Source organism: Stenella coeruleoalba (genome assembly GCF_951394435.1).
Source record: "Stenella coeruleoalba genome assembly, chromosome: 19".
Lineage (NCBI taxonomy): Eukaryota > Metazoa > Chordata > Mammalia > Artiodactyla > Delphinidae > Stenella > Stenella coeruleoalba.
In genome coordinates this window covers 20,802,419-20,863,366 of record NC_137165.1, presented here as the reverse complement: position 1 = coordinate 20,863,366, position 60,948 = coordinate 20,802,419, and the positions used below count along the sequence as shown (strand labels likewise).

The window sequence follows — 60,948 nt, the reverse complement described above, 5'->3', positions numbered from 1 at the left end:
ACTCTTTTTTAGATTCTTTTCCCATATAGGTCATTGCAGAGTATTGAGTAGAGTTCCCTGTGCTATACAGTTAGATAACTTATTAGTTATCTAATTTATAGATAGTAGTGTGTCTTTGTCAATCCCAATCTCCCGATTTATCCCTTCCCCCCCCTGCTCCCCCCATAAACATGTTTGTTTTCTACATCTGTGGCTCTATTTGTTTTGTAAATAAGTTCATTTGTATTATTTTTTAAGATTCCACATATAAGCGATATCATGATATTTGTCTTTCTATCTGACTTACTTCACTTAGTATGATAATATTTGTCCTTCTCTGTCTGACTTACTTCACTTAGTATGATAATCTCTAGGTCCATTCATTTGCTGCAGTATGGGTGATATTTAAACCCATGGGAATGAATGAGGTCGCTGAGGGAGGAAATGCAGATAGAAAATAGAACACAGGGTTACAGGAATTTTTTTTTCCTGTTCAAATTTAAAGCATCTAAATTCCTCGTATTGTACAGGCTACTAGACTCTCAGTATTAAAAAGCAACCTAAGGGGGGACTTCCCTGGTGGTGCAGAGGTTAAGAATCTGCCTGCCAATGCAGGACACACGGGTTCGAGCCCTGGTCCGGGAAGATCCCACATGCTGCGGAGCAACCAAGCCCGTACTCCACAACTACTGAGCCTGTGCTCTAGAGCCTGCGAGCCACAACTACTGAACCCGCTCACCGAGAGCCCGTGCTCTGCAACAAGAGAAGCCACAGCAGTGAGAAGCCCGTGCGCAGCAACGAAGACCCAACACAGCAAAAAAAAAAAAAAAAAAAAAAAAAGACAACAAACCAACCTAAGGTCATCTATCTGGCCATAATTCCTACCCACATATGTATTGACTCAAATCCCCTAACACAACATCCAGCCAAGTAGCTAGCCAATGGGTGCATCATTAACAGGAAACATACTATTTCCATTAAGACCTTCCATTCATTAGAAGTAGTTTTTCCTCATATCAAACTTTTAGGTAGGTGAGTATATACCTATATATGTATCTGCAAAAAGGAACAGTGTTGAGAGTGAAACGGGACACCATTCATAATTAAACCAAGACAACTGGGACTATCCTGGGCAAATCGTGCAAGTAAAAGTAACAATACTTTGGCCATCTCTGTCTCCAGATAGTCAACTGAATGACTTTTAAAATCTTTAAAAGGTGAGACGCCACTTGTCTCATGGCAAAATTATTTGGAGTTAAAAGAAATCTCAAAAAAAAAAAAAGAAAAATCATCTGCTCTAATTCCCTCATTCTAAAGATGGAATTAAGGGGCATTAAATTATTAGCCTAAGATCAAGCTAGCAAGTTAGTAGTAGCATGGGGCAGAGTTAGACCAGATTCCACTAGCAGAAACACTTTTATTGCTTTATTTCTAAACTTCAGTTTATAAACCCCTTTCACATGCATGTATTATTAGACTCTCACTACACCCTGTGGGGTATCATCATCATTTTATAGTAGAGCAAACTTAAGTTTCAGAGAGGCGGCTTGCCCAAGATCACTAGACATTAAAAAGTAGAGTAGGGGGAACTATATTAAATATCCTGTGATAAACCATAATGGAAAATAATATGAAAAAGTATATAACTGAATCACTTTGCTGTACAGCAGAAATTAACACAATATTGTAAATCAACTATACTTCATTAAAAAAAAAAGTAGAGTGGGAACTTGAACCTGTCTTTTCTCGTGCCAATTCCCTTGTTCTTTCCATTACTCCATACTAATCTAGTGAGTGTTACATTAAAAGTGTTAAGTCTAAGTTATACTCTTTTCCCTGCAATTTTAATTCCATAGCATCTTATTCTGTTCCCTGGTGTGTAAAAAGTAGTCATTACTTCCATCATTAAATGAGATCTATGTGAAAGCATTTTGTAAATTGTAAGGCACTGGACAAATGAACATCTGAAGGCTAGTTATGAGATCAGCAATTTTTTTTTTCCGCCAAGTTAGGGGAACTGTATTTGGGTGAGAGGTAGTATTTACATAATTACTTTTTGTAGTATTTACAATAATTCTAACACATAGGCATACCTCATTTTATTGCACTTCATAGTGCTACATTTGTTTTTACAAACTGAAGGTTTGTGGCAACGCTGTGTTGAGCTACTCTATTGGTGCCATTTTTCCAACAGCATTTGCTCACTTCGTGTCTCTGTCACATTTTGATAATTCTCACAATATTTCAAACTTTCCCCCTATTATCATATTTGTTATGGTCATCTATGATCAGTGATCTTTGATGTTACTACTATGATCACTGAAGGCTCAGATGATGGTAAGCATTTTCTATACAAGAATTTTTAAATTAAGGTATATACTTTTTTCAAGACATAATGCTATTACACACTTAATAGACTAAAATATAGTGTAAACATAAGTTTTTTATGCACTGGGAAACCAAAAAATTTGTGTGGCTTGCTTTATTGCAATATTCACTTTATTGTGGTGGTCTGGAATGGAACCTGCAATATCTTTGAGGTATGCCTGTAAATGTTGGCTGAATTGTGGGGGGCGGGGTTCTCTAAAAACAGAACAAGTGACAGGAAGAAATCCCTGGGACCAGTTCTTACAATTTGGAAACACTGGTGGTACTTGCAGTCTAATGCCGAAACCTATTTCCCACAGCTCTAAGAGGTACAAAGGAGCTCTCTAAGGCATGGAGGAACAAGAAGGATTCAACAGCCTGTGTAGCTATCTACATCAATCTCAGATACAACAAGGATTCACTTGATTTTGATTAGGGACCCATCACTCATGCTCTGGGATACAGAGCATTGGGAGATTTTGAGAGCTTTTGGGTCCTCCTAAAAACCCACTGGGGGTTTATATGCCCGGCATTCCTTAAGCTCATCCTTTAACTGTGTTACAGTAAAGGACTCAACAACCTCAAGGATACTCAACTCTCAGTGAAAGTTCCGACTCCTTAGAGCATGGCATTCAAGGCCCTCCACAACGGTTCGTAACCTACCTTTTCAGTGATAACTCCCACTGTTGTCAGGAATAAACACTCTGCTCCAGTTAAACTGGGCTGCTCACTACCTCCTGATCATGTATTTTTCCACTTGGATACCTTTCTCTTTATTTTTTTGGCTGTGTCGTGCCGCATGTGGGATTTTAGTTCCTCGACCAGGGATCGAACCCATGCCCCCTGCATTGGGAGCGTTGAGTCTTAACCACTGGACCATGAGGGAAGTTCCAGTACCTTTCTCTTTAAACCTGAGATGTCCTTTATGGTAGCCGTTAGTCACATATGGCTAGTGAGTACTTGAAATACGGCCAGTCCAAATTGAGATGTATTAGATACACCCAGATTTCAAAATACATTTCTACAGGAACCCCCAAAATGTAAAATATTTCATTAATAATACTTAAATATTGATTACATATTGAAATTTAATGGAATATTTTGGATATATTGGATTAAATAAAATAAAACTAATGTCACATTCTTTTTACTTTTTCATGTGGCTACTAGACAATTTAATATACGTATGTGGCTTGACTTATATTTTTAATATTCAGTGCTCCTCTAGATCATTAGCCTAGCCTCTTAGGCCCATGTAGAAGTTGGCACACCATTCAAGACCCCCCTTGTACTTTCTCACATCCTGAAATAGTAAGATGATAAACTTATTATTATCAAACTGAAGTTGCTATCACAGATCCACTGGACAGCTCAGGAAAGCAAAGCCTTTCTGCCAAAGGCCGCAGGACAATTAATATGCTCCATAAGTGTTAGATAACTTCTTTTAGGCACCCACACTAGAAAAACCCAACACCCCTGAATTCCATCTATATATCTCCTGTTTTTCTTCACTTCTAGTCAATGTTAGCCCTTCCTGTGAAATTCTTTCAATACTATTACTTTTCTTTCAATACATACCTAATTACAGTCTTAGTTGCCTTGCTTTTAAAATCTAGTTTCCAAGTATTCTCCCACCTTCCTACCCCCTACCCATGTTCATTCCGTTCTATATACTGCAACTGAAATAATCTTCCATAATATTTCTTGCAGATATGACTCTGCTCAAAAACTTCCATTTTGCCCACATTGCCTACAGGAAGAATTCTTTTGTTTAACACTCAAGGCTTTTTTATACCTTATCCCCGGGCTTAAAACCTGGGCTTTAGGGAAACTAGATTGAGTTTATGTAAAACACTTAGAACTCTGCCTGGCTTATAAGAAAGTCTTAGGTATTATTATTACTACTCACTTTTATTTGAATGTGCTGTATGCATTTCTATCCCTGGAACACTGCTAATTCCTTTTTCCTATTTGAATACCTCTATCTCCAAAGGGAGAAGGACTGATTTAAACTATTGATGATCAGCACAGGCTAATTGTTACCGCCAGAGAAACAACTTATACCTCCTTCCTACAACTGATAGACCCTGTTAACTCTGACCCCTAATTTATAATATGTAACAATAAAATTTAAGATTAGATGGGATATAAATAAAAGGTAGCATTTCTTTTATGCAGTAGACAGTAAACTTACGGAATGTGTCATTTAAAGAAAAAACAAAGCCTGGAAAATTATAAATAGGTTCTGGATTTAGGGCAGTGGTGCTCCAATTTTGGCCTTACTAGAATAACCTGGGAAGCTTTCTTTTTTTGGCCGTGCCTCGCGGCTTGCGGGAATCTTAGTTCGACCAGGTGTAGAACCCGCGCCACCTGCAGTGGAAGCGCGGAGTCCCAACCACTGAACCACCAGGGCATTCCCACAGAATAACCTGGGAAGCCATCAAAACTAATACAGGTGTCTGAGCCTCACTCCAGATTTACTGAATCTGTCCAATGGTAGGGCACAAGCACATGAATTTTTTAAAAAGCTTCCTAGATGATCCACATACACTTTTGAAAAATCTTTGTATGAGATCTTCCTGTGCACCCACTTCCGAGAATCACTGGTTTAATCAAGAGAAACTTTGGATTAAGGAGGTTGGTCATACTTGGCATATATTTTTCACCATACTCTCCTGGAACACGGTTTTGAAACAGAGATCTGATTAGCCCTGAATGACTTATATGAGTAGTGTTCTTAAAAACAACAACAAAACAACCCCCCTCCCGGCGACAACCCTCTTTAGTTTGATTTAGGAGTCAGAAAAGAAAAAGCCATATACATTCTAAATGCCACACTTGGTTTTCATCTAAAAGCTTGTCTGTTGGTCTGACTTCTATTAACTTATAACTTTCAAAACATAATTTTTAAGTAAATATATATTTAATATGTACAATATTTACAGCTTACAGCTTTTACAACCCAAACTTTGGATCTATAAGTGTGTGAAAAAGTGGGCATTTGAGTGTAATACTTCGAAAACGTCAAAAACACCTTTACCTCAAAAATATTTTACACCAATTTTCCAAAGCGGTATCTTCACAGGCTCATTGTATCTCGACAACCCAGTCAAGTTACCAAATCTCTAGGCATGGAGTAAACGATATCGTATTGAGAGGTGGAACTTTTTATACAGTCGTAGAGGATGTAGAACTCTTGGGTCTTTGAAACCCTATAACAAAGTTCCTTTCACCCTCCAATCCTGAGACAACAAATCCTGTAGTTCTACCTCATCATCGCTGTCAACATTCTCCTCTTCCTTTTTCTGCAGTTCTTTTATGGTCAGAACCTCTTTAAGCTTATTTTTTATCTCATCCTGGCGATTCCGCAGGTTTTCCACCCGACGGTAACACTCTATCTGCTCATCGATCTCTCCAATCTGCCGGTCCAAGCGTCCCTCCTCATCCTCTTCGGCAACTATGGCTTCGGAAATAGTGTTGACCTGTCTCATGGCTTTTTGAAATTCGTCCCATTCTTTGTCCATCTGATCCTTTGGGGCATCAACCTTTCGTACCCTCGCATCTATCTCAGGGTCGTCAAAAAACCCTTCCGGTAATGCTTCCGCGGTGTTTTCTCTCCTTTCCACCACTTTTTCATGTATTTCTGCTTTCTCAATTGACCCTGAATGAGGAATTAAAGGGGCCTTGGGAGGATTTGTGTCCGAGAAATCGCTTGGCAGCCTACTACCGGTTGCCTCCCGCGCGGAGGAAAGTGAGTGTTCCTTGCCCTGTGCGTTGGCCGGATGCTTACAGACATCCCCTCTTTTCCCTTCTCCTCCTCCTCCCTCCTCTTTCTCCTCCTCCTCTTCCTCATCTTCATAATCAGGGAGTAAACCGAGTCCCGAAGCCTTACTGAGGGTCGCCCTAGTGGACTCCTTTCCGGCTTTGTCAAAGTTGGTGGGCAAAGCGGAAGTGGAGGGCTGTACTTGAGACACCAGGGAGGCCTTCGCTCTTTTGGCATCTTGGCTCTCTGCGTCCGGCGCCTTCCTCTTGGCGGACTGAGGCACTGTGCTGGCGGACTGAGGCACTGCGCTGGCGGACTGAGGCACTGCGCTGGCGGACGGTCCCTGGGCGGCTTCCTTCGCGCCTTTCAGCTCGGCCACTTTCTCTCGGTGCTGCTTTCCCAGGACGTGAGTCTGCCACAGGAGCTCGCTCTTAACCGGGGTGTTACACAGGGCACAACTCAGCTGCCCCAAGCGGTTGTACTTCGCGAATGGAGATTCTATCCGTTTACGGTTGGTGCTCAGACGCTGCTTCTCCTTCATCAACCGCCGCAGTTCGTCCTGATTAACCACTCGTTTCCCCGCCTCAGGCCGAGCGGAGGCAGAAGACGCCATCTTTGCGACCCGACCCGAGGCGATTCTGGCTTCCGTCCCGCCGACGCCTGATGACGTTACTTCCTGTCCGGGCGCGGATTGGCTGAGGCTCAGGAGCGTGAGCCGTAGCGCCAGGATTTCCCTCAGAATAGCAGCTGAGGCCGCCTTACGGGGCGGGGACTCTTCCTACCGTCTGGCCAGGGCTGAGGTAAAAGGTATAAACTCCAAGGCTGAGGTGGCGCAGGCCCAGGCGGCCTTGGCAGTCAATATATGCGCCGCCCGAGGGCTGCAGGATGTGCTGCGGACCAACTTGGGTCCTAAGGGAACCATGAAAATGTGAGACGGCGGTTGGAGCGGCGGTTAGGGCGTCGGGGTTTGTTGGGTGTCCGGGCGCGCTGTGAGGCAGACGTTCCACAAAGAGTTGGGAGCGATGTGGACGCACTTGTGGGCCTGCTTTCCCTCGTTCTCATTCCTGCCCTGAGCTCATTTCTAGTCTGGTGGGAGAGGAGGAGAAATGCTACCCGAAAAAAGGGCTCACTGTGACTCCTCCCTGCCCTCCAACTTCTCGGTAAGGTTCATATGCAAGTAGAAAGTCAGTTCATTTAGTGTCATATATGAAACATAAACCATCTATCTCCCCTGCTGTTGAAGAGTTTGGGTTTTGCTGGGCAGTGTGTTGTGGAGACGGCACGGGCTTTGGAACCTGGCAGGCTTGGGTTCAAATTCAAGGACCGCTTTAGCTATGCGTCCCTAGGCAAGTTGAACGCTCTTTCAGCATATATTTACTAAGGACTATTATTTTCTTTAGAAGAGAGGGAAGGAGACTAGTGAGGGCAAAGAGGTGTAAGAGGAGAGAGATACAGTCTCAGAGGAATGAGCAAAGTAATTAATATTAACAGTAAAAGAGGGCACTGAGTATGTACTGACTGGGATGCTGGGAACACAGAGATGACTAAGATACAGTTTCTATTCTTAAGGAGTTCTGGTAGAGATGAATGTGCTAATTATATATATACCATTATACTAAGGAAAGGGACTAATAACTCATGGCAGAAGGGAGAAGGGAAAGCTTCTCAATAACAGAGGATTTTTCATCAGTCTTGAAAAATGAATCAGAGTTCTCCAGTTGGAGAAGGGAGTAAAGGACTTCTAGATAGGGTAACTTCAGGAACAAGAGAAGCTCAATGGTGTAAATCCAACAGAAACAAAAGCAAACATGATGTAGTAAGGGAACCCCAAGGTTTGCCCACAAGATCTCATTTGATAGAAGAGGTAGAAGAAATAGACATTACCCAGATTGGGAAAGGTAACTTACGTCATTGCTATATAGTTTGGATATTATCATGAAGGTGATGGAGAACATGAAAATCATGGAAGGATTTTTGGTGAGGGAACTGAGTGAATCACATTGCCTTTTAGAAAGATAAATGCAGTGTGGAGGGTAAATTCAAATTCAGACATATCAAGATGCTAAGTAGTCCAGACTAGAGATGATGATGACAGTGGAGATGGAGAGGAGTGGGTAGATTTAAGAGACATTTAGGTTGTAGAATTGACAGAACTTGATCTAATAAACATGAGGGGTGAGGGAAAACATTAGTTGAGTGAATGAATGGTAACATTTCACAAAAAAAGAAACCTGCAGAAAGTTCACAAATTTGTGGTTTGTAGACTTCCAAGTACTCTTCCAGGTACCAAGCCACTGTTCATAACTCATGGACTGCTCTTGTCCTTAAACTTGTAAATGTGCTGTTTGGAATGAAATCACCATAGCAGTCCATCTGGGGAGAAGTGATTCTGTGGTAGTTACTGTGGTATCCCCCATGGTATAATGGAAGTTTTCCACACCCAGTTACTTATATTAAGGATAGTGGAGTGGCTAACACTGGGAGTGTCTTGTTTGGCTCTTGCTGTATGAAGTTTATAACCACTGTTTTCTGAACAGGCTTGTTTCTGGTGCAGGAGACATGAAACTCACCAAAGATGGCAATGTACTGCTCCATGAGATGGTGAGCTGATGTTGCTGACTTAATAAACCTTAATTAGCCTTAGCTGAGAACATAGTACAATTTGTATATCCTTAAACCAAGGCCGTCAGCTAAATACTGCAGTCATGAGATATGCTTGTTTGTTTAAACCTTAGGAAAAAAAAAAGTCTATTGGCTGTTTTCAGATCTTTGTGTAGTGCAAATAATAACTTAGGGATACTTCCAAATTAGTTACATTTTTTAAAGTCAATGCACTTACGTTCTTTGTAATCATGGGAAAAAAATCCTTTGCAAGTTTAGTACATACATTCATCTTCAAGATTGAAGGATTTAATCTTATTTTGGAAATGTCATTGCATTCGAAGCAGAGACTCTTTTATAAAATGTTCAAACCTCATTAGTTCTCAGGTTTTAACTTTTCGTTTTGACATTTATTATGTATGATAATATAAAACTTGTGAACTTATAGAATGAAGCTTATTTCATTTCTTAATTTTACTGTTGACCCTTAGGTTATCTTGTTTTTGGTGGACTATTTCTTTATCTCATTCTCTCTCTTTTTTAATCTTTTGCTTGCTTTTTTCAACAAATTCAACACCCAACAGCTTCCTTGATAGCAAAAGTAGCAACAGCCCAGGATGACATTACAGGAGATGGTACTACTTCAAATGTCCTAATTATCGGAGAGTTACTAAAACAAGCTGATCTTTACATTTCTGAGGTATTAGAATTTCATAGAACGCACATTCATGTGGTACTTTATTTTGAATAAAAAGTTATTTGTTTTTTTGCTAGTAAAATGGTTTAATTTTAGAGGGAAAAAGTTAATTTTCATCAAGATGTTTTTGGACAATTATAAATGGAAATAATAATGAAATTTTTAGTTAAAATAATGCCTTTTATTGAAATTATATACCTTTTTAAAAAATGAAATATTTGAAATATATATAAAAGTTAAAAAATTAGCCATGTACCCATGACTAATGGCCTAAGAAAGAAAACATCACTGAGAAAGTTGAAACCAAATTATGCACCTTTTAAAAAATAACTAGAGAAAAATTAATGAAGGTTTTCCACATTGTGAATTTACCTACTTTTCTAGTTTTATTTCCCTTTATAAACAGTCTCCTCTAGCCAGACTCCGTCATTCACTGGCCTCTGAAATCATTACATACATTTCTACCTCCATGCTTTTGTTCAATTTGTAGTGTTTTCTTTGCGTTACTTATCTGTCTTTTCTAATTAAGCAGTTGGAGTTTTGCTCTTTCAAGGACCATTTTAGCAAAGCATAACCTGTCCTTTCGAAGTGCTAAAAGGATCACTTTGTGTTTCATTTAGTATTGGGATCTGTCTATTAATTCAGTACCTGCAACTTATCTCAAGATGCTTTTAGCTGTAAGCAGTGGAAACTTGACTAAAAGTCACTTAAACAACAAAAAAATTATCTCCCGTAACAGGAAATATAGCAATAAAACAGGCTTCTAGGGTTAGTTGATTAAAAAATTCATTCAGTCATCAAGTACCCAGATCCTTTCTGTCTCTTAGCTCTTCCACTTGTAATGCTGTTTCATCATAGGCTTATTCCCATCCTGGATGAAAGACTGTCAGAAGAAATCAGGGCTGCCTCTTCTCCTTACTAACACTCAGCAGGAGAGGGCAAGAGAAAACCATTCACCCAGCCATAGAATAAAAGTCCTTCCTTTATATGATTGGGCCGACATTGGTTTTATTCCATCCCAAACCAGTGACAGTTTTTTGGGAAATTGACTTAATCTAATTAGGATCCGCCCCTTGAGCTAGGGATAGGGTCAACTTCCTCTGAAGCACTGAGGAAGAGAGATACCTAAACAAAATTAGGGTTGGGCTAGGAAGGAAGAAATTAGGGGAGGGGAGATGCCGACAGACACTGACATAGTTATGAAACTGTGTGACAGTGCAGTGACAGAGCTAGGCACAGGATGGGATAGAAACACTGAGGATGGAGGGGTATCCTAAACTAGCCTGAGGTAGTCAGGAAGCACTTTCTGGAGGAAATAGGCCTGGGCTGAATCTTTAGGATTAGAAGGAGTGAGCCTGATGAAAGAGTGAGGGGTGAGGAGTGAACCTGATGAAAGAGTGAGGGGTGTGGAGAATAGCATTCCAGGCAGAAGGAAAAACATGAGCAAAGGCACAGAGAAAAGAAGCAAACTGGTGTGTGTGCAGAGCTACAAGCAGTCTGGTGTTGGTGGAGTTTAAAGTGATGCGGACAGTAGTGAATAGGCATGTAATATACTAACTAAGAAGAATGTTCATACTGACATATGAATGAGTGATATGGTCAGATTGGCATTTTAAATATTTGGGGGACAGTTTTAAGGGAGTCAAGACTGAAGGTTTTCCTAGTAGTCTAGGTGAGAAGTTGTGAGGTCCTAGGCTGAGGAAATGTTTTGAAGATGGTTAATAACACAGGCTCTGGCGTCAGGCCTTTTGGGTTTAAATCCTGGCTCTGGCTCTTATTAGCCTGGTGATCTAAGCCTTTAAGCCTAAATTTCCTCATCTGTGAAACAGGAATGATAAAAACACCCACTTCATAGTGTTGAGAGGACTAAAATAATACATGTAAATCCTTTAGAATAGTGCCTGGTACAAATGCTCAATAAATGTCAACTTTTGAAAGTTATTATAGGACTGACATAAAGGAATGGAGGAAGGGAATAAATTAGAACTAGTTCCAGCTTTCAATAAGTTTATGTATTGTTTTTCAGAATAAACAATAGCGTTTTTTCAAAAAAAATTTTGTTATAATGTCAGACCTACAGAAAAGTTGCAAGAATATTCCAAAGAATAACATTTCTCTCTCTTTCATGAATATATATATATATATATATATGGAATGTGTATATATATAGTAATATACATATTTTTTTCTAATGGTATAAGAATAAGTTGCAGACGTGATGATCTAAATATTTCAGTGTATGTTTCTTAAACCAGGGAATTCTCATATATAACCACAGTATAGTGATCGAAACAGGAAATTAGTATTAGCACATTGATAAGTACTTTTATCTAATTTGCAGGTTTTATTCAAATTTCGTCACTTGTCCCATTCAGTTGTCATACCCCTTTAGTCTTCTTTAAGCTGGAATAGTTCTCGAGCCATCTTTTGTGTTTCATGACATTGCTGACATTACTACTTTTAGAGAATAGGCTGTTTTTTTTTTTAAGAAAGTCCCTCAGTTTGGATGTGTCTGTTTCCTCATTATCAGACTCAGGTTATGAACTTTTGGCAGGAGTGCCATGGAAATGCTGTATTGGTCTTAATGCAGCATATCTGGAGGCACATGGTGTGTGTTTGTCCCGTTCTATGATGTTAACTTTGAACATTTGGTGAAGGTGCTGCCTATCTGTCGTTTTTCTCCAAACAATGCTGGTTCTTTTCCTCTACATTACAGGGAGTCTTCTCTTCTGTGCCCATTCAGAAGAGCACTACACAACAGTGTGTTACAGTTTTCAGACATAAAAAGAACTTTTGTAGTTTTTTTCTACTGTTGTAAATTGTAAACAGTTTTTCTGTAAGTTTGAGATTGTTTGAAATATGAAGCGCTGAAAGATTACAAATTACATACATACACTTATATTTAGTGGCATTGATATAGGTAATTAATTTTTTTGGACATACCTATTAGTAGGAAAGGATAGTTACTTTTACTTTGGATAACTTACTTTATAATTTACAGTTTTATGTTGATGTATTAGGGCCTGCACCCTAGAATAATAGCTGAAGGATTTGAAGTTGCAAAAATAAAGGCACTTGAAGTTTTGGAACAAGTTAAAATTAAAAAAGAGATGAAAAGAGAAATCCTCTTAGATGTGGCTAGAACATCTCTACAAACTAAAGTTCATCCTCAGCTGGCTTATGTGTTAACAGAGGTATGTGGTTAAACTTTTGCAGAATGAGTACAGCCTAACACATGGTGGTATTTTTCTTTTTCCTATAAGATAATCAGCTAGCTATGGCATGTGGTTCTTTTGAACATACAACAAAATATAGAAGACAGATATTTATAGGCTTATTTACAGAGTAGATTTGATTGGTCAGAACAGTATGTGTAATTTTTCAAAAGTGTCATATTAAGCCTTCTTTTAAGTTAACTTGAAAGTTGGGAGGGACTTGGCTGCCTATGGATCACCCCCTGTGGAAGCTGTTGGGGTGATGCACACTGGTCTCCTAAACCTAGAGGTCCATATTTATTATTTATTTATTATTTATATTTAATATAAAATAATAATAATAAATATATTTATATTTATTTATTATTATGTGAGGTTGGGGACGTTGTTTTGGCAGTGTGTCTTGTAGTTAAGGTTACCTTTTTTTTTTTTTTTTTGCGGTACGCAGGCCTCTCACTGTTGTGGCCTCTCGCATTGCAGAGCACAGGCTCCGGACGCGCAGGCTCAGCGGCCATGGCTCACGGGCCCAGCCGCTCGGCGGCGTGTGGGATCCTCCCAGACCGGGGCACAAACCCATATCCCCTGCGTCGGCAGGCGGGCTCTCAACCACTGCGCCACCAGGGAAGCCCAAGGTTACCACTTTAATGAGCATGACTGATCTGATAGATAATATTCACATCTGGGAAGTGTATACTTGTTTACTTCTAAAGGTAGAATATATATATATATATAATATCAGGACAAAGTTGGGTATTTTGGGAAGGCTTTTATAGGTAGCTGTAGTTTGATGATATCATCATTGTTCCTCAGCTTTGCATTTTTTGAAACTTGAGTATATTAGTTTATCAGGAATGATGAGTTCATAACAACCAAATTCACAAGACATTGACATAGAAATCAGAATTCTGTCTTACTAATTTACCTTGAGAAATATAAATACTGAAACACCTGAGTTGTTTCTGGTCAATTCTTACCGATAGGAAAACCTACTTGGGAAATCAGATTAAGATTAAGAAATTAAGACATTTTCTTGCTGAGCAGTCTAAATAAAGACTCTGCTGTGTTTTCTGCTGTTAAAGTACATATATCACGTGGCCCAGAATCTTCAAGCTATCTGATTAGGGCCTCCATTCCCTTTTGGAGTTATAGAAACACTAATGCTCTCATTTTCCAATGGTTTGTCATTATTCCCCATTAGTCATCAAAACCAAAAATCATGTTACCTCAGTAAACTTTTCTAAGATATAGATTTTTTTGCTTCTATTTTATTTGAGGATGATTATACTATAACACTTAATTTCTGTAGTCAGTTATTTTCATATTACTTTCTGAGCTAAGCAATAGGCTGTGTGGTGCTGTGCTTCTCAAATTGCATATCCCTGGGGATATTTGGCAGAATAAATGAGACATGTCTTTCTGGAGTGTCAATTTTACTTTACTATGGAGGAAAAGCATTATTTTCACATTGAAACAAACATGTATAACTAACAGAACACTGTAAATCAACTGTACCCCAATGAAAATTAAAAAACAACAAAAAACAAACATGTATATATTATGGCATGATGTAGAAAAGTTTCATGGTAAAACATAAGACTTAAAAATTTCATGTTGTTAGAGCCAGCAAATTTGAACTCTTTCCTTAGATTTCATTTCCTTCTTTTCCATTAAGGTGTCCTTTGGTGGAAAAGTTTGAGTAGTGTTTGTATAGTAGGCTTGGCAGTTAAAGAGACTTGATTTCTAGTCCTGACTCTGCTACTACCTGTTAGATCTTGTTTTAAGACCATAACTTCTTAAAGTCTCACCTTAGTTTCCTTCTCTGTAAAATAAGGGGATTGGACCTGATAACCTCTGAAGTCCCTGTAGGCTCTAAACTATCCATTGGCACTGGTTATCATTTGTATCCATGACAGAGTGACACTTTCTGACCTTGCCTTGTATTTTGGAGCCTGAAACACTATCTGCTTAGTCTGGTGATAGATTACTAGGGCCAGTGGTTTCTTTTAGTAGACCAAATAATTTACTGTTCTCATTCATTTCTCTTCCAGGCTGTGGTGGATTCTGTTTTGGCTATTAGAAGACCGGGTTATCCTATTGATCTCCTCATGGTAGAAATCATGGAGATGAAGCATAAATCAGAAACAGATACAAAGTAAATGATGTAAACTTTAACAGTACATAGATTCTAGAATACTTGGTTATCTTCAGATATTCTTTCACTGATTTCATTAGTTACTTCTATTCATCATCAGTCTATTTATTCAGCATATATTAATTGGATACTTACCAGGAGCCATTCACTGTTTTAGGTGTTAGGAATGAAGAGTAAACAAAACAGAATTTCATTTTTTAAGAATCTTACATTTCTAGTTGAAAGAGATGGTGGACAAATAATGCTAATAAGTGCTGTGAAGAGGCTAGAGCAGCTGTATATGTGAGCATGTGCATGATTTTAGGGTAGTAAGGGAAGATCATCGTGATGAGAAAGTAAACTAGAGAGCTAAATGGGTCTCTAGTGCTAGCCATGTGCATATCTGGAAGAAGAGTGTTCTAAGCAGAGGGAATAAGGGTGGAAGAAGCCCCGAGGCAGAAGTGTGCTGGGGTGTTCCAGTGTGCCTGGAGCAGAGGAAGAGGAAAAAGTAGTAGAAGGTGAGATCAGAGAGGTAAGACAATTATAACATTGTCTGAGTATGTATGTCCTGAGAGTGAGTAGCACCTTGTTGACTTTGGACTTAACTCATTTTAAACATTCTATTATGGAAAACTCTAACCATATATAAGAGTAGAATAGAATAGTGAATGAACTCCCACATATCTGCCACTCATCTTTATCAATTTTCAGTATATGGCCAGTCTTATATCCCCCGTATATACTCCTCTTTCCTTCCCCCTGCCCAAATCTGGATTATTTTGAAGCCAATTCAGATGTTATATTTCATCTGTAAATACTTTATTTTTAATATATGTGTGTGTGTATGTATAGGTGTCTTTACTTATTTTTAGAAGTTCTTAAATCTGCCTTGTCACTTTTTATGGTTTCCTGTTCCCTCTGCAGGAGGGAACTCTTTTCAAACTTACCTTTCATTTCCTTAAACATATAGTTCAGTTTGATAATTACAATATTTAAAGTTTTGTCTTGTCTACTTCTGGTGTTTATTTTATTTATTTTTAAAATTAATTAATTTATTTTTGGCTGTGTTGGATCTTTGTTGCTGTGTGCAGGCTTTCTCTAGTTGGGGCGAGCGGGGGCTACTCTTCATTGCGGTGCATGGGCTTCTCGTGGTGGCTTCTCTTGTTGTGGAGCACGGGCTCTAGGCACACGGACTCCAGTTGTTGTGGCACACGGGATCAGTAGTTGTGGCTCATGGGCTCTAGAGCACAGGCTCGGTAGTTGGGGCGCACGGGCTTAGTTGCTCTGCGGCATGTGGGATCTTCCCGGGCCAGGGCTCAAACCCGTGTGTCCTGCATTGGCAGGCAGATTCTTAACCACTGTGCCACCAGGGAAGCCCTGCCCAGGGACAACTTTAAACTAAATCCACAGCTTGAGGTTTTTTTTGAATAACCAGTTGTGAATTCTAACTGCAAGTCCATGTGAGGGCTGCTGGTTTGTACCCTGAGTATGTAGCCTTTGAGGTTCTAGTTTAATGTGAAGAGGGTCTTACTGTTTTACTCTCTACTTTGGATGAGGCTTGAGCTTTTTAAATTCTGTCCCCCTCTCATTATGAGGTCAAAATTCAGATTTGTCTGAATTGTCAGATGACTTTAGGGTGAGTGGTTACAGTTATCTACTTACCTCTTGGAGTTCCTGTTTTGTTTTCAGTTTTGGAAAGAAAACTTTTGTAGCTCTTTACTGTTTTATGGCTCTGCAGAGTTTTTAAGGGTTTTTTTTTTTTTTTTCTTTTTTTGCGATACGAGGGCCTCTCACTGTTGTGGCCTCTCCCGTTGTGGAGCACAGGCTCCGGATGCGCAGGCTTACAGGCCATAGCTTACGGGCCCAGCCGCTCCGCGGCACGTGGGATCTTCCCGGACCGGGGCACGAACCCGTGTCCCCTGCATCGGCAGGTGGACTCTCAACCACTGCGCCACCAGGGAAGCCCTGTTTTGTTTTTAATCCAGCATTTTTAGTTGCTTTTGGTAGTAGGGTTGGTCCAAATTACCTTACCATTGCTGAGGGCAACAAGTACTTGGTTTATATTTCAGAAGGATCTCCGTGGTTGTTGTGTGGGGAGTACACTGCGGAGCAGGGTGGGAGGTGCAAGGACAGAAGCAGGAGACTGGTTAGGAATCTGTTGTAATATAGGTGAGAAAAGAAAAAAGATTTGGATCAGGGTATACTTAGAAAGAAGGAGCAGTAGGATTTGTTGATGTTCCACATAGAATGTGACAGAAACAGATGATTCAAGGATGTCTCTTGGGTTTTTGCATGAGCAGCTGGAAAAGCAGAGATGCCATTTCTTGGGATGGAGAAGACTGGGAAGAGCAGGTTTGGGGAAATAAATCAAGAGTTTAGCTTGGGGAATGTTATGTTTTCGATGCCGATTAGATGTCCATGTGGACATGTTGTGTAAGAATTTGGAGAGGTGTCAGGAGTTCAGGATTGAGGTCTGGACTGGAAATATTTATTTGGGAGTCATCAGTGTGTGGATGACTTAAAGCTATGAGAGTTTTTAATTTATTTTTTAATTTTTTTTGGCTGCGCCGTGCTGCATGTGGGATCTTAGTTCCCTGACCAGGGATTGAACCCGTGCCCCCTGCACTAGGAGCACAGAGTCTTAACCACTGGATTTCCAGGGAAGTCCCTATGAGAGTTAATAAGATCATCTGGGAAGTGATATAGATAGAAGAGGAAGTTTAAAGACTGAGCCCTGAAAACTCCAGTGTTTAGAAATTGGGAAGATAGGGAGGACTGAGCAGAGAAGACTGAAAAGGGGTGGTCAGTGAGGTAGGAGGAAAGCCAAAGGAGAATAGTGTCCCAGAAGGTAAGAGAAGAAAGTGTTTCAAGAAAGAGAGAATAATCTGCTATGTCATATGCAGTTGACAGTTTGATGAGCAAGTTGTGAACTGAGAATTGACCATTAGATTTGGAGAACGTTTAGTTTTTTGGTGGCTTTAATGAAAGCTGATTCAATAAAGGGATGAGTGTGAAAGTCAGATTGAAGGTGGGCTCAAGAGAGAATGGTTAGGGAAGAAGTGAGGATGCAAATGTAGACAATTCAGAGGAGTTTAGCTCTAAAGGGGAGCAGATAAGTGGGGCAGTAGCTAGAAGGGAATATGGGAATGGGGTTGAAGGAGAATTTTTTGTTTTAAAGATGGGCATTACTATGACAAGTTTGTTCCCTGATGAGGATGCTCCTGTAGGCAGGAACAGTTGATGTGAGGGAAGAGGGGACAGTTGCAGGAGCAGAGAGGGGAAATGGGATACAGTACACAAGCAGAGGGGTTAACCTTAGCGAGGAGCATGGGCAATTCATTCCTAGTCATAGGAGATTCAGGTTCAAGTGCAGGTAGATTGGTAGAGGTAGTGATGGGACAGTGTTTTTATTTTCTCAAAGAAGCAAGATCATTTGCTGAGAGTGAGAAGAAGGGGAAGAGTGAAGAAGACTGGAAGAGTGAAGAATATTGAACATATAGTTTGTTTTTTTCTTCCTAAATAAAGTATCTTCACATTCAGTTAGGAGTTGGAGTAATCTAGTTAGATGAAAATTTTGAAAAATTCCCTATAATTATGCTTAACTATTTTAAAAATTATTTCTTTACATGAATGTGTAACAAATATTGGTTATAAAAGATTCATAAGTAGAAATGCATTTCCTAATTGGGTGTAAATGAATTTTTAAAAGTTATAAAAATATTTTCTCTTGAAAGATCACTTGGAAAATAGGAAACCCCCCCACCACCACCCAAGCATAACCCTACTCTTAGTTTCCTTCCATTTTTCCTTTTCAATGCCAAGGTGCTTTTTAAAAATAATTGATTAATTAATTTTTGGCTGCATTGGGTCTTCGTTGCTGTGCGCAAGATTTCTCTAGTTGCGGCGAGTACTCTTTGTTGCAGTGGGCGGGCTTCTCATTGAGGTGGCTTCTCTTGTTGCAGAGCACAGGCTCTAGGTGTGCAGGCTTCAGTAGTTGTGGCATGCAGGCTCAGTAGCTGTGGCTCGTGGGCTCTAGAGCACAGGCTCAGTAGTTGTGGCACACAGGCTTAGTTACTCCACGGCATGTGGGCTCTTCCTGGGCCAGGGATCAAACCCATGTTCCCTGCATTGGCAGGCGTATTTTTAACCACTGCGCCACCAGGGAAGTCCCCCAAGGTGCTTATTTTTTAACAGAATAGTTATAATCGTGCTTCATATGTAATTTGTCATTCTCTGCTTCTTAGCTACCCCGTAAATATTTTTCCATGTTATTACATGGTTTTCATGACTAACACATAGTTGAGTCATTATCTGTTGAACAGTGCCCTATTGTTGGACATTTAGGTTAACAATTTTTAGTTGTTCCATGTAATTATTTTGAACAACTGTTCCTAAGAAACTCATTGTGTGCCTACCTTTCATTACTTGATCAGCTGTGTCACATGTTTGAGCCACATAATTTATCCTTGGTTTTTTGTTTTTTTTTTGCTGTACTCAGGCCTCTCACTGTTGTGGCCTCTCCCGTTGCGGAGCACAGGCTCCAGACGCGCAGGCTCAGCAGCCATGGCTCACGGGCCCAGCCACTCCGTGGCACGTGGGATCTTCCCGGACCGGGGCACGAACCCATGTCCCCTGCATCGGCAGGCGGACTCTCAACCACTGCACCATCAGGGAAGCCCTGAAAAGTATACTTTAAAAGGCTGAATTTTATGGTATGTGAATTGTATCTCAAAAAATAGAGTAATAAACTCTATAATAAACAATACCTCAGATTTGTCTGATAAGCAAAAATGTAGATGTGAAATAATGGTAAAATAGAAGCTGAAATGGAAAATTAGAACCTAGGAAAAAAGAATATGAATATAGCAAATGTAATAGTATAATATTTAAACTGCCAGAACATAAAGAGATACAGTTAGCTATATAGGTTTCATTATTGAAAAGGAGAAAACAGAGCAGTTTCTAAATTGAAAAAATATGGAGCTTGATATAAGACCCTCCTTCTTGTAGTCACTTTTGATAAAAGCTAGTAACATTTTTTTCAAGAAGATAAACGTATATGATTCAGGCATGAAGCCGTTGGTAGTTCAACCTGATTCTTAGAATTTAAGATACAAAGAAAAAGGGACTATTTTTTAAATCACTTTAACCTCTTAGTTTTTTAAGAAATAATTTATCAAGGTAAAATTGACATATAATGAACTACTACACACATTTAAAGCCATGAAACTATCCCCTCATTAAAGATAATGAACATATTTATCACCCCAAAAAGTTACCTCATTCCCCCATGGTAATCCTTCCTGCCTCCTCTCACTGTGTCACCCTACCTTCAGGCAACCTTCAGTCAGCTTTCTGTTGCTATAGATTAGTTTGCATTTTCTAGAATCTTATATGAATGGAATAATACAATATGTAGTTTTTTTTGTTTGGCTTCTTTTACTCACCATAATTATTTTTAAGTTAATTGATGTTATTAATCAGTAGTTCATTCATTTTATTGCTAGATAGTATTCCATTATATGAATATACTGCAATTTATTTAATCAGATTCACCTATTGATGCACATTTGGTTGTTTACAGTTCTTGGCTATTGCAAATAAAGTTGCAATGAACATTCGTGTACAATTCTTCGTATGGATCTATTCTTTCATTTCTCTTGGGTAGATGCTTAGGAATGCAGTACTATGGAAGGTACATGTTTAACTTTTTAGAAGCTGCTGAACTGTTTTGCCATGTACCATTTTACATTCCTACCAGCCATTTATGAACACTCCAGTTGTTCTGCATCCTCACTAACACTGGATATGGTCATTCATGTTAATTTTAGCCATTCTAAAATTTAAAAAACCAAATTGTGACTTTAATTTGGATTTTCTTAATGATCATTGATATTGAGCATCTTTTCACGTGCTTATTTGCTATCTACATATCTTTGGTGAAGTTTCTGTTCAAATCTTTTGCACTTTTTTTTTTTTTTTTTTGCTGTACTCGGGCCTCTCACTGTTGTGGTCTCTCCCGTTGCGGAGCACAGGCTCCGGACGCGCAGGCTCAGTGGTCATGGCTCACGGGCTCAGCCGCTCCGCGGCATGTGGGATCTTCCCAGACCAGGGCACGAACCCACGTCCCCTGCATCGGCAGGCGGACTCTCAACCACTGCGCCACCAGGGAAGCCCATGCACTTTTAAAAATTGGGTTGTTTTCTTATTGTTGAGTTTGAGAGTTCTTTGTGTATTCTGGATACAAATAGCTTTTCAGATGTATGATTTGCAGACATTTTCTGCTACTCTGTAGTTTGTTCTGTTATTCTCATAACAGTGCCTTTCAAAGAGGAATTCTTAATTTCAATGAAGTATAATTTATCAATTTTTTCTTTCATGGATTATGCTTTTGGGTGGTATCTAAAAAAATCTTTACCTAACCCAGGATCACAAAATTTTTCTTTTATGTTTTCTTTTAGAAGTGCTATAGTCTTAGGTTTTATATTTAGGTCTGTGATTCATTTTAAGTTAATTTTTGTATATGCTGCAAAGTATGGATCTAAGTTTGTTTTTTCGTGTATAGGTATCAAATTGTTTCAGCTCTATTTGATGAAAAGACTATCCTTTTACTTAGTTGCCTTTGTATTTTTGTTGAAAATCAGTTAGTTGTCCACATTTGTGTGGTTCTGTTTCTGGGTTCTATATTTCATCAATCTGTTTATCTCAGTGTTAATGTCATTCTACCTTGTTTATAGTAACTTTATAATAAGTCTTGAAATCTGTAGTGTTAATCCTCCCATTTTGTTCTTTTCCAAGTTGTTTTGATTATTTTAAATGTTTTGCATTTCATATCAATTTTAGAATCAGCTTGTCAATTCCTACCAAAAAACTGCTGGGATTTTGGCTGGAATTTCACTGAATCTATGGATAAGTTTGGGAATAATTGATATTTTAACAATATTGAGTCATGGTACATCTTTCTGTTTATTTGGGCCTTCTTGAATTATCTCAGCAATATTTTATACTTTTTAGTATGTGAGTATACTAAGTATTTCACAACTTTTTTTTCAGATTTATCCTTATGTGTTTCATGTATTTTGATCCTACTGTACATAGTATTTTTAAGATTTCAATTTCTGATTGTTAGTTAATATATAAAAATACAGTTGATTTTTGTATATTGATCTTGAACTCTGCAACCTTGCTAAACTCACTTATTTTAGTAGCTTTCTTATAGATTTCATTGAATTTTCTATATAAATGATAATGTTGTCTTGTTAATGGAGACAGTTTTACTTCTTTCTTTCCAATATGGATATATTTTATTTCTTTTTACCCCTTATTTCATGGGCTAAAACCTTCAATACAATGTTGAATAGAAATGGTGAGAGTAGGCATCCTTTCCTTTTTCCTGATCTTAGGGAGAAAACATTCAGTCTTTTTCCACTATGTGTGATACTAGTTGTAGGTTTTTCATAGACATCTGCTATCAAGTTGAGGAAGTTCTCTTTTATTGCTGAGAATCTTTATCAAGAATAGGTGTTGGCCAATCCAAAAATGGGCAGAAGACCTAAATAGACATTTCTTTAAAGAAGATATACAGATTGCCAACAAACACATGAAAGGATGCTGAACATCACTAATCATTAGAGAAATGTGAATCAAAACTACAATGAGGGGGCTTCCCTGGTGGCGCAGTAGTTGGCAGTCCGCCTGCCGATGCAGGGGACGCGGGTTCGCGCCCCTGTCCAGGAGAATCCCACATACCGCGGAACGGCTGGGCCCGTGGGCCATGGCCACTGGGCCTGCGCGTCTGGAGCCTGTGCTCCATGGCGGGAGAGGCCACAACAGTGAGAGGCCCGCATACCACAAAAAAAACCCCACAAAAAAACCAAAAAAAAACTACAATGAGGTATCACCTCACACCGGTCAGAATGGCCATCATCAAAAAATCTAGAAACATAAATGCTGGAGAGGGTGTGGAGAAAAGGGCACCCTCTTGCACTGTTGGTGGGAATGTAAATTGATACAGCCACTATGGAGAACAGTATGGAGGTTCCTTAAAAAACTAAAACTAGAACTACCATGTGACCCAGCAATCCCACTACTGGGCATATACCCAGAGAAAACCATAATTCAAAAAGAGTAATGTACCCCAATGTTCATGGCAGCTCTATTTACAATAGCCAGGACATGGAAGCAACCTAAGTGTCTATCGACAGATGAATGGATAAAGAAGATGTGGCTCATATATACAATGGAATATTACTCAGCCATAAAAAGAAAGGAAATTAAGTTATTTGTAGTGAGGTGGATGGACCTAGAGACTATCATACAGAGTGAAGTAAGTCAGAAAGAGAAAACCAAATACCATATTCTAACATACATATATGGAATCTTAAAAAAAAAAATGGTTCTGAAGAACCTAGGGGCAGGACAGGAATAAACACGCAGAAGTAGAGAATGGCCTTGAGGACACGGGGAGGGGGAAGGGTAAGCTGGGATGAGGTAAGAGAGTGGCATGAACATATATGCACTACCAAATGTAAAATAGATAGCTAGTTGGAAGCAGCTGCATAGCACAGGGAGATCAGCTTGGTGCTTTGTGTCCACCTAGAGGGGTGGGTTAGGGAGGATGGGAGGGAGATGCAAGAGGGAGGAGATATGGGGATATATGTTTATGTATAGCTGATTCACTTTGTTATACAGCAGAAACTACACACCATTGTAAAGGAATTATACTCCAATAAAGATGTTTAAGAAAAAAAAAAGAATAGGTGTTGGATTTTGTCAAATGCTTTTTCTGCATCTATTGAGGTGATCATATGGTTTTTCTTTTAGTTTCTTAATGTACTAAATTACATTGATTTTCAAATCATTCTTGGATAAACCTTACTTAGTTATGATGTATTATCTTTTTAAAAATGGATTAAAGTTTTAGAAATAATTAAATGTTTTTTTTTAATTTTGGATTTTTTTTGTCATTTAAACCATTACGTGTACAGTTCAGTGGCCATAAGTACATTCACATTGTGCAACCTTCACCACCATCCATCACAAACATTTTTCATCTTGAAAAACTGAAACTCTATACCCATTAAACAATAGCTCTCCATTCTCTTCTCCCCCCAGCCCCTGGAAACCACCATTCTACATTCTGTCTTTACGAATCTGACTATTCTATGTACTTTATAGGAATGAATCATACAATATTTGTCCTTTTATGACTGGCTTATTTCACTTAGCATAATGTCTTCAGGGTTCATCCATGTTGTAGCATGTTACAGAATTTCCTTCCTTTTTAAGGCTGAATAATATTCCGTTGTATATATGTACCACATTTTATTTATCCGTTCATCTGTTGATGGAAACTTGGGTTTCTTCACCTTTTGACTATTTGAATAATGTGGCTTGCTGTGTCTTTTTTTTTTTTTTTACCATATTGTTGGATTTAATTTGCTATAATTCTGTTAAGAATTGTTGCATCTACATTCATATGGGGTGTTGGTCTGTATATATATTTTTTTGTAATGCCTTTATCTTTTTTGCTTTTAGAATAATGCTGGCCTCAGAAAGTATTCTTTCCTCTTTAATTTTCTGAAAGTGTTGAATTCTTATATAGAAATGGTGTTAGTTTTTCCTTAAATGTTTGGTGGAATTCACCAGTAAAGCTTTCTATACCTGGAGTTTTCTTCATGGGAGGATTTTAAACTACAAATTTAATCTCTTTCATAGATACAGGATCATTCAGGTTGTTTATTTTTCTTGAGTGAGCTTTAGTACTTTGTGTCTTTCAAGAAATTTTTCTACTTCATCTAAGTTAAGATCATACTGCCCATGAGCTAAATCTGGTTTGCTGCCTATTTTTGGTAAATAAAGTTATATTGGAACACAGTTACTCCCATTTGTTATGTATTGTCTGTGACTTTGTGCTATGCTAGCATAATTGGATAGTTGCAAAAGAGATGGTATGGTCCACAGAGCCTAAAATATTTATTTTCTGGCCTTTTGCAGAAAGTTTGCCAATCCCTGATCTTAGTTTTCAAATTTATTGGCATAAAATTGTTCATAATATTCCCCTATTATCCTTTAATATCTGTAGAATCTGTAGTGACAGATTCTACACCGTTTTCATTTCTGACATTGGTCATTTTTATTTCATTGATTTCTACTCCGATCTTAACTGTCTTCTTTATTCTGCTTACGTTAAATTTCATTTGCTCTTCCTTTCCTAGTTTCTTAAGATGGAGGCTGAGGTCATTGGTTTGAGACCTTTCTGCTTTTCTAGTATGGGTGTTTAGTGATATAAATTTCTCTTCAGGTACTGCTTTAGTAGTATCCCACACATTTTGGTATGTTCTGTTTTCACAGGAGAACGGGATCAGGGAAGTTTTCAAAGCTACTGGTAATTTTCTGTTTCTTAAGCTGGGTGGTAGGTACATGGGTACATTTATTTGTACATTCTTTATATCTTATACATGTAAATATTCTTTTGTATGTATTCAGTATTTAACAAGGAATTTTTAAAAAGTGTGAATGGGAGGTGAGGATGTAATTACCTTGTGGGTAGACATAACTCTCTTGAGCAGTTATATTGTACAGTGAAGCCGAGAAAGGGGGTAGTAATTTAAAAATGATGTGGAATAAAAGGAGAGACTCTTTTTGTGTTGTTTTGTTTTAAAGATGGGTGATTCCAAACCAAGTTTACTGATTCAAAGTTTGCAAATTCAAAAACTTTATAGAGCCATACCAGCAGGTATAAGAGTCATATCCTGATGTGAAAATTGACGTGTTTAACTAGAGCTTTTGCCTTAGAATAATAAGAACACCAAAATTTTTTTTTTTTCTCAGAAAGCTTGGTTTCTGCTTCAGTACAGAAAGCAAATACTTCCTTGAGTCCTGAGAATTTCATACCAAAAACTATGGCCAAATTACGTTGGCCTAACATTTTTTTCAAATCAGATGTTATAATTAGTTACCTGCCACCATAAATTATAAATAACTACCTTTTAAATATAGTCATAAAGGAGAAGGATGATGGTGGAAGAAATGTCTACTCTGTAAACAATGAAATAAACTGTAGCCAGCTCTTGTCTGTACTATGTTAATTGTTTAATGGTGTATAACTTCAGGATGCTTCATAAGACATCTGAGTGATCACTGAGCTATGCAACTTATTTTATTTCTGTATATATTTAAATACATTTTAGAGGCAGGCAAGATAATAGAACATGAATAGCTAGTTGCTTTTTTCTGTTTCTTCTGTGTGGTATGTCTTGCCAATCCTTTTTTTCCCTCCAATAGGTTGTGTGGTTCCAGGAGCAGGTGCAGTTGAAGTGGCAATAGCTGAAGCTCTAGTTACATACAAGCACAGTATAAAAGGAAGAGCTTGTCTTGGAGTCCACGCTTTTGCTGATGCTTTACTCATTATCCCTAAGGTGGAACTATCCTAATGGCCAAAGAACAACTGTTTAGACAAAAGGTGTCTAATTAATTTTAAATTGCCCATTTTATGTATAACAGTAGAGTAGAAAGATAGGTATTTGTATTTCCCTACACAGTTTTGTTTAAGATATTATATAGCTAAAGCAGGGAAGTTTTTAGGATAACAGCTCTGAATTCTTGTAGGAGTTTCATGAAATGGCTCAATTATCACTTTGCTTCCATCTCTGAGCTCCAAAAGTTGAAGTAACTCCAAAAATTTCCTTCAAAAATGGTTCATGATTAATCATAATGAAGAAGTGTAGAACGTAAAATTTAATTAGATTTTGAGTAGACCTTTATTATGTTGGTGGTATCCAAAGTATTAGCACTTTATGGGAAGTGAGAACTTCAGGCTTGCATTTGTCATTGTCATTATAATTCCTAGAAAAGGAGAGAAACCAGTTTTTTTCCATGTATCAACAGAAGGACAGAGAACTACCATTTTTTTCCTTTGCCTTAATCTGATTGTGAACTACTTGGAAACACAGAGAACTCTTTCAAATATACTATTACCATGAATTAAAACATTACTAACAATGCTAGCAAAGTCTCTGATAATTGCTTTAAAATTATTAATAATTTGTTGAATCTTTGTGCATTAGATATCCATTTTTTTCTTCCCCTGAAGAGGCAAAGTCATTAACGATCCTATAGTTAACAAATATTGGTAAATCTGGTAGACATTTGGTGGTACCTTTTCACTCATCAGCTGTTGGTTTAGGACCACTTGGAAATAAACCTCGCTTGGAGTGCAGGTATCTCCATCCCTGTTGCCACAGGTCATAACTCTCCTCATGTGAATGAGGGGCACAGATATAATGCAGATAGGCAGGTTTAACAAGTGCCCAGGAAAAACCAGAAAACATGTGGCTAGAGGGACTAAGCAAACAAGAATACCATTCTACTTCCTTCCGTTTAAAAAAAAAATCTTTTGCAAGGAGGTGTTAACCGAGAGGGACCCCTTCGGGGACCCTTGTCTAACACTCGGAAATGAATTGTCCGAGGAGACACACATACTGATAAAGCAAAAGACTTGGGTGCTCGAGCAGAGAACAGCAGGGTAAGGGAACCCAGGAGAGCTGCTCTGCCTCGTGGCTTGCAGTCTCAGGTTTTATGGTGCTGGAGTTGGTTTCCAGGTTGTCTCTGGCCAATCATCTTGCTTGTGCCATATTTGGCCCGACTCAAGAACCTTCCTGGTGGGCGTGCACATCTCTCAGTCAAGATGGATTCCAGCATGAGGATTTCTGGGAGGTTGTCAGGACATATTATGGGCTGGTGTCTCCTCCCTCTTTTTGGCCCCTCCCAAATTCTTCTGGTTGGTTTTGGAGGCACCTTGTCAGTTCAGTGTTCCTTATCAGGACCTCCTGTTGTGAGACAACTTATGCAAACGGTGGTTTCAGTCCACGGTTCCCTAACAGAGGGAAATTAATGTAGCAGGGTGGGGTGGGGAAACTCTAATTAGTCTTCGTCAGAATTTAGTGTGATGTACGTAGGGAAAATGTTTAAATATAAAAGTTACTAGGTACATGAAATAATTTGATTTAGATTAAGAATGGAATTCTTCAAAAGGAGATGATTACTATATTATGGATGTGTTTTCATAAGACTGGAGAGAGCAGTGCCTTATTTTTTATATCTGATATTTAAATATATATGAAGGAATTCCATACATATATTTATTATTATTTTTTATTCCTAAAGGTTCTTGCTCAGAATTCTGGATATGACCTGCAGGAAACACTAGTGAAAGTTCAGGTTGAGCATTCAGAATCAAAACAACCTGTTGGCATAGATTTGAATACAGGTAAGAAAGTAAAGAAAAATCAGCTGCTTAATAAAAAAAGAGGTTATACTACAGTGACCCAGAACTTAAGTAAGGGGGTGGAGGTTTGGATGGCTTTTTTTTTTTTTTTGGCGGTATGCGGACCTCTCACTGTTGTGGCCTCTCCCGTTGCGGAGCACAGTCTCCGGACGCGCAGGCTCAGCGGCCATGGCTCAGGGGCCCAGCCGCTCCACGGCACGCGGGACCTTCCCGGACCGGGGCACGAACCCGCGTCCTCTGCATCGGCAGGCGGACTCTCAACCACTGCGCCACCAGGGAAGCCCTGGATGACTTTTATATTTAAATTTTGGGTGCCTTTGTTTTACTTTTGAACTTCTTAGAAGCAAGTATTCATTCACTTAAGAAATAGTTACTGAGTGCTTGTTATTTGACTTGGGATTCACACAGAACAAAACAAAGACCCTTCCCTTGTGAGCTTATGTTGTAGCAGGGAAAGATAGGCAGTAAATAATAACCTTAATAAATAAGTTCCTTTAACATTTTTAAAGGTAATAAATTCTGTGAAAAAAATAAAGGGACAGTGTAAGGATGATTGTGAATGCTAGCACAGGAGTGTGGGGAGGGGGTTTCAATGGGAAGAGGGTGGTCAGGATAGGCCTCATTGAGAATATCTGTTGAACAAAATCAACGAAAGTTAGGAAGTTCCACGTGGGAACTAGGGAAAGAATGTCCTAGGCAGAGGGAACAGCTAGTGGAAAAGCCACTGTCTGGTGTTCTCGAGGAGGAGGGAGATGAGAGAGGTAATAGAAGGTCAGATCACGCGAGGGCGTGTGGGCCAGTGTACAGAGTTTGACTTTTTCTGTGGTGGAATAGGGAGCAATTTTGAACAGAGGTGTGACATGGTCTAAATATGTTTAAAAGGATCACTCTTGCTACTCTGTGGAGAGTAGTCAACTGAACAACTGGAAGGAATTGCTATTAACTGCATTGGAGAAGACTGTGGGTAGAGCATGTTGTGGTGGCCGGAGGTCAGCATTGAGTTTTGGCAAAGTTAAGTTTGAAGTATCTGGAGACTTTAAAATAGACAGTTGGATGTACAAGTCTGAAGCTCAGGAAAGTGGTCCGGCTTGGAGATAAAAACTTGAGAGTCGTCAGAGTGTATATGCTTTAAATCTAGAAGATTGGGTGAGATCATCTAGGGAGTGAGCGTAGAGAGAGAAGAATGCAGGACTGAGCCTTTGGGTACTCTAACATTAAGAGCTCAGGAGGAAGAGGAAGAACCAGCAAAGTAGACAGAAAAGGAACCACTAGTGCAAAAGAAAAAAAACAGGCAAGTGTGATGTCCTGGAAGACAAGTGAAGAAAGAGTGGTTGGGAGGGTATGATCAGCTGTGTTAGTTAAGTGCTGCTGATAGATGAGGTCTGAGAATTGACCTTTGGATTTGACACCATGGAGGTCATTGGTGACCTTGATAATAGTAATTTTGGTGGTATATTAAATATTGTTAGAATATACAGCCAATATTAACAGAATATATCAAGATTGTAGTATTGAAATAGTTTGTTTTTCCTTTGCAGGTGAGCCAATGGTAGCAGCAGATGCAGGAGTTTGGGATAATTATTTTGTGAAAAACCAACTTCTTCACTCTTGGTAAGTTTGTATTAGTAAAAAGAGAAAGACTTTTAAGGACATAATTGATAACATTAAGATTTTTCTATTATTTTTGCCTGCTACAGTGGAAAATGGCTAAGTGTATGAAAAGGCATGGTATCCAGTTATTAAGACTAGCTTCTGTCATTTTACAGTCCCTTTTAGATTTTAGTTCTATCAGTGTAAGTTATGGGAAATGTTAATCTTACTGTTTATTTGAGGGAGAAGGGAAAGAAGGACATTTACTGAAATAGTACCACATGCATAGTGGGAAAAAGATCAAATGATATGCTAAAAATGAGCTCAGTTTTGCTGGAATATAAAATTAGGCTTCTACTTTATCAGCAAATGAGTTGAAATTATAATGCAAGGGGTGATGTTTGTATTTATAATAGCTATGTCTTATCTCACACCAACATCATTGCAGAACAAAGTGTCATTAGTAGCTGAAGATTTCTGAGGGGGAAAGATAAGAGTGGATTAGTAAGCTTTACTCACCCTGTCATCTTTTCCCTCAGCACAGTGATTGCCACCAACATTCTCCTGGTTGATGAAATTATGCGAGCTGGTATGTCTTCTCTCAAAGGGTGATTGAGTTCAAAATCAACTCTTCTAGAAGCTGAGACTTAGCACATCTTACATCCAACTACCATTATAGAGCCTGAGCCATTCTTAATTTTTACACAATAAATGCAATTTGTATTTGGTGGTCTTATAAGTCTCAAAAGTATTTCATCAAGGTATAAAGAACACAAGAAATACTTTCACAGCAAATAATATTAATGAAAGTATTTTTCCCTCGAAGTTCTAACTCCCTACCCTTTATTGTATGTGTGATATTATGATATAATAAGAAATATATATTTGGCCTATTTTATTTTATTTTATTATTTTTGGCTGCGTTGGGTCTTTGTTACTGCTCGCGCACTTTCTCTAGTTGCGGCAAGTGGGGACTACTCTTCGTTTCGGTGCACAGGCTTCTCATTGTGGTGGCTTCTCTTGTTGCGGAGCATGGGCTCTAGGACGCACAGGCTTCAGTAATTATGGTGCGTGGGCGCAGTAGTTGTGGCACATGGGCTCAGTTGCTCCATGGCATGGGGGATATTCCTGGACCAGGGATCTAATCTGTGTCCCCTGCACTGGCAGGTGGACTCTTAACCTCTGTGCCACTAGGAAAGTCCTATATTTGGTCTTTATCCCCAGTTCCTGGCACAAGATCTGCTAAAACCTTTGTAATTTCCTGAGCAATAGGGATGACAGGAACATTTTTTATTATAATATTTAGTCTTGGTCCTGGTTCCTGACATACGATCTTTTAAGACCCTTGAAATCTCTGGAATTAATGAGTATCTTTTTGTATGCTAATGAGGTAACTCTTGATGGGCCACTAGATAGCTTCAGGTTGGGGGCTAGTCTCCAGAGGAACCAACCATGTGATTAGAGGGTTAGAACTTTAAGCCTCCCCGCCCTGGGAGGGAAGGAAAAGGGTATGGAGACTGAGTTACTGATCAGTTATACCTACATGATGAAGCCTCCATAAAAAAATCCCTAAACTATGGGGTTTGGAGAGCCTCCAGGTTGGGGAACATATATCCATATGCCAGGAGGGTGGTGGACTCCAACTCCATGGAGACCGAAACTCCTATACTCAGGACTCTTATCGCCCTATATACCTCTGCATCTGGCTGTTTATTTATATTCTTTATAATATCCTTTATAATAAACTGGTAAATGTAAGTAAGTGTTTCCCCGAGTTCTGTGAGCTGGTATAGCAAATTATCAAACATGAGGAGGGGGGTCATGGGAACAGAAGTTGGACAGAAGTGTGGGTAACATGGGGACCCACCACTTGTTCATTGATGTCTGAAGTGGAGGACAGTCTTGTGGAACTGAGCCTGTGGGGCTCAGTTCTGTGGGGTCTATGCTAACTCCCAGTAGTTAGTGTCAGAATTGAATTGTAGGACACCCAGTTGTGTCTGGAGAGTTGGAGAATTGGTTGGTGTGGGAAAATCCCCACACATTTGATATCAAAAGATTGTGAGTAGAGGAAACAATTTTCCTTTAGTATGCTATTGCAGTTTTCATAAAATAGAATCTGTTGTGATTCTTAGATGTTTTTGGGCAACTTTTTAAAAAAATATATTTACTTATTTATTTGGTTGCCCCGGGTCTTAGCTGTGGCTTGCGGGCTCCTTAGTTGTGGCATGCGAACTCTTAGTTGCAGCTTGCATGTGGGATCTAGTTCCCTGACTAGGGATCGAACCCAGGCCCCCTGCATTGGGAGCTCAGAGTCTTAACCACTGTGCCGCCAGGGAAGTCCCTTGGGCAACTTTTAATGAACAAAATACGGAGCACAGGTTTTAGAGTACCCAAGTCAATTTCCAATTTATAAGTGGGTATAAATGTAACAGGGCAAAATGTTTTATTCTCTCAAAATTCCTTTAGTAACTTCTTGCTGCCACTCTTTTCTCTAATAAATATGGCATCACTTTGTTAGTATAGCTTTGTTTCACTGATACCTGACAGTTTATTTTGAATATAGTTTATTATATTTTACCTGGCTCTTTCTTATACATGATTAGCAATTTACACTACTGTGCTAACTCTGGTAGTTCTCTGACTGGATGATTAGATAGAACAGATCTCATCTGGAAAGGCTGGGATTATTGGCACCAACACTGAGAAATAATTTTTTTTGGCTTTGAATGCTGCTATTCTATATCAGTATTATAGCAATATTTTTCTTATTCAAAACACTAGAGTTAATCTATTGTACTTTTTATTATTATTAAGCTCCTTGTAGTTATCTTCTGTCCATGGACGCAAGTTGATGAGATTAAAACATGGCAAGTGCATTAATGGAACCTTGGCCTGCTGGTGCATGTGGGGCAAAGTTCATTTAACCATTTAATGCCTTAGTTGAAAGCCTATAGATTTTTTTTTTTTTTTTTTTTTTTTTGCGGTATGCGGGCCTTTCACTGTTGTGGCCTCTCCCGCTGCGGATCACAGGCTCCGGACGCGCAGGCTCAGCGGCCATGGCCCCCGGGCCCAGCCGCTCCGGGGCATGTGGGATCCTCCCGGACCGGGGCACGAACCCGCGTCCCCCGCATCGGCAGGCGGACTCTCAACCACTGCACCACTAGGGAAGCCCAAAAGCCTATAGTTTTATAGTTTGGTTTTTTTTTTTCCCATTTAATGTGTTGTCACCATCTTTCCAAGTTAATAACTACACTTCTGAACTATAATTTTTTCGTGGTTATGTGACATTTCATTGTGTGGCTGTTCTGCAATTTGTTTAGCTAATTCTGTTTTCAGTTTTTCCCCATTATAAACAAACATCTTTTTTAGACTCTATCCTTATTTTATAGGATAGGGCTTTAAAAATGGGTATATCATGCATATTCCCAGACCTTTTCTATGTAAAGTGTTTAAATTGTGAAATACTTAAAATATACTGAAAGGACAGAAAAAATATAATAAACACCTTTGTACCCTCCACCTAGCTTTAAAAAATAGTAAAGTTTTGTCATGTTTGCTTCAGATTTTCTGTAAAGAAATAAGAAAGTATGGATGTTGTTAAATTGCCACTGTCCCCTACCTCCTCATCAGATGCTTTTCCCATCCTTTCTCCTTAGAAAAAGGACTACCTAGAGATATTCTTTGATTTTTTTTAAACAAATTTATTTATTTACGTATTTATGGATTTATTTTTGGCTGCGTTGGGTCTTCGTTGCTGCGCGTGGGCTTTCTCTAGTTGCAGAGAGCGGGGGCTACTCTTCATTGCGCTGCGTGGGCTTCCCATTGCAACGGCTTCTCTTATTGGAGAGCATGGGCTCTAGGTGTGCGGGCTTCAGTAGTTGTGGCATGTGGGCTCAGTAGTTGTGGTTCGCGGGCTCTTGAGCACAGGCTCAGTAGTTGTGGTGCACAGCCTCAGTTGGCTCCGCGGCACATGAGATCTTCCCGGACCAGGGATTGAACCCGTGTCCCCTGCACTGGCAGGTGGATTCTTAATCACTGTGCCACCAGGGAAGTCCCTGAATTTTCTTTACTTGGGTTTGTTTCTGGTTTAAATATTTTGTTCTGTTGCACTGATAATTGTTACTATATCAATACACATTGTTTTAGTTCTTAAAACTTTATATAAAGTCTTGATGCATGGTAGGTTGAGTTCCCCAACCCCTTCTTTATTTTCTTCAAAATTGTTTTGGCTATTCCGAGATCTCTCTTCCCTCTTTCAGGATCAGCTTGTTGAGTTATATGTTTTGATTAGAATTTCAATGACTTTATAGATTATTTCTGGTAGAAATAGATATATATATTCCTTCCACTCATAAATATTTTATATATCACTTTATTGATATCTTAGTGCTTCAGTTTTTTTTTTACTAAATGTTTTCAATGAAGTTTTAAGTGTTTTCTATAAAAATACATTACATGTTTGATTAAATTTATTCCTGTGTTTTTTTAGAAGCTATTATAAATACCATCTTTTATAAAAATTATATTTTTAATTGTTCATTGCTGTACTATAGGCCCTCTATGGGCTTTAATATATTGGCTTTTATATTTCATAACCTTGCTGAACTCTCTTATTAGTGCAATAGTTTGTAGTTTATTTTGGATTATCTGGGTTGATAATAACAGGTTAGCTCTTTCTTCTTTTCCACTCCTTGTACTATCTCTAGTATTTTCCTGTTTTATTGAGCTGCCTAAGACCTTTTTAATTAATTAATTAATTAATTTATGGCTGTGTTGGATCTCCGTTGCTGCGCGTGGGCTTTCTTTAGTTGTGGCGAGCAGGGGCTACTCTTCGTTGCGGTGCTCGAGCCTCTCATTGTGGTGGCTTCTCTTGTTGGTGGAGCATGGGCTCTAGGCGCGCGGGCTTCAGTAACTGTGGCTCACAGGCTCTAGAGCGCAGGCTCAGTAGTTGTGGCGCATGGGCCCAGTTGCTCTGCGGCATGTGGGATCTTCCCAGACCACTGCGCCACCAGGGAAGCCCCTGCCTAAGACCTTTTGTAGAATATTGGATAGAAGCAATGATAGTCACGTTTATTCCTGTTCTTGCCTTTAAAGAGGATGTTTTTAGCATTTTACCATTTTTTTGTTTGTTTTTACTGTGGAATCTTGGCAGGTAGTCAGCTGTATACGGTTAAGTCTGTTCCTTTGTATTTTTGTTTGGCTAAGAGGTTTTTAAAAAAATTTATGATTGTTGAATTTTATCAAATGCTTTTCTGCATGCTTTGAGTTTTTTTCTTTAATGTGTTAATGTGGTTACCTACTTTAATACGTTTTCTGATGTTAAACTATTCTCGTATTCCTGAAATAAATCTTCTTTGATTGTGAAATACCATGTTTGTTGATTCTGAGGTGCAGATTTTTTACATTTTCACATTTCTGTAAGTAGAATATGTTTTACAGTCAATGGCATCTTCTAATTGCTCTTGCTTGAACTTGGTTACCTGTGATTCCTTAGCGTTTTAGTTAACAGCCATTTAAGGACCCTTTGAGGAAGAAATAGGAGTCTTGATTGTTGCTGAAAACTTTCTGTTGTTAACTTCTGGTAAAGTAAGAACATTTCAGCAGCAAAACTTTCCGATTATGTGTCAGTGGCTTAGAAGAAAATGCCAGAGAGAATGGTAGAAACTATTTTTTGAAATGTTACATACTACCACCTCTTGATGGCAAGAATAAATATCAAATACTCTGAATTGTAAGGTGATTTAGAAGAGTTGGACTCCAATATGAAGATCTTAACGTTATTTATTTTGCTTATATTTTCCTCATTTTGAACGTATAAGAATGATAAATGATAAAAATAAGTGTAACTAAGTCTGAAAACTCCTTCAGTGGGTATAAAATAAAATGTGTGAGTGATAAGAAAGCATTATGCTATGGCTGAAATGACAGGATTTTTGTTTCTTAGTATAAAAATAATGGTGTGTCTTACAATCAGTGACATTTTTGATTTGATGAAATATTGTATTAACTCTTTTTGCTGGACTTGAGGCTAATATTTATTTAGGTTTTTCTAAGTATTCATAAGCAGGATTGGTCCATAATTTTACTTGTTCACTATCCAGTTTTGGTATCAATGACATACTAGGCTCATAAAATGAGTTGGGGAATTCTTCTTTTTCTTTTCTTTGGAACAATTTGAGTCAGTAAGATGGAGGGTTATCTTTCTTTTTTTTTTTTTTTTTTGCGTACACGGGCCTCTCACTGTTGTGGCTCTCCCATTGCGGAGCACAGGCTCCGGACGCGCAGGCTCAGTGGCCATGGATTACGGGCCCAGCCGCTCCGCGGCATGTGGGATCTTCCTGGACCAGGGCACAAACCCGTATCCCCTGCATCGGCAGGCGGACTCTCAACCACTGCGCCACCAGGGAAGCCCGAGGGTTATCTCTTTCTTGACAGCTTGGTCTTGGCCTAGTAGTTTTTTAAAAGGGAGGGATGGATTTTCGATTACTGATAAAATTTTCTTCATTGATTTATGTCTTGAGTTTTCTATTTCCTTTTGAGTCTGTTTTCATAATTTATATTTTTATGGAAACCTATAAAATGTTGCTTTTACCCTTAGAGCCTTATTTTGTTGTGTATTATTCTAGAGATGCTGTCTCTTTTTGGTATGGTGGGGCTGGGTGGGTGGGGGTTGAGAGAGGATAATATTTTTCTAGTATCCATTTATTTTCTTTGCTTTTATTTATTTAAAAATATATTTATTAAGAATATATTTATTGACATATAGTTGATTTTTTAAAAAAAATTATTTATTTTAATTGAAGTACCTTCTTTGTTTTTAGAAGTATGTCTCTAAAAATAGCCTACAGCTAGATTTTTATTATTTTAAAAAATTCAGTCTGACATTTCTTTTAACTGGCAAGTTAATATTTTATGATTACTGATACATTAGATTTACTTCTACCATATAATTTTGATACTTCCTGTTTATCCTTTTTTATGCTTTTTCTCCTTTACTACCTTCTATTGGATTGATGTAATTTTTGTTTTTTTTTGTTTTTTTTGCGGTATGTGGGCCTCTCACTGTTGTGGCCTCTCCCGTTGCGGAGCACAGGCTCCGGACGCGCAGGCTCAGTGGCCATGGCTCACGGGCCCAGCCGCTCCGCGGCATGTGGGATCCTCCCAGACCGGGGCACGAACCCGTGTCCCCTGCATCGGCAGGCGGACTCTCAACCACTGCACCACCAGGGAAGCCCGGATTGATGTAATTTTTAAATTTAGTTTATCACCCCTCTTTTCCCTCTGCTAGTTTGGAAATGATACATCTTATTTATTACTTTAAAAATTTTAACTTGCTTACTTAATATAGTTAATAACTCTGCTCCCCCACAACAATACAAAGTCCTTAAAACATTTTAAATGTAGTCATCCCCTCTTGTTTTTTTTTAAATTTATTTTATTTTACTTATTTTTAATTTTTGGCTGCGTTGGGTCTCCGTTGCTGCACACGGGGTTTTCTCTGGTTGCAGCGAGCGGGGGCTACTCTTCGTTGTGGTGTGCAGGCTTCTCATTGTGGTGGCTTCTCTTTTTGGGAGCACGGGCTCTAGGCATGCAGGTTTCAGTAGTTGTGGCACAGGGGCTCAGTAGTTGTGGCTCGCGGGCTCTAGAGTGCAGGCTCAGTAGTTGTGGCGCATGGACTAGTTGTTCCATGGCATGTGGGATCTTCCCGGACCGGGGCTCAAACCCATGTCTCCTGCATTGGCAGGTGGATTCTTAACCAGTGCGCCACCAGGGAAGTCTGCCTCTTGTTTTATATGTGTTCTTATTCAATATTTTAATTCCATTTTGTCTTTTAAATCCCCTAAATTAGTCATAATAATAATTATTATTATTGTTTTATACAACAGTAAAACAGTTCCTGTTTGTATTTTTCATTCTTTGTTTTAAAAACTATTTATTTAGTTAGTTATTTGGCTGTGCCAGGTCTTAGTTGCAGCATGCAGGATCTTCATTGTGGCATGCAGGTTCTTAGTTGTGGTGTGCTGGATCTAGTTCCCTGACCAGGGATCAAACCTGGGCCCCCTGCATTGGGAGTGCAGAGTCTTAACCAATGGACCACCAGGGAAGTCCCTCCATTCATTTTTTTTAAAAAACATAATTTTTATTTATTTATTTATTTGGTTGCACCGGGTCTTTGGTTGCAGTGGGTCTTAGTTGCAGGCTCCTTAGTTGCCGCTCGCTGGCTCCTTAGTTGTACCACGTGAACTCATAGTTGCAGCATGCATGTGGGATCTCGTTCCCTGACCAGGGCTTGAACCCGAGCCCCCTGCATTGGGAGTGCGTAGTCTTAACCACTGTGCCACCAGCGAAGTCTCACTCCATTAATTTTTTTTTTAATAAATGTAATTATTTTCCTCTCTTTTTTAAATTTATTTTTATTTTTTTAGATGTTGGGGGTAGGAGTTTATTTATTTATTTTTGCTGTGTTGGGTCTTCGTTTCTGTGTGAGGGCTTTCTCTAGTTGTGGCAAGCGGGGGCCACTCTTCATCGCGGTGTGCGGACCTCTCACTATCGCGGCCTCTCTTGTTGCGGAGCACAGGCTCTAGACACGCAGGCTCAGTAGTTGTGGCTCACGGGCCTAGCCGCTCTGCAGCATGTGGGATCCTCCCAGACCAGGGCTCAAACCTGTGTCCCCTGCATTAGCAGGCAGATTCTCAACCACTGCGCCACCAGGGAAGCCCTCCATTCATTTTTAACACATTGCTTTGTTTACCATTCTTCCTTGCAACTGTACTCTTCCAACTGGCTTCACTTTCTTTCTTTCTGTTGTATATCCTAGTCCTAGTGCAAGTCTGGTAGTAATACTCTCCGTTTTGCTTCCCTCTAAAGGTCTTCATTGCCCTCTGCTATTGAGTGGTAATTTACATATAGTATAAGCCTTTGGTGTCTGGCTTATTTCACTTAGCATAATGACTTCAAGATTCATCCTATTGTGGGAAGTGTTAGAATTTCCCTATTTTTTAATACTTAATAATATTCCATTGTGTGTATATACCACATTTTGTTTATCTAAGTTAACCACTATTTCTCTCAGCATTTTGAAAACATTATGCTATTGTTTTCTACTTTGTATGTGCATTATATATGCTTTATAATTTCAACAGTATTGGCAAATTCCCCGCCTAGGGGTTATACTAATTTGCACTACTGTCAGCAATTTATAGAGCACGGGACCTGTTTTTACCTTTTTTTTTTCACTTAGGTAATATAAATTCTTCATTTGCTCCTGAGCATGGTACAGACTTTGGGCTTTAATATCTTATAGGAGCCCTGAACAGAGCAAGTTTCTTTACTGCTTCACTTGGCAGGTGGGTAGAGTTTGTCTAGCATCAAGGCTCCTGTTTCATTTAGGGCCCTAGTGTCAACTCCTCCTTCAAGGAGGAGTGGCCCTCTTTCTGTGTGGGCATTAAAAGCTTGACACCTAGACCAGATCTTGTGTTTTTCCCAGGCTTCTACAGTTCACCTTCAGAATTTATCACTCTGTTTTGGTTTCCTCTTGAGGAAAATCTCCCTTTCTCTATTTTAAGTTCAGCCATACAGTTTTTTTTTCTATTTATTTTAATTGTGTAAAATATTCATGACATAAAATGTATCATTTTAACCATTTAAAGTGTACAGTTCTGTGGCATTAAGTACATTCACATTGTTGTGCAACCATCACCACCACTCATCTCCAGAACTTTATTCTTTCAAAACTGAAACTTTTAACCTATTAAACAATAATTTCCCATTCTTCTCTCCCCCCAGCCTCTGGCAACCACCATCCTACTTTCTATTTCTATGAGTTTGACTACTCTAAGTACCTCATATGAGTAGAACCATATAGTATTTATCCTTTTGTGTCTGGCTTATTTCTCTTAGCACAATGACTTCAAGGTTCATCATGTTATAGTTTCTTTATTTTGTGGCAAGTGTTACAATTTCCTTATTTTTTAAGGCCAAATAATATTCCATTGTATGTGTATACCACATTTCATTTATCTAGTCATCTGTTGATGGGCACTTGTGTTGCTTCTACCTTTTGATTATTGTGAATTATGCTTCTATAAACATGTGTATGTAAGTATCTCTTTGTGCCCCTCCTTTCATTTTTTTTTGATGTATACCTAGAAGTGAAATTTTTGGATAATATTGTAATCTGTGTTTAACTTTTTGAGGAACCTCCATAAATTTTACATACCTACCAGCAGTGTACAATGGTTTCAATTTTTCTACATCTTCACCAACACTTATCATTTTCTGTTTGTGTTTTTTAAATAATAGCCATCCTAATGAGTGTGAAGTGGTCTCTCATATTGAGTATGTAGTTTTAAATATGCTTCATTTTATCTGGCAATTTTCTGTGTTTGTGAATTGAGGGTGAGGTGGAGGATCGTTCACATTGGCTAAATCTGCTAATTGCTACAACTGCCAGACCTACTTTTTTTTTTTTTTTTTTTTTTTGCTGTACGCAGGCCTCTCACTGTTGTGGCCTCTCCCGTTGCGGAGCACAGGCTCCGGACCCGCAGACTCAGCGGCCATGGCTCACGGGCCCAGCCGCTCCGCGGCATGTGGGATCTTCCCGGACCGGGGCACAAACTCGTGTCTCCTGCATCAGCAGGCGGACTCTCAACCATTGCACCACCAGGGAAGCCCAAGACCTATGTATTTTTAATGCAAGTTGTTTAACTAATTTTCTCTTTTGGAGAGTAGCCAACTTTTGAGTACATAAAAAATTCATGACACTTCCATTAAAAATAAAAAAGACTTTATCGTAAGTTTGTTTCATAAATCTCTGTTTCACTTAAAGAATCATGAGCCAAGAACTGTTATCCCCCATCTGCCTTTCTCCTCCTAACAGTTTGTTTCCTACCCATATATATTTTTACAGTCCTTTCCATGACAATAACTGTTTCTTTGAGATTACTTTACTTGGTGCCATCAGTATTGCTTATGTTTTGATCCTGTCTGATAGTCATACATTACTGCCTTCCCAGCCTCCCACAATACCACTGTCATTCCAGGGTTCTTGCTCTTGAACATAATTCAGTTTAATATCACTAAGTATTAAGGCCTTGTAACAATCCATTCACTCTTCCTTTACAGCTGCCCATATAATTGTCAATGAGATCTAGGGGAACAAGGGTATAATCATTAAGGATATCCCCAGCGACTCTGTAAATAGCCTTGCTTTCCTTATCCTATGCTAAATTGAGGTCTTTAAGCTTATCAACTAGGAAATCAAGTGTCTCAAGAATTAGATTTAATCTTCAGTCATACTTTGCCTGGCCAGATGTTTAGGCTATATAGGAGAGGGACAGAGATGAGAAGCTAGAAGATCAGTGTTTTAGTATTTAGAAGATCACTGATTTAGTGCTTTTAGTGAAAAACAAACATATGCTGCTAAGCTATCTTTACAGGTTGCCTTGCAACACAGACTTGATTGTGGATTCTTGACTATGCTGCTCTTTAGTTATTTCATGAATATTAGCCTTTCTTTGTAAAGGAGACTTTGGGACTTGAGTTGGAGGGGCATTTACTTTACTGAGGGGCATTATGTTTGAGGACAGAGAGAGAAGGGAAGTAGCAGGGTGCTGGTATTTCCCCAGAGCCCACAGATGGTAAGAATTGTTTTCCCATGACCTGACTTGCCACCTTCTCCATACTCAGCAGAGTCCTTGACAGTACAGAACAGAGCTGATGATAGTCACAATGAGCAATGACTGCAGTCTCCTTCCTTCTGAGACTTTCTCAACATTCTCAATTGCTTAGTCCAAGAATCAGCTGGCATAGCCCTGTGTCTGCTCATCGCCTGGGCCAGGATGGAGCCAAATGTCTTGGACAAATAGCCTGTGGGCCTGAATCTGGCTCCTGTCCATACCTTGGAGATAAATCTTGATGTGGAGCTTGAGGAACAGGTTTGGTCCATATGCTTGCCTGGCAGGTGCTTCACAAAAGCTCAAGATGCATAAGGTAAGGCTTCAAAAGCAATGAGCTTCAAAGGATCTTCCCCATTGCCTGTTTCTTCTGTCGCCCTGGAGCTGTATACGAGGGCCAGTTGGTTGCATCATGTTTGTTAGTGGGAGTGCTGTTGACATCTGGGAGGCACCGATTATTGTGTTGACTGTTCTATCCACTGTAGAATGTTTCACATTCCTAGCACCTGGCCACTAATGGCTGGTACACCCCCATTCCTTGTGACAGCCAAGAATGCCCCTGCATTTCCAGGTGTCCGCTGGAAGCTGGTACCGCTGAAGGAAACTTTAACTGTTCATGATCCACCCACTTGCGTATCATTGTATTCTTTGTCTTCACTAAACTTCAGCCTCAGTTAGTACTCTTTCTACCTCACCCCCAATCCAGGTCAGAGAATCTGATGGGCTATCCTGGCGGGGAGGACAGTGTTGGAAACCCCCTGGGTCATGGTGTTGTCTTGGTGAAGCAGGGTTGTGCTGGCAGCTAAGAATGCTGGCTTGGGAGCCAGAGTGCGTGGGATCGTATTCCATCTCTGCCATCTATCAGCTGTGTGACCTGAGGCCAGTTACCTAACCTCAGTTTTCTCATCTTTAAAAGGGGGATAATATTTTACCTATCTTACAGGATTGTTGTGGGGATAAGTTTGTGCAAATTCCTTCACACAGTGCTTGATTCATACTTTGTGCTTAACAACTGCTTAGCTATTTTTTTTTATTACCATCAGTGGTATGCATCAGAGAAGGGTTAGGGGTGCAGTTTGTGACATACACAGAGTAAAATCAGCTAGTGCAGAATAACCCTGTAAGTGTCTGACTGTAGCCAGTGGAACTCAGTGTCAACATTGCTTTGTCTGTAAGACCAGGATTTTGCTGCCTGGAGGCAGGTTGGGTCTTGAGAGTGTGCCAGGGGGATGCCAAACGAGTGTTTGCTCTCCTATTTCCCCTTAGGCTCACCTCAGTCTCTACCCTAGACTGACTGAAGAAACTTGGGCATTTTTGGCCGGGGTGGGGGGCTCACGTTGCTGAAAGGCCAGAAGGCCTATAAAGCCATTTTCCCTACAGTGCTGGGCCTGAGCAGTGCACAGCGTGAACTGAGAGGCCTTTTCTGTCAGTCCAGATGGAGCTTTCTAGAGACACAGGCTTGACCTTCCACATCCATGTGGGTAAGCTGAAAGAGTGTGGTTTCAAGGCACCAAGAACATCCTGATACTCAATCCTCCCTACCTCCTGTGGCTAAAATGCCAACATTAGCATTGAATTCCTTTGTATTAAGCAATACCTGCTTTCTGGGTTTTTAAAAAATTATTTATTTATTTATTTAAAGATGTTGGGGGTAGGAGTTTAGTAATTTATTTATTTATTTTTGCTCTGTTAGGTCTTCGTTTCTGTGCAAGGGCTTTCTCTAGTTGTGGCAAGCGGGGGCCACTCTTCATCGCAGTGCATGGGCCTCTCACCATCGCAGCCTCTCTTGTGGCGGAGCACAGGCTCCAGACGCGCAGGCTCAGTAGTTGTGGCTCACGGGCCTAGTTGCTCCGCGGCATGTGGGATCCTCCCAGACCAGGGCTCGAACCCGTGTGCCCTGCATTAGCAGGCAGATTCTCAACCACTGCGCCACCAGGGAAGCCCCGGGGTTTTTGTTTTAAATGCAAGTGTACAAAAAAGGGTTAACATGGCAGGTCTGACTCCTGTCCTTTGAAAGGCCTGCTTCCGCAGTTGGTCCTTGTTGGCATCTGGTAACTCGGATTTCAGGAGTATTCCCACTGCCCTAACCTCAAAGAGTGGCTCACTGTGCCTAAACTGTCAACAATACGGCTTATGCTGAACATTTGCTTTCCTTTGGGAGTCTGGAATTTGGGTACATGTCAGGCACAGGGTGCCCGTGTGACCAGTCTCTCAGAAAAACCCTGGGTACTGAGTCCCTAATGAGCTTCCCTGGTTGGCAACATTTCACACATGTTGTCACAATTTCTTGCTGGGGGAATTAAGAGCTTCCGGTCTGACTCCACTGAGAGGATCCTTGAAAACTTGCCCTTGGCTTTTTCTGGACATAATCCTATGCACCTTTTACTTTGCTGATTTTGCTTTGTATCCTCTTTCTGTAATAAATTATAGCCATGAGTATGACTATGCTGAGTCCTTTGAGTTTTCCTAGTGAATCATCAAACCTGGGGATGCTCTTGGTGACCTCCAACACAACAATATTCCTGCTATCCAAGAAAACCACAGAGCCATATCTGAGCAAAAATCCTCAATAAAATATTAGCAAGCCAAATCCAACATCATATAAAAAAGATTATACACCATGACCAAGTGGGATTTATCCCAGGAATGAAAGGTTGTTTTAATATCCCCAAATCAGTTAATGTAAGGACAAAACCCACACAGTCATCTCAGTATGCACACAAAAAATCATTTGCAAAATTCACAATACAATTCAGTAAACCTAGAGTAGAAGGAAACCTCCTTAACCTGATAAAGGACATCTATAAAAAAACCCACAGGAAACAACATACTTAATGCTGAAAGCCTGAATGCTTTCCACCTGAGATCAGGAACAAAGCAAAGCAAGGATGTCCAGTTTCACCTCTTTGATACAACATAGTACTAGAGGTTTAGCTAGTGCATGTAGACAAGAAAAGGAAATAAAAGGCATCCAGATTGGAAAGGAAGAAGTAGAACTATGTTTATTCACAGACAACATTATCTGGTATCTAGGAAATTCTAAGGAATTAATATACACAAGTTGTACTTAGAGTAGAGCACATTGTCAAGTTTGCACGAGGGTAAGTTTAGGGGACTTTCTTCCGGGAGTCCTGAAAAGGCCTGGCAACTTGGATCTTGGAGGCAGAGGAGATGTTAGATGGGAAATAAAAGTTGTGCCTGCTGTCTGGTATATAGTTAATTGATCTACTAGAGTGCATAGGTAGGGAGGAAGACAGTGTGCTCTGATGTGCATCCTTAAGGCCAGAGCAGGGGACGTAGAGGTTGTTGGCTGTTTAATACTCTACTGCCATGCCCGTGCCTTCTCATGAATTACTCAGAGTGAACGAGGCTCTCACCAAAGGGATGGGAGTATGGCTTTTGGAACCAGGCAAATTCAAGTTTGAACTTGCTTCTTTCCCTTGCCTAGCTGTGGGATTTGGGGCAAACTGCCAACCTCGGTTTCCAGATGGGATGATGGTAGTAACTACTGTATCTGTTACAAAGACATGCTCTTGACTTCCAGCAACTGAGATAAGTAACTTAAGTAATATAGAAGTTTATTTCTCAGAAGCAGGGAGATCAGGGCTTGTTCCTCAGTATCATCTGGGATCCAGGACCCTAATCTTTTTTGTTCCACTATTGTGTGTGCATGATTTCCATTCTTAAAGTTGCCTTTATGATCCACGATATCTGTTGGAACTTCACCCATCATAACCGAGTTCCGGGCAGGAAACAGGAGAAAAGGAGAAAGGGTACAAAGGGCCCATCTCAGGAGTCTGTCTTTGTTTTAAGGAGACTTTTCAGAAGTCCCACACAGTGATTTCCTCTATATTTTGTTAGTCACAGCTTAGTCTTTTGGCTACACCTAGTTGCAATAGAGGCTTTAAAATGTAGTATTTAGTTAGGCACATCGTCACTCTAGATAAGACCAGGGTTCTCATGCTGCAGAGGTAGGTAAGCATGACACTGGACAGGCAAAGCGGTTCCAGCCACATCTTACCCTGCTGAGCTGATGGAGGGGCTCAGTGATGTAATCCCTGAAAATACCAAGCACAGAGCAGGAGCTCATGAGTGTTCTTTCCGTCCCTCCCCCTGGCTCTCGAGTGCTTTAGCCAGGAGTAAGATTAATTGTTCTTTATGAGGCTGAGTATAGAGCATAGGAGACAGGGTCACTAACCAAGGGATCCTACCAAGGGCAGCGTCTTTCCCATGTCTGAATACTTGGTTCAGTGCCTTATAATGCTCGTAAGTCCTTTTTGGATGAATGAAAGAGCGTGGGATTTGGAGTCAAGCAAACCTTGTATTTGAATTTTGTCTTTACCACTTCCTAGTAAGGTTACTTAACCTCTTGAGTCTTAGTGTCCTTATCTATAAATTGGGGATGATGATAGAACCTACTTCACAGTCATTTTGGATCAAATAGGAGAGCACTTTGTAAACTTCCCAAGTACTGAATGGATAGCATTGAATTTTATGGGGAAAAAGTAGTATGGGAGGCAAAATTTGTCCCTTGAGGTTCCCTCCCCCTTGCTCAGCCTGCTTCTCTTCAAGCCACCTTTGTCCAGTTCCTGTCTGGAGCATCCTACGTAGCTATGAGCGTGGACTCTGAAGCCAGCATGCCTGGGTTAAGTCTGAGCTCTGTCACTTGACTGGTTGACTCTCAGTAAGTTACTTAACTGCTCTGTGCCTCAGTTTCCTCATCTCTAAAATGGGAATTATAAAATAGTACCTAATAGGGTTGTTTGGAAGGTGAAAAGACTATGAAGTTTTAAGAACACAGTGGCACTTGGCACCTTACATCATACTCCTGGCACATGACGTTAGCTACTGTTATTATCTGGCATTCTCTTTCTCTCTGCCTACTTTGTCTACATTTTATGTTTTTTTTCTTTCCCCACTGAAATTCACATCCTCTATCTCTCGTGAAAGATGAAGCACCTCTTCCTCAGTCCTTGTAGCTGTCCAGTCAGCCCTCCCTCACCATCCCGCTTCTCTCTGGCGATGCCCCAGTGGATGACAAAGAGTTTGCCACCTCCTTGTCCTCGCAGAACCCTAAGCAGCAGCAGAGTGTGAACTTGGGAGCTGGTTGGGGGCGGGCGGGGGGGACTGCTGTGTTGGGAATGGGAGGAAGGCTCCTGTCTGGGAGGGTTACCTGAGTGCCCAGCCCCCACCAGTCATCACCGTGGCCTAAGCGGCCTTACATGACACCACCCCACCTCCCTCTCCTGCCTCATCTCTCACCCTCCCCGCTCCCTTCACTTCTTTCCAGCCACACTGGCCTCCTTGCTGCTCCTCCTGTCAAGCTCGTTTCTGTCTTGGGGACTTTGCTTTTTCTCAGCCTAGAACATGCCTCCCCCATACCCTTGCCTGGCTTATTCCCTCACTTAATTATTACACTTCCTTTTTTAAGAAGTACCCTGCCTCCTGCCATGTTCTGTATTGTCTACTTTATTTTTCTTCAGACTACTACTCACCACCTGAGATTTAAATAAAATGCTTATTGGTTAATTTTTTACTTCCCCTGCACCAGAATGGAAGATGCTTTCTGTCCTCAGCTGAATCCTCAGTGCCTAGAACAGTCCTTGGCACATAGTAGGGGCTCCAGGAGCTTTTGTTGATCTAGTGATGGCTAGTTAATGCTGACCTAAGCACACTTTCTCTGACCGTTTTTCCCTTGTTGAGCCCAAGAGGCAGGGGTCTCTGGGGTGGGATAGGGTGGGGGGCTAGTTATCACCTGGTGGGTTTCCGTAGCAAGGCTTGGGATGCTGTTCTGGGACCTTGTCTTGGCTGACCCCTACTTTCTTCTCTTCTGGCCCTAGATCATCTGTTCCCATAATTAAAGACAGTTACAATCATTTTACCCAGCAACTTCATATGCCTTGTTTCCTTCATAATTTTCCACAACGCTCATACTTAACTCAGGGAGGCAGGTCCACCGTACTTTAAGGTAGACTTTTCTATCAGAGCTGACTGCAGAGAAAAGTGGCTTCTGTGTGGCTCTTGGAGGAAGTGAGGCCTCAGCCTTGGAGACCAGGCCACCTCTTGGTGGGAGAGATTTTGTAGGTATTCAGGCCCTGGTGGTGGAATAGTATGGACTTTATGATCCTTTCAAGCCTGCAGGTTTATGATTCTCCAATCCTTTTCTTCCCCATGAGAATATTAAGGCTCAGAGCCATTAAAAGCCTTGCTCAAGGTGTAGATCTGGGGAGAGGGGGCATTCAGATGAGAGAGGCATAAAATATCCTAAAGCAAGGTGTGCAGAGGCCCTTCAGGCCCATCTGATTTGTACAGAGCAGCTTGCCCTTCCACATGCCTTCCTTTCCCACCTGCTAGTGCGGAGCATAGAACCCACAGTGCAAGGCTTTCTCATCCTCAGGGCTGGCCAGGGCTGGCCTGGGTGCTGCGTGCAGGGCTGGCCATGGAGAGACAGGACTAAGGGCAGGTCTCCCTTCTCCAGCCTGGACAGCAAACCCTGGCTCAGAGGCTGCTCAGGGCCAGCTCTGCTCCACTCCTCCCCAGCCTCTACGTTTTGCTGCAGGCTATTAAGTGTCCGCATCTGCACATCTCTCATTAATTAGAAATGCTACAAACCATTTGTTCGGAGAGGAAGCCTCAGAGAGGGGCTGCTTGCCCAAGGCAGCATTCTCTCATACCTCTCAACTTTAATTGAAAACTTATTTTTAGAATAAACCCAGGCATATAAACCCTTCTTGCTGCTGATGGCAGTGATGATGGAGGGGCTAGGGACATGGAGAGCCCTTAGGTGCCAGAGGCTCTGGAGTCAGGGGCGCTGGTGTTGGGCAGAATTTAGGACACTTGGCGTTAGCCAGCTTGTCAGAGAGGGCGAAGACACTGAGGCTGTGGTACATAGGGGGAGTGAGGGGCAAAGAAGGAAGCTGGAAGCTAGAGGGACAAGGGCAGAGATACAGGGGAGGCCCAGCTTAGAGGAATACCACTTGGGCATGGGGAAAGCCAGGAGGCCCAAGTTGTCTCCTAACTGTCCCAACTGAGTGTGGGCCAGGGCCACTTCCCCAAGTCAGTTACTTCCCCTCGCTGGGATACTGGAGTTGGGATGGGTCCTTGCTTTCTGCAGTGGGGTGGTTTAGAGATGGGGATACACTTGAGGATCCAGTTCCACCACTAGGGACCACCCATGGGGACTAGGGCAGATCCCTGGTCTTCATCCTTGTTCTGACTCTGCTTCCCTCTACCCCCGCTCCATTTTCCCATTGTCCCTGCCCTGCGTGTCTCCCTGGGAATATTTTAAAAGCTTTGCAGTCACAGTCACTCATGAGATGGGGACAGGGGGTGGTAGAGATTTCAGCCAAGGCCTGGCCCCCTGGATACTCTGCCCCATGGCTGGATTTCTTGGAAATGGGCGGGGCAGCTCCCTGGCAACTGAATAATCCTTCTCCCCCATCCACACACAAAAGGCACTTGGGTTCACTAATGACCTTCTTTTCAACCACCCCCTAGCAAGACAGAACAGGAATTATCATCTGTGTTTCCACATGTTCCAGAGAAGGAAACTTTATTTTTAAATATTTTATTATTTATTTATTGGCTGCATTGGGTCTTCATTGCTGCACGCAGGCTTTCTCTAGTTGCAGCGAGCAGGGCCTACTCTTTGTTGTGGTGCGTGGGCTTCCCATTGCAATGGGCTCTCTTGTTGCGGAGCATGGGCTCTAGGTGCGCGGGCTTCAGTAGTTGTGGCACGCGGGCTCAGTAGTTGTGGCTCGCGGGCTCTAGAGCTCAGGCTCAATAGTTGTAGCGCACAGGCTCAGTTGCTTCCTGGCATGTGGGATCTTCCACATGGACCAGGGATCGAACCCATGTCCCCTGCACTGGCAGGTGGATTCTTAACCACTGTGCCACCAGGGAAGTCCCGAGAAGGGAACTTTAGAAATAGGAAGTGACTTGCCCAAAGTCACACAGCATTTAGAGCCAGAGCTGGTTCCAGAACCCAGGTCCCTGGCACCAAGGCCAATTCTCTTTCCACCCCATCTCATTGCCTCTTCTGGTCACCTCCCTTCTCTGAATCTTGGAGCACAGGGGATGATGGTGACAGGGCCAATGTACTCTGAACCTGAGGCCAACCCAGTCCATGATGAGCACCACTTGCCTTTTGGCTTTCCTGAGGGTGACTATGCGAGCCCGAAGCAGCCAGTTCATACCTGTGTCCCCAGTGTCTACAGCAGAGCCTCATATGGTCCTCAGTCATTTGTACCGAGTGAAGAGGTGAGTGTATGAATGATGGTCGAGGGAAAGAAGGAGGGAAGGAAGCTCGTCCGCTCTAAGCTTCTGCGACTCAGAAATGAGAGCCATTCAAGCCAGGAGAATCATCGGTGAACCTAGACTAGACCAACCTGCTCATTTTAAAGAAGAGGTTCAGACAAGAAGTGACAGGGCCTAGGCCACAGTTCCACTGTGGGAGAGCCAGGCCTGGAACCCAGGTTTCCTGATGCCTACTCTTTCCCCTTGTCCTGGGCAGGGATCAAGGACAGGAGGATATGAGCTGCTTAGAATGGGCTTCACATCAAGTCACGCCAGCCTCTCTCCACCTAATCTCCCCAAATCAATTTGCAAAACTTCCATTAATACTGTCAGGAAATCTGCAAGCTGTTTAAAGCCAGGGCACTGCAGTTACTGCTGGCATAACAGCCACCTGGGGGGAGACACACATTAACGGCATAATTAAAGATTAGCGTGGCCTTGGGCAGTTCAACAAAATTTACCTTTCTCTGCAGATGGTGGCAGAACTTCTTTGAGTGGTGGAAGACCCTCACAGTTGCTAAGGGCTGGGCCAGGTGGCTTTGCATCCCTCCTATTAACACTGTGCTTGCCCTCAGGAGACAGGGGTTTTCTGGGGAAAGGGAGAGTGGAGCAGCAACTTCTTTTGCCAGGTAGAGCAAGGCTGATCCAAAGTAATACTGTAGATCTAGGCTTCTCAAACTCTGATGGGCAACCATATCACCGGGACATCCTGTGAATGCAGGTTATTCAGAAAGGTTGGGGTGGGGCCTGAGACACTGAATTTCTAACAAGCTCCCAGGTGATGCCCAGGCTGCTAGTTCTTAGAATACACAGTGAGAAGGAAAGCTGCACGCGGGCTTTCTCTAGTTGTGCTGAGCGGGGGCTACTCTTCGTTGCGGTGCACGGGCTTCCCATTGCAACGGCTTCTCTTGTTGCGGAGCACGGGCTCTAGGCACGCGGGCTTCAGTGCAGAGATGAGGATGGGAGCTGTGGCTCAAACACTAATGGACGCAGAAAGAAGAGGCCAGCCATCAGGCTGTTCAATGGTGTTTCCAAGCCAGCCCCAAGAGGGGGTTCTTTCTTTACACAGGAACTTGTGACACAGGGATTAAGATAGATGGCTCTGAAATTCCAACTACCCCAGTTCAGAATCCTGGCTCCCACCTTCAGTGCCCAGAGATGGAGATAACAATAGTAGCTACTTTATAGAGCTGTTGTAAGGACTAAATGAGATCATTCATTTAAAGCGTTAGCTCTGAGCATGTAGGAAGTACTTGATATCAATGTGAGATTTCTTTCAGTCCTCAAAGACAGTTTGTATGTATGCACAGGAAAAATATCCAGAAGATACTTTGGGTTTTGAAAGGAATATTTAATCTATTAAAGTTATAAATGTCATAAAAATCTAGTTCTTAAGTTTTAAGATTTAGCTTATAATTTTTCTTTTTCTGTTTATAAGTCTATCAAAATTTAGCAGTCTTTTTAAGGGGCTTTTGGATGATGTTTGTTTCATTTACCAACTTAATCAAACTCCTTCAAATATGTAAAATGTTATTTGATAAATTTAAAGTACTATGTTTTATTACCTGACTGATAAACCTTCCCAGGTAATTTTAAGTAATTCTTATAAATCTAAGAGAATATTAAATTATTTTAAATGTTCCAACACTGTATATGAATTTAATGATTTTTTTCAACTTAAAAATCACATATCTAACTCAATTATTAAATTACATTTTAGATTGGAATTAAAGACTGACTTGCTACTCAAATAGGCCAAATTCTCCAACATTACAAATACTTAATGGTACCAATATGTACAGACCCTTTAACATCTAAAAATATTCATCCTGTGTGTTTGAGTTTCTCAAACACTTCTGTCTTTGAGACTGAAAGATCTTTACGCACTAAGGAGATAATTATGCATTCCAAAGTAGTTTTGGGGGTCACCTTCTCAGATGACAGGCTGTATAATAGTTACTGGCCACAATGCTGACTGGATTCTTATCAGTGGCATTGATGGAACCTACTAAGCTCCAGTCTAGATGCTGTGTCAGAGACTCCATGAATTAAAGAAGGTGGTCATGCACTCCACGACCCAGGCAGGCTTCGAGTCCCTTCATTACTCAGTTCTTCAGTCCACTGCAGAAGCGGGCTACCTCCTGGGCTACCTCCACATGTGATCGGACTTTGCATTTGTTGGCCTCTTGAGATATCGAAATCTCCTCCTGTCTCCAGGCTCCAGAAACCTTTGACCTTGAGGAGATTCTGTAGTTCTGTTTTTATTATTTCTATTTTTTAGGGTCACACTTTCCTTGATGTTAAAATGGCATCCTTTGGAATTCTGGTTCTCTCCCATGGTTTGGTTTAACTTTGTGGTCACACTGCCAGGGTCATGCTCTGATGAATCAATGTTAGCACTAAATTATTATTATTGACACTGATTGTCTTAAAATGAAGACAAGGGACTTTCTGCAGACCCCTGGAACATTCAGGAGGATGCTGCAGAGTGATGCTCAGGCTACTTGGGTCCTGATGACCCCTGGTTGCTCCTTTTCTGGACATTTATGGTACTAAGGAATGAGTGGCCCAGGGGTTGGGTCAGAGGCCTTGGGCAAGTAGCTTCACTTCTCTGAGACTTAGTTTCTTCATCTGTATAATGGGGATTGTAGTATTTCCCTTCATGGGGTTTTCAGGGGAGCCAATGAGATGGACAATTTAGCATACATAGCACCTGGTACATTGTAAGTGCTACAAAAAGTTGTGTCCTTGTTCCTTGCCCTTCAGTCCATTTTCGAAATAGCAGCTGATTCCATGTATTTATATATAGAGAGCCATAATTACAAGGCAAGAGCAAATGTAAGCCAACAGACCAGACATCCTTTTCTACAAAACACTAACCATACCCACTGTCACAGTGGCTGCCTGGCTGAGTGAGAATGTCACTCCGAGGGCAGGGGCTCTCTCAGCTCAGACCTAGCAGTGTGTGTGGATTGGCCTGGGGATGTAGCTGACCGGTTTCAGGGAGCCCATGGCTATTTGTCCACAGCCCTCCTTAACCCTACCTTGACCCCACTCTACTTTTGCTGCCTCCCCTGCAGCATCCTTCTCCTGGGGAGCAAACTGGCATCAGTAGGTTGTAGAAAGAGCACAGGTTTTATTATTATTATTTTTTAAAAGTATTAAAAATATTTATTTGGCTATGTCAGGTCTTAGTTGCGGCATGTGGGCTCTTTGTTGCAACACGCAGGAACTTTCATGGACTCTTCATTGCGGCGCACAGACTTGTCTCTCTAGTTGTGAGGTGCGGGCACAGTAGTTGCGGCACACGGACTCAAGAGCATGTAGGCTTAGTTGTCCCGTGGCATGTGGGATCTTAGTTCCCCGACCAGGGATCGAACCTGTGTCCCCTGTATTGGAAGGTGGATTCTTAACCACTGGACCACCAGGGAAGTCCTGAAAGAGCACGGGTTTTAGAGTCAGATAACCTGAGCTTGAATTCCAGCTCTGTTACTGACTGACAGTGGAGACCCAGGCAAGCCATTTCTCCTGTTTTCTCCTCTGCAGAATGAGTGTGATAGGATAATCCCTGCTTCATAGGCATGGCATGAGATTAAATGAGATGATGGGTGCAATAGCACTTTGCAAACTGTAAAGCCCTGTACACATGTTCACTGTAAGGACCACTGCAGTACTAAATGCCATTATTAAAATGACATTTTCCCTCTCCAGGTCACCTGCCTGGTGAATTTCTGAGAGGCAGCACAAATACCCCATCCACTGCAAAACCTCCTGTAGCCAGAGTGAAGCCTTCCCTTGTCCTTGCTCCCTCAAAGCCTATCAGAGTTCATGGAATACTGTAATCTAGTTAGTGGCTTATAGGTCAGTGTCTCCCATTACACAGTGAATCCTGGACTGTGTCTTTCTCTTCTCTGTCTGTCCAACATACAACAGGGCCTGTGTCAATGGATACTAGTTGAGTGAAAGAATGATTAACTCACTAAGGGCGTAGTAGAGCAAGCTGCATCCTATCCCCCTAAGAATTTCATTTTGAGCCGTCTTCCCCTCTGAGTCTTTTCCTGGACTCGGCTGCCCTGACACTGCCCCTCCCCAGCCTTCTCCCTCCCTCCTCATTACCTGCGTAGATGCATAGCTCCTTTTCCCTGCCTGAGGGATTAAATGCAGTGATGAGAAATATGTTTTCTTATTGTTTTAGGGGGTGAGGGAGGAAGAAATTGAATCAGAGGCAACAGTTTATCTTGTGCTAAAGGGATTGTGAGGACTCCGGGAAGCTGTGTTCTTACTGCACACCTTCCCCCAGTGTTGACCCCTCCTTTATTGGGAAGGTATTATAATTAGTGGGAACAGCTGGTGGCCACATATGTGTGAGGGAATGGGGCTCCATGGCCTTGAATGGAATTCTGGTTCTGCTCAGGGACCACTTGTCATTGTAGGAGCATGTGGGGGACTGCATTTCACCCTGCCTGCCAGCACAGCCTTTGCCTGGGCTTCTTAGGCATTGAGGTGCTACGGAGAGCTGCAGTAAGTAGGAGTGAGGGCGACCTGGTTCTGACATTGCTGGGTGTGCCACCTTGAGACCGTTTCTCTGTCTGAAAATAGGGATCAGGACAGAAATGCATGTCTCACATGGGCGGGATGGGTCCCATGACCTGGCCCATGCCTCCTACGCTCTAAACCCCAATTTTGTTCTTGGGCTCAGAGAGGTCCTGCCTTTGGGGCTGATTCATACTGACAGATACATAGAAGAAGCAGATGCACACAAGCCAAGATGCTACCCTGTGGTTTATACAGAGAAATACAATGAAATGCCCTCCTGGACAAGGCTGATGCAACAGAGATCCAGGCCCAAATGTGGCCTCTGCCACTTACCTGCTGTGTGAATATCTCCAAGTTGCAGCCTCAGTTTCCTTTTCTATAAAATGGGAAGAATAATAAAAACCTACCAGATAGAGTGGTATGAGGAATAATGAATTATTGTATGTTAAATGCTTAGCTCTGTGTGGCATTTAGAAAACACACCACAAAATGTTAGCTGTTACTGTTATTATTAGTTGGCCTTAAGTAAGCAAGTCTTTCACCCATCACTGGGGTAGGTTTTCCAAGAAAGGAGGAATGGTTCAGTCTGCTTAGCCAAAATGCTTTCTTCCAGGACAAGAGCAGGGATGGGCATTGTCAAGGTTTGCGTCTAGGAAAACCATTTTTCCTGTTTATGTTGCTGACCAGGCTGCTGTAATACAAAGGCCATAATACAAAAACTGGATTTCTACTTACTCAGTCACAGTTGCAATCTCACTTTGCCTTCCTGAGATTCCTCCTTAAAGGAAGATGATGGGTGGCTCCCAAACTCCTCACTCCTACCATCAGAGCCAGTCTGTACGTTGGGTTCCACTGGTGACATTATAATAATGATATGAACGGTAATATTTGCTGAGCACTTACTACACCCCAGGCAATTCTTCGAGGGACTTTATGTACATATTTGACAACAATCTCTGAGGCAACTTCCGTTATTATCCCCATTTTACGATGAGGAAACTAAGGCCCAGAGAGGTTAAGTGACATTGCCCAAGGTCCCACATTTGGTTAGTTATCCCCACTGGTGTGGATTTATTATACAATGATACCCTTATACATAAGTCATTTTGCATACGTGGAAAGAAATCTTTAGGGTGAATTCCTCGAAATGGAAGTGCTGGGTCAAATTTTGCCAAATTGCCTTCCATATACATTTTGTCAATTCACACCAGCAAAGTGAGACTTCCTGCTTCTCCAAAAGACTATTATCAAACTTTAAAATTAAAAAAAAATTCCAGCTTTATTGAAGTATAATTGACAGTTTTAAAAAAATGACAAATGAAAAGCCATAGATATCCTGCTCCAGGTTTTGTGTGTTTTCTTGTTAATGAAGTTGAGGATCTTATCATATGTCTGAGAGCTATTTTTGTTTTTTTCTAGTGAATTGTCTCATCATGTTCTTTACCCATTTTTTAAACTAGGTCTTTGGTATTTTCTCATTCATTTCCAGTTCTTTAAGAAATTAATCATTTTTCTGAAATATGTTTTAAAGTGTATTTTCCTTGACCTTATCATTTGTCTTTTAATTTTGTTTATAATTTTTTTCACGTAAAATAAGCAATTTTATGTAGTTGAATTTATTCATCTTTTCTTTTATGGTTTCTGGGTTTTGTGTCCTACTTATACAGGTGTTTTGCCCACTTTAAGATTCTTTTTTCTTTTTTTTAGTACATTTATGGTTTCATTGTTTATGTTTAAATCTGAGATCTGAGATCCATCTGGAATTTATTTTGGTGTGTGACCCCTCTAACTTAAAAAATTTCCCAGATGGCTAGTTCCTCAAATACAAAAAAACAGAGGTCCTTCATATTTGAAATCAAACCCAGACAAATCAGAGGCTGTGATTTGTTTGAATTTGTTTGAGTTGGACCCAAACCAATCAGAGGTTGTGATTTGTTTGGATTCTCACAGATCATAGGATCCACAATAATCCTGGGTCATTCTGACAATTGAGAGTCTGCAGTAATGTAACATGTCCCCAAAATGACCTCCCAGGGCCTAGTGAAGGCACAGGCACTTGCTACAAGAATTTTCCTGGGGGCAGGCAAGTGATGACTCTGATTAAACATCCCTAGAATGTAACATACTTAACACTTAACTGGCTGCTGAGGGCCAGGCCCTCTTCTGGGTGTGTTACAGAAATTTACTCATTTAATCCTCACAACACCACTAGGAACTAGTATTGTTCTTCCCATGTTACAGACAGGTTTGGAGTGAAGTGACTTGCCTGGAGTCCCCCTGAAGAGGGGCACCCCTAAGGCTCCACTGCCTCTCTTCGGGTGTGAGCAATGGTAGCACCAAAGAGACTGAGCCCAGAGCTCCCCAACCCAGTGCAGTGGGTGAGCCATGGAGACCCCGGTCTTCCCGCAGGTGCACATAGGAATCTCCTGGGAGCAGGGAGGAGTTAACACATGAAAAAGCAAATTCAGGGTTATGATCTTTGAAAATGAATCTTTTTTTTTTTTTTTTGCGGTACGCGGGCCTCTCACTGCTGTGGCCTCTCCTGCTGCGGAGCACAGGCTCCGGACGCGCAGGCTCAGTGGCCATGGCTCACGGGCCCAGCCGCTCCGCGGCATGTGGGATCTTCCCGGACCGGGGCACAAACCTGTGTACCCTGCATCGGCAGGCGGACTCTCAACCACTGCACCACCAGGGAAGCCCGAAAATGAATTTTTTCTTTGGAAAACAGAATTTTGTTTTGGAAAACAAACAAACCAAAAAACCCTCTATGTTTTTCATAATAGAGATCACAGAAAGGGTATGAGATTTTGATGTTGCTTAAACAAGGACATAATTTTAAAAAGTATTTTAAGAAACAGTGGTTCAAACTAATTTGCAGAAGGGAAAAACTAAGTTGAAAGAGGTGTCCAAGGTCACGGGATGGTGGTTGGGAAGAATGCCAGCTTTGGAGTCAGGGAGGTGAGAGGTCCAACATCATATCCTACTAACTGCATGGCTTTGGGCCAGCCCACAAAGTCCTTGCCTGTAAAATGGGAAGGAAGGAGACCACTCAACTCTCGGGGTGGGGGGGAGTAAATGAGATTTTGTAAGTGAAGTGGGTGGTCCAGCTCTCAGTGCATGGTGGGCTCTGTTATTGCTGTCATTGTTTATTGGAGGCAGAGCTTTAACAAGCAGACTCATCTCAGGGATCATTGTTGGGTGTTCTGTCTGGCCTTGGCGGGACAGGTGTGGCTGAGTGAACCTCGAAGGACCTGTCACCTGCTTCCCTCCTCTGCCTTCTGCCCTTGCTCTGACCCTTCCCCGCTGCAGCATCCTTATCCCTAGAGTGAAGATGCAGGGTGCTCCTCCTCTGCAGGGGTGGAGGGACAGGGGGCGCTGTGCCTATGAGGAGTTGGTCAGTGGGGGCGGGGAACCTGCCTTGGAGCTGCTCAAGAGCTGCAGCTCCTGTTTGGAAATACAAACTGCAGCAGATTTGTCATCTCTGGAGAGAAATTGCGTTTGGTAATTTCAATGTTTTTCACGCTTTGATGCTCTGTCTATTTAAGGGGAGGGCAGAAGGTGCGGAGGGAATCTAACTGGGCCTCAGTGAGTGGGAAATGGAGGCTGAAAAGTGAGCAGGAAGAACAACCGAGGGGCTGTGGTGGCCATGATGTTTTGAAAAAGGCTCTTCCCTGATCCTGGCGAGGTGGGTCTGGACTCTGGGGCTGAGATCTATTGTGTGGGCCATCCTCTAGTCTGGTAGTGGCTGGGTGGCAGCCTGGGCACACCTCCACTGCGTTTACAGAAGCATCACCAGACCTCAGCCAGGGGCCAACTGGCATAAATCCAGGCCTGTCGCCCGCCCTTGTTGGTGGTCTTGTCTACAGGTGGGGGCTTGGGCAGATGACATAGTAAAATAATGCATCAGGCTGGAAAGGCCTCAAGTCTAGTGGTTAATGTTCTCTCAATTGGTAAATAAGAATAGTTACAAACACCTTGATAATAGCACTTTGTGCCTGGTCCTACTCTAAGGCCTTAGATATGTTAACTCATTAATCCTCACAGCAACTCTATGAGGAGAGTACTATTATTTCCTTCATTGTGTAGATGGGTAACCTGAGACCCAGAGAGGTTAAATGGCCCAGGCTCACGCAGGAAGTTGGTGGCACGAACTCAGGTCTCTTGACTCTAGTCCTGGACTTGTTGCTGACTGTCACCTGTGAGGTCAGTCCAGCATGGACCCTCCAAGACCAGGTGTGGGGTAAAGTGGTGGGAAAGTAACCAGGGTATTCTAAATCAAGGAGAATTGTTGGGGGTCCACCTGGTTAACCATGGGGGCTTCCTGGAGCAGGAGAGATTTGTGGAGCAGTCAGAATGATCTGAGAGGTTTACCTAGGTTGGTGTGGTGGGCACCCCAGACATGTGACCCTGTGTAGGCAACGGATGGGCAGCTGGAATGCGATGATTAAGCAAAGGGGACTTCAGGCAGCTTAGCAATCCGGGAGGCTTGTCTGAACAAGAAGGGGAATAGATATTGGTGAGCAGAGCATTAGCACCTGTGTTTGTTCATCCATCCATCCATCTATCCATCCATCCATCCATCCATCCATCCATCCATCCATCCATCCATCCATCATACATTTCTGAAGCCTCTTCTTCATAGCAGGCCCTGTGCTGGGGACATAACAATGAACAAGACCTAGTCCTGGCCCTGGAGTTGATTGCAGTCTTTGCAAGACAGGCTTGTAATAAAGTCAATTATAATGTTATGTGATAAGGCTGTTGATAGTTGAAGGTATCAGGGGACCTGGGAGCTCAGAGGAGGGACATCCAGCCCAGGCTGGGGGTGGAGGGATGGTCAGGGAAAGCTTCCCAGAAGAGTTGACTTCTGAGCTGAGGTCTGATAAAAAGTAGCAGTTCCTCAGGTTGGCACAGTAGAATCCCCTGGCAAGCTTTTAAAAAATGCTGATGCCCAGACCCTATCCAGACCTACTGAATCAGAATCTCCCCTGGTGATTCTAATGTGCAGCCAACAGTGAGGGCCGCTGAATTACAGGAAGAAAGGAGGAGCTGATGGGGAAGGGGATAACAGGGTGAGATAGGGATGGCATGAAGGTGGGAGAGAGGGTGGCATGTTCAGGGGGCTGCAAAGCAGTGGACAGAAGGATGAATGCAGGGAGAGCTGTAAGGGCGGCAGATGGGGGAGAGTGGGCACACACCCCACACCCCAGGTCCTGGGCAGGAGTCTCCCTGCTGCAAGCCCACCCCATGCCCAGTACCCGTCCTGAGGGTGCTGGCTGCCTTGGTGAGGGGCAGACATTCAGCTAATACTTCTGTTTTTATCACCACCTCTCCATGAAGCCACCAGCCATCCTGCCAGCTGTGTGCAGAGCCTACCTCTTGGAACGGTGCTGGATCAGTAATAAAGAGCCCTGGACTCTTAGAGGCAGCTCAGGACTGCTGGGAGGGCTTGGAGGTCTCAGGGGGTGGATGGCCATTGCCTGTTAGAGACCCTGGAACTTGGGGAAACCCTTGGAGGGGGCCGATGACCCACCATGGCAGCCCAGAGCCCAGGGCTACTGGGAAGTGGAGGGCATGGCCCCTGGAGAGGGGAGGAGGGAAAGGGCTCACTGACTGACTTATGTCCTGGTTCAGGCAGGTGTTTTCATGTGGCAGTGGCCCTGTGCATACTGGGCACTCTGTGAAGCCCTGTCTTTGATCAGGTTCTATCTCACAGACTCCTGGCACTAGCCCTGAAATTCCAGTGCCTTGAGGTCAGACAGATGTGAGTTCTGACCCCAGGGCTGCCGCACATCTGCTGCTCTCTGACCAAGGGCAAGGGACCTCTCTCTTTGAGGCCTCTGCTGCTTTATTGGTAAAGTGAGGTTTGAGGTCCTAATCTTGCAGGGTTTTTGGATTGAGACTTTGCGCACACGTGTGTGTGTGTGTGTGTGTGTGTGTGTGTGTGTAAAATGCTCGGCACACAGTACAAGCTCAAATGCTTCCTCTCACTTATTTTCCCTGTTCCAATCTGGCTTTCCCCAAACATTGATCCCAGATATTAAATAGCTCTGGGTTTTCACAGCTGTGCCTTCTGAAATGAGATATCAGGTGGCTCTGGATCCTGTCCTTTCTCCTTTCTCAGGGTAGGGCTGTGGGCCCCCTCCTGGGCCCTGATCCTGACCATCTCAGACTGGTTTCCCCTCCCCGCCACATGGAACACCCAGATATTTGTGCCCCACCCTTAGCACCTTGCCATCGATGTCCCTTCCTACAGTTCTCCTGGCCCTGGGAGGTGGGCCTGGAGGACATGTGAGGTGTGGATTTACAGGTGAGGGCAGTTCATACCTGGAGGAAGAGTGAGGGGAAGTTGTGGAGGGCATTGCTGAGCAGAAGACTCTCAGCGATTTAGGAAGGATTCTGAAGAGATGCTTGTTGCTAGGTGACCAGCAGGGGCTGGGGGAGAGGCAAGGAGGACTGCCTCTCCCCTGTCCCTTTTACTGTTAGCTTCTGGGTGAATCCCTGCCGCCTCTCAGGTCCTGTCCTCCTGCCTCCTCTTCTCCTTCTCCCCTGTCTCTCCCTATCTAGTGCCATTAAAAGCAAATGTGTGCAGGGATGGGACAAAGTCCCTGTTAGTTGGCTTGAGGTTTTTCTTTTCTTCCCTTTTATCCAGTATTAATATTTGTAGTATATGCTGTGTGTATATATGTTTGAGTGGGCATATTTGTGCATCTGGGGTGTACATGCACATGTGTATGTGTGACAGACAATAAGAAGGCAGTTTACAGAGGGGTGGCCGTGGCAACTGCTTCCCCATATTGTATTCTCATCA

The 60,948-nt window shown here is 41.6% G+C and overlaps 2 protein-coding genes across 2 annotated transcripts; one reads left to right on the top strand and one right to left on the bottom strand.

Moving 5' to 3' along the window:
- Window positions 1-3,513: 3,513 nt before the first annotated feature.
- On the bottom strand, window positions 3,514-6,738 carry ZNF830 (zinc finger protein 830). The gene has a single exon (XM_079904630.1). It carries the CDS (start codon window positions 6,720-6,722, stop codon window positions 5,559-5,561), a length of 1,164 nt encoding a protein of 387 aa, XP_079760756.1. The 5' UTR covers window positions 6,723-6,738; the 3' UTR covers window positions 3,514-5,558.
- A 170-nt stretch (window positions 6,739-6,908) lies between these two features.
- CCT6B (chaperonin containing TCP1 subunit 6B) lies at window positions 6,909-30,641 on the top strand. The gene is made up of 7 exons (XM_079905164.1): window positions 6,909-7,037; window positions 8,647-8,710; window positions 25,107-25,140; window positions 26,040-26,173; window positions 27,921-28,023; window positions 29,580-29,652; window positions 30,171-30,641. The coding sequence occupies exons 1-7, from the start codon at window positions 7,030-7,032 to the stop codon at window positions 30,241-30,243; spliced, it is 489 nt and encodes a 162-aa protein (XP_079761290.1). The 5' UTR covers window positions 6,909-7,029; the 3' UTR covers window positions 30,244-30,641.
- Window positions 30,642-60,948: the final 30,307 nt, after the last annotated feature.

What these genes read in the sequence shown, in the direction of transcription:
- ZNF830 (XM_079904630.1), bottom strand. Translation starts at nt 6,722, where the DNA reads ATGGCGTCTTCTGCCTCCGCTCGGCCTGAGGCGGGGAAACGAGTGGTT.
- CCT6B (XM_079905164.1), top strand. An exon ending in CTTTACTCATTATCCCTAAG is followed by an intron (nt 26,174 to 27,920) that starts GTGGAACTATCC and finishes TTATTCCTAAAG; the next exon opens with GTTCTTGCTCAGAATTCTGG. An exon ending in AACCAACTTCTTCACTCTTG is followed by an intron (nt 29,653 to 30,170) that starts GTAAGTTTGTAT and finishes CTTTTCCCTCAG; the next exon opens with CACAGTGATTGCCACCAACA.